Source organism: Gigantopelta aegis, chromosome 11, assembly GCF_016097555.1.
Source record: "Gigantopelta aegis isolate Gae_Host chromosome 11, Gae_host_genome, whole genome shotgun sequence".
Classification (NCBI taxonomy): Eukaryota; Metazoa; Mollusca; class Gastropoda; order Neomphalida; family Peltospiridae; genus Gigantopelta; species Gigantopelta aegis.
In genome coordinates, this window is record NC_054709.1 from 26,630,439 (window position 1) to 26,696,449 (window position 66,011).

At 39.4% G+C, this 66,011-nt stretch overlaps 3 protein-coding genes across 6 annotated transcripts in view; 2 read left to right on the top strand and 1 right to left on the bottom strand.

Annotated features, from left to right (window-relative positions):
* Nucleotides 1–2,171, bottom strand: part of LOC121385421 (5-hydroxytryptamine receptor 4-like) — an 8,661-nt gene extending 6,490 nt beyond the window's left edge. Inside the window, exon 1 of the mRNA XM_041516098.1 lies at nt 1,978–2,171. The gene's annotated coding sequence lies outside the window, so the exon portion shown is untranslated. The remainder of the gene's footprint in view (nt 1–1,977) is intronic.
* LOC121385420 (carbohydrate sulfotransferase 1-like) overlaps nt 1–17,837 on the top strand; it is a 74,126-nt gene extending 56,289 nt beyond the window's left edge. For 3 of the 4 annotated variants that reach the window (XM_041516094.1, XM_041516096.1, XM_041516097.1), the window contains exons 3-5: nt 6,959–7,009; nt 13,105–13,294; nt 16,427–17,837. In XM_041516094.1, coding sequence (XP_041372028.1) covers nt 6,959–7,009; nt 13,105–13,294; nt 16,427–17,192 — 1,007 coding nt within the window. In that variant the 3' untranslated portion in view covers nt 17,193–17,837. The remainder of the gene's footprint in view (nt 1–6,958; nt 7,010–13,104; nt 13,295–16,426) is intronic. The other variant, XM_041516095.1, reaches the window with a different exon arrangement.
* A 34,069-nt stretch (nt 17,838–51,906) lies between these two features.
* On the top strand, nt 51,907–57,903 carry LOC121385243. Its single transcript, XM_041515839.1, has 3 exons — nt 51,907–52,029; nt 52,569–52,652; nt 57,490–57,903. The coding sequence occupies exons 1-3, from the start codon at nt 51,913–51,915 to the stop codon at nt 57,646–57,648; spliced, it is 360 nt and encodes a 119-aa protein (XP_041371773.1). The 5' UTR covers nt 51,907–51,912; the 3' UTR covers nt 57,649–57,903.
* Nucleotides 57,904–66,011: the final 8,108 nt, after the last annotated feature.

The window sequence follows — 66,011 nt, forward strand, 5'->3', positions numbered from 1 at the left end:
GTGTCAACTTCTCTGCGATCGCATCGGGAAAAATACATGCAGTTTTCTGCCGCCTGCCATTTTGTTTCTTAATGGAATACTCTTCAAGAGGGGTGACAGCCTCCAAAGTATGTGTCATAAGTAATATAAAATCAATGATCTCTAGTGGTATCATTAAAAATAATAATAATAATAATAATAAAATTAATATGACGTCGCTATTTGTCATTAAATCAAAGTAACCCTACATATTAGTAGCGAAATATCAAAGCAAAGGCTACAATTATAATAACTACATAAGGCATGATTGTCTAACAATTAAGTGCACTGCACTTAGGGTTCACAAAATGTAAACATTTATTTTTTCATCTCTGTGACAGTCTAACGTCGTCTGCGAATTGAAGTATGCGAATGACACAGCGGAAATAGAGTAACATTGCACCGTTCAGCAAGCCGTTTTTTGCTAAACGTTTGCAAACACATTTTGACTGGTGGTTCCAGAAATGGTCATTCGGTTTAATGTGTAGCGTAAAAATCTGTCTTCCAAGACAAGCATTAGCGACAAACCGCTGGCTAAACTTACTCCTGGAAAAAAAAAACCTGTCCCATCTGCGCAGGCGCAACAGACTAAGCAGTAAACCAGCCCCAAATTCAGCCAGCAAACGTTTCGCTAACATTCGCGAAGTATTTGATTGGTTCCCAGTGTGACCATTTGGTTTACCGTGAAGCGCATAATCCAGTCTAGCGTTTGCCAATAGTACTGCGCACGGGTCAATCGTCAGTTTACAGAGTGTGGCAATAGTAAAATAGTATTAATTTTTTGAACTTTGCGGAAAATCTTAATTCCGTTTCCAAATGTAAATTCCGTTCCTCAATAGGAATTCCGTCCGTTTTCTGCGATCGCTGAAAATCACTGGGTCTACTGTGCTCAGGAATCAAAACAAAATATATTTTAAAAACAAAGGCAACAAGCAGTAACGGACGCTGTATTTGTGGGAAACTCAAAGTTTTCCTGAAGAAATTAACCCATAGAAGCCGAGCTATACATTCAGACAAGAACCAAGAAAATATGAACTGGAGTCTGAGCAACTGTGGCGAAAATAGACGTCGGAAATGAGGGTAGTAAACGTCGCATGCGACGCGCGACGCTTTGTTTTGCAACCACTGAAATAACTAATTTTCTGAATTATAACAAACAAAATGGATGTTTAAAATCAATCACAAACAGAGATGTTGTAAAACTAAAACGCAAAACATTATGTTCTAGACTAAAGCCACGGACGTAGGAAGGTGCCAAGGGGTGGTGGACAGAGACACGTGTAAATACATGTATATGTATTTATAATTATAAATACATATATAAATATATAAAAAAAAACATCGTTGATGCCCCCCCCCCCCCCCCCCCCCCCCCCTCTCCCGCTTCCTACGCCGGTGAGTGAAGCAAAAACAAACCGATGAAATGCTGAAAATGTATTACACACATAAAAAAAGGATATTCTTCATATCTAAAATAACCAACAAAATAAAAATAAAATAAAACGTGTTGTTAACCAATGTAGCACACTTAGGAGCACATGTATCCCACCCACACCCCACCCCACCCCACCCACACTTAGGAGCACAGGTACCCCCACCCCACCCACACTTAGGAGCACAGGTACCCCCACCAACACCCCACCCCACCCCACCCACACTTAGGAGCAGAGGTACCCCCACCCCACCCCACCCACACTTAGGAGCACAGGTACACCCACCAACACCCCACCCCACCCCATCCACACTTAGGAGCACAGGTACCCCACCCCGACCCCACCCCACCCAACCCCACCCACACTTAGGAGCAATAATGCCGAGGGTACTATAGTTGTTATATATTTAACTAGTCTATAGCATTAGTACATGTTACACACTTTCCTGGAAAAATCCTACATCCGTAGGCTAAATGTGGGCAAATAAGAAAACTCAGTAAGGTTATACCCTAAATATGAAACTCACCTCAGATAGCAGTGCAGACAAAGCATAAGGCTACATGATGGCAAAAACAGCAAGCCTTTACCTTCGGACGTTACGTCAGTGGCTAAATGACGTCATTATTTCTGCCTTCCGCGTCGTTTTACCTTCCCTGCGGTTATTGTATTATTATATTATTGCGTCCCTGTGGACTGGACGACAGCGTAAAGACCGGCCTCGGTAGCGCTGTGGTTAAGTCATCGGACTACAGGCTTGTAGGTGCAGGTTTCAACCCAGAGCGAGTTCTTAAGGGCTCAGTCTCTCTCACAAACAATAATAATAATAATAATAATAATCTTTATTTAAAGAAGGTTACACAAATAGTAGTACACTAATCTCCCTTGTGACCTTCTGTCTATTAAGCATGAAACATGTTACATTATTACTCAACATGTAATGCAGGCGCGTGCGCAGAGGGGGTTGGGGGTCGACCCCCCCCCCCCCCCCCCCCCCGCTCAAGGCGAAATTCTTTTTCATATCCCGATTTTTTACATTCCTGTGAATGTGGTCAGAAAGCAGAAAGCAGAAAACACCTCAGAATAGCCCTAGAAGGGGTAAATTTTTCAAAATGTTCGGGGGGAGGCCCCCCCCCCCCCCCCCCCAGATCCCCCGCCACAGGCTTCACGCCTACGACGCTCGCGGTGTCGGGCTTCGCCAGACACCTCGACCCCCCCTGCAAAATTTCCTGCGCACGCCCCTGTAATGAAATAAATAATGTAATAACAAAACACGACATAATTATTCTTCATTAAATGCATCGAAACTATAAGGTAAATACCCATGATGCATACATAATTAATACTTTTTTTTTACATATACAAACAAATGCTATCACAACTTGATATATTCACTAACCAACTAACAACTAACCCATTGTCCTGGACAGACATTCCAGATAGCTGAGGTGTGTGCGCCTAGGACAGTGTGCTTGAACCTTTAAGGGACATACCCTAGTTTTTAAACACTAACGCATATTTTTTACTATTATATCATAACTTAAATCATACTTTACTTAGATTTAATTGTTTAGATTATCAATTCCGTACATTCGAAGTGTTATTGGTCATCCTGGTGTTTTTAATATCACAAAATGCATTTCTCATATTTTTAACCGGCCTCGGTGGCGTCGTGGTAGGCCATCGGTCTACAGGCCGGTAGGTACTGGGTTCGGATCCCAGTCGAGGCATGGGATTTTTAATCCAGATACTGACTCCAAACCCTGAGTGAGTGCTCCGCAAGGCTTAATGGGTAGGTGTAAACCACTTGCACCGACCAGTGATCCATAACTGGTTCAACAAAGGCCATGATTTGTGCTATCCTGCCTGTGGGAAGTGCAAATAAAAGATCCCTGCTGCTAATCGGAAGACTAGCCCATGTAGTGGCGACAGCGGGTTTCCTCTCAAAATCTGTGTGGTCCGTAACCATATGTCTGACGCCATATAACCGTAAATAAAATGTGTTGAGTGCGTCGTTAAATAAAACATTTCTTTCTTTCTTTCTCATATTTTTAAAAACGCACGTGCGTCTGAGAAGTAACACTTATGGAGTCGAGTTTTAGTCTATTTTTAGAGGGTATTTCACCATTTCAAAGTCACAGATTCATGTTTCACTCTATTGTAACTTTATCCAAATGTGTTATAGGTTTGTAGATTAATTAAACTTAATGTTAATTTTCACGGGTTGAAACTAGGGTATGTCCCTTTAATTGGATATAAACACGAAAATCTGTGGACCGTACGGCAATATACATACAATTATCGATCTTCGTGTCCAGAAATAAAGTAGTTTCTATTGTTTGTATAGGATTCACCTTGTTTGATGTCGATGATGATTGCTTCACAGTAAGTAAGTGTTTCATTTGCACTACACAGCTATTATGGCCTTAACGCGCATTTTATTGACTACCCTTTCAGCAACCAATGGTGGTTCTGGTATGATTGCTACTGAAGGTGTTTACATAGTCATCAGGCTCATAAACGTACTTAAGTCAATGTATGATACCTAAATACATACTTAAAATACATAAATAAGTATCATACATTGACTTAAGTACGTTTATGAATACGGAGCCAGGGCCGTATATCTAGCCAAAATAATAGGGAAGGGGCAGTAAAACTAGCATCGACGATAGTAAAAAAGTACACATCTAAAGCCAAATGAGGCATTATTCGGACATTTTTCTGAAAAGACCAATTTTTTTTCTTTTTCTCGCCTCCTACCCAACTATAGTCCTTCCCACAGGGAACGCTTTTTTTTTTCATACTATGAAATTTAATACTATAGTCCGTACCACAGGGATCGCATTTTTTTCATACTATGTAATTAACTACAAGTTATTTATTTCCGAGCCGATTGATTTGTAAATTGCACAAACAAATTGTATTTCTTTGTTATTTCCAAAAAAAAACCCCACCTTTTCTTTTTATGTCAAACCAAACTGAAATTATTTACAAAAAAAACCCACCTTTTCTTTTTATGTCAAACCAAACTGAAATTATTTTTAAAAAAAACCCCACCTTTTCTTTTTATGTCAAACCAAACTGAAATTATTTTTTAAAAAACCCCCCACCTTTTCTTTTTATGTCAAACCAAACTGAAATTATTTACAAAAAAAACCCCACCTTTTCTTTTTATGTCAAACCAAACTGAAATTATTTACCAAAAAAAACCCACACAAAAAATAACATTTTAACAGAATGATTGGATGGACTATAGTTATTTATTTCTGAGCCGATTGTGTTCTAAATAGCACAACAAAAATAGTATATATTTTTGTTATTTCCAAAACATTTTCTTTTCTTCTTACGTGAAACCAAACTGAAATTATTTACAACCCCCCACCCCCCCCCCCCCCCCCCCCCCCCCAAAAAAAAAAAAAAAGCCAACAACAACAACAACAAAAAACCCCCACATTTTTGTAGACAGATGGGACGGAATATAATTACTCCCTATAGTTGGGACCACCGTGGTGTTGTGTCGTATCGGACTTTAGGCTGGAAGGTACAGGGTTCGCAGCCCGGTACCGACTCCCACCCAGAGCGAGTTTTAACGACTCAATTGGTAGGTGTAAGACCACTACACCCTCTTCTCTCTCTTTAACCACCAACAACTGACAACTAACGCACTGACCTGACAGACAGACAAGATAGCGGAGGTGTGTGCCCAGGACAGCGTGTTTGAACCTCAATTGGATATAAGAACGAAAATAAGTTCAGATGAAATATAGCTGGGATCTGTAGGACCAATATTGTCACTATAGAGATACGTGGTATTATGACACTAGTACAGAGATACCGCTCAATACCGGACCCTCTCTAAACCGGAATTCTCTCTAAACCGGACAGTTTTCATGTTCCCGTCATTTACGCATCTTTTAAAGGGACATTCCTGAGTTTGCTGCAATTTTTAAGATGTTATCGACTAACAGAGACTTTCTAACGATTGTAATTACATATCAGATATATTTGTCTGCATAAAACATTAGTGGCTGTATATTAAACGTGTTTCTGATTGTCCTAATATTTGTACTAGGTTAAATTTAATTTTATTTCCTAAATTTGTGTTTTCGTACGTACGAAATTATTTGAAGACAAAATCCAGTTTGGACTTCTTACAAATATTAAGACGACCAGAAACACATTGAATATACAGACACTGATATTCTAAACAAGAAAATATATTTAATATGTAAGTTTAATCGTAGAAATATTTTATTAGTCGGAAACATCTTACAATGCAGAAAACTCAGGAATGTCCCTTCAGCACTAAAATTTACTTTTCTAAACCAGAAACCTCTCTAAACTGAACACCGAACGAATAATTCAGTCCTAAACTGTTTTCAGTCATTGTGGCGCCACACATTGTTTCGCTTATTGTCACTTCGCCGTCTTCGGTCGGATTACCTGATCCAGTACAATAGTTTGTTATGTTTAACGACACCACTGGAACACATTGGTTAATGAATCATCGGCTATTGAATGTCAAACATTTGGTAATCCTGACTTGTAGTCATCAGAGGAAATTCGTTACATTTTTCCTAATGCAGAAAGGGATCTTTTATATGCACTTTCCCATAGCCAGGAAAGTACATACCACGGGCTTTGACTAGTTACCGGACTCGGTGGCGTCGTGGTTAGGCCATCGGTCTACAGGCTGGTAGGTACTGGGTTCGGATCCCAGTCGAGGCATGGGATTTTTAATCCAGATACCGACTCCAAACCCTGAGTGAGTGCTCCGCAAGGCTCAATGGGTAGGTGTAAACCACTTGCACCGACCAGTGATCCATAACTGGTTCAACAAAGGCCATGGTTTGTGCTATCCTGCCTGTGGGAAGCGCAAATAAAAGATCCCTTGCTGCTAATCGGAAAGAGTAGCCCATGTAGTGGCGACAGCGGGTTTCCTCTTTAAAATCTGTGTGGTCCTTAACCATATGTCTGACGCCATATAACCGTAAATAAAATGTGTTGAGTGCGTCGTTAAATAAAACATTTCTTTCTTTCTTTAAAATGTTAAAGGGACATACCCTAGTTTTTAAACATTAAAGCATATACGACTGGCTGCTCCTAGGCGATGACCAGGTCACCAATGCCATGAATAAATCGATCACTCCATGACGTACAAGATGCCCTGAAATTGACTTGTCTATGACGCACAAATTAACTATAAGCACAAGGGTGGTAAATAGGTTTTCGTTGGAAAAGGCATTTAAATTTATTTTAAAACTGGTGGGGATTTTTCAGGATATGTTAGAAATATAATACAACACTCGTGTCCGTTAGATATCATTTATCTTACAACTCGTTGTTTAAAAACGTTAGCAAATTTACACAGAGGAGTAAAATTTATACATGCATTTTGGGCTTGATAACAATAATATTATTATATTACTAATCTTTATTTGATTTTGAACTTTTCAGTTGTAACAAATGATGTTTTAATTTGTTTCTTTGTTTCATTACATATGCAGCTGTTATGAAGAAGAGCTGGATGCAAAATTTGATTAGACGTGTAAACAATAGTTAGTATATCTAAACATAATCATGCATAGTCATAATCATCATCGTTATCATCATCGTCAACATCGACATCAACATCATCAGCATTATCATCAGCATCATCATCATCAACATCACCATCACCATCCTCACCACCAACATCCTCATCAACATCATCATCACCACCATTATCATTATCATCATCATCACCACCACCATCATCACCAACATCACCACCATCATCATCATCAAAATCATCACCATCATTACCACAACCATCATCATCATCATCACCATCATCATCATCACCACAACCATCATCAACATCATCATCATCATCATCGCCATCATCACCACAACCATCATCAACATCTTCACCATCATCATCATCACCACCAACATCCTCATCAATATCATCATCACCATCATCATCATCAACATCATCACCATCATCATCATCATTATCATTATTATCGTGAGCTTGTTTAGCAAACACTATTTAAAAAAAAAAATTACCATACAGGAGCTTAATTCTGAAAACATGAGAGAATACATGAGGGCTCGAAACAGGAAGTGAAATGTGGCCTTCTTTTATTTTTTAAATAGCAAGTCGGGACGCAGCCCATTGGTAAAGCGTTCGCTTGATGCGCGGTCGGTCTGGGATCGATCCCCGTCGGTGGGCTCATTAGGCTATTTCTCGTTCCAGCCAGTGCACCACGACCGGTATTGCAAAGGCCGTGGTATGTGCTATCCTGTCTTTGGGATGGTGTATGAATATATATACTCTTCAAAAAAAGAAACGCATAGGGCATATTTTTCATAACATTAATTTTGAAATAACACAATAGTGAATGTTTTAGTATTATCTAATTCTATAGCTAGTGGATATGATATCATGCAATTCTGAAGCTGACAAAACGCATGATTTGACGTCAGCACGTGCAAATATGTTTTTCACAATATCCATAATAATGGTTGCTGAGCTCACATTTATCACGTACAAATCATGCACGTACAGCACGTGCACTACCCCTTGACAGAAAATTAGTTACATTCACACACACATTATCGATAGTGTCGCTACGTAACGTTGAAATTATGCCCAGGCTGACAGAACCACAACGTAACAACGCAATTGGCCTGATGGAAGCCGGGGAATCGCAATCAACAGTTGCACGTCTTTTCAACACATCTCAGTGTACAATATCTAGGCTTTGGCACCGTTATCAGCAAACTGGAGTGTCACGTGACCGCCCCAGATCCGGTCGTCCCAGAGTTACCACACTGGCGCAAGACAGATACATACGTCTACGGCATTTACGTGACAGATTCCTAACTGCTTCATCATCAACTTCTGCCATACCTGGGATGCGAAGAATTTCGGACCAGACCGTAAGAAACCGTTTACGTGAAGCCAATATCCGAGCTAGAAGACCAGCTAGACGGATAATTTTAACCGCGCAACATAGGCGTCTACGGCTTACATGGTGCAGACGTTGTCTGATATGGCATCGACAGCAGTGGCGAAGAGTGACTTTCAGCGACGAGTCGCGTTTTTTGCTTCAGAGCTTCAACGGCAGAGCTAGAGTTTACCGACGACGTAACGAGCGTTATGCCAATAATTGTGTGCGGCAGGTGGACAGATATGGAGGGGGGAGTGTTATGGTATGGGCGGCCATCACTTACACTGGCAGAACAGACCTTGCACATGTCCCAGGTCATCTAACAGCCCAACGTTACTGCAACGAAATTCTCCAGCGTCACGCCATACCTTTCATCAACGCAGAAAATGTCATCTTCCAGCACGACAATGCACGACCACATAGCGCACGTATAACAACAGACTTCCTGAATCAACACAATGTCGGAGTGATGACATGGCCTTCAAGATCACCTGATCTTAACCCCATCGAGCACCTGTGGGATGAACTAGATCGACGTTTACGGCAACGTAACCCTGCGCCACAAACGCTACCCCAGCTGCTCCAGGCTTTGCAACAAACATGGGCTACAATTCCCCAGCCTGTGATTCAAGCATTATTTGATTCCATGCGTAGGAGGTGCCAAGCCGTCATTGCTGCTCATGGGGCTCATACTCGATATTAGTGTCCATGACCTTGATACGGTGGCCTAATCCTGTTGATTTGATAGACGATTTCATTCCAAGTGATGATCTGATCATGTTTAACAAGTTTCAATTTTACTGCTCTGGTATTGAGCAAAGATATGATGCTAAAATTTGCAATCCGATCCTAACATATACCAGTTATGCGTTTCTTTTTTTGAAGAGTATATATATATATACTCTTCAAAAGAAGAAACGCAAAACCACATTGTCGTAACATTTGGAGAATTGATTTAATTATTGAATGGTGAGTCCGATAATTACCAAATGTTGCAGGATTGTTCACAATTCACTCTAGTCCATTGGAGTAAGTGATAGGACACACCACCAAGGTCAAGGTCATCTGGAGTCAATACCGGGTGTGGCCTCCGCGTGTGTTGACAACTGCCTGGCACCGCCTGCCCATTGAAGCAACCAGAGTACGGATGACGTCCCGGGGGATGGTGGCCCACTCGGCCTGCAAGGCTGCTGCCAGCTCGGGCAGGGTCTGGGGCTGTGGTTGTCGCTGTCGGAGGCGTCGGTCCAACTCGTCCCATAGATGCTCAATTGGGTTCAAATCCGGTGATATCGATGGCCAAGGAAGGACATTAATGTTGTCGTTCTGTAGGAAAGCCGTTGTGAGACGTGCTGTGTGAGGCCTGGCGTTGTCATGTTGGAACACTGCGTTGGCGTTGGCCATAACTGGAACGATGTGTGGCCGGAGGATCTGGTCAATGTAGCCCTGTGCATTCAGGTTGCCCTGCACGTGGACCAGGTCAGTTCTGCCAGTGTGTGAGATGGCTGCCCACACCATGACACTACCCCCGCCGAATCTGTCCACTTCCTGCACTCAGTTTGCCGCATAACGTTCACCACGACGCCTATACACGCGACATCTTCCATCATGACGTCGGAGCAGAAATCGGGACTCGTCACTGAACCACACCTGTCTCCATCGCAGTTGAGGCCATTGTCGATGAATCTGGCACCACTGCAGTCGGAGTCGACGGTGTTGTGGTGTTAAGATGACACCTCGAACTGGACGTCTGGCACGAATTCCTACCTCACGTAGGCGGTTCCGTACGGTCTGGTCGGATATCCTGCGCAAACCTGGTATTGCTGCGGCTGTGGAGGTGGCAGTAGTCAATCGTTCCCGAAGGTGGCGTACCCGGATGTAGCGGTCCTGCCCGGGGGTAGTGACCCGTGGTCGACCGGATCTAGGGAGGTCACGTGTTGATCCATGTTGCTGGTAACGGTCCCACAGTCTGGAGATGGTGCTTGGGGCTTCTGGATTCGCCTGCGTCTAGTCGGCCAATGGCATTGTTTCTCTGCGGTTCACTGAGACGTGGCATGTCCTGGATTGTCAACTGTCGGCCAGATACAGAGGCCAGGCAAGCGAACACCCTGCACTTTTATACTGTCGGTGTTCATGTTGCACGTGCAAACAACGCACGTGCAGTGGTGACATGGTTTGCACGTGGCTGCGTTTTTGCGAATATTCACACTTTGGAACTTTATTGTACAGTAGCTGCGTTTTATCGAATGTAACCGTGGGAATGTGTTTGGGACATGCAATGACCTTATATTCACAAAGCATGAACCGGTAGGAAACATAAAATCGGAGTTATAACCCATTTGTACCCTTTTGCGTTTCTTTTTTTGAAGAGTATATAAATCCCTTGCTGCTAATGGAAAAAGTGTAGCAGATTTCCTGACTAAGACTATGTCAAAATTACCATTTGTTTGACATCCAATAGCCGATGATTAATCAATGTGCTCTAGTGATGTCGTTAAACAAAACAAACTTTTTTTCTACATTTTAGTGTCTTGTATCCTGTTTATATTGAGGATAATGCTAGGTGGCACGCAAGACCGGCCTCAGTGGTTCAGTGGTTACGCCATCAGACTTAATAAAATAAAAAAAGGCCTGCTAAAAGAATATAATTATATTGGATGCCGAAAATAAGACAGCACGGAGTGAGTGTAGTGTTTGTGACAGTGTGTGGAGAATTATGACCTCTGATATGTATTTTAGAGCATTATCAAGTTAAACTTTAACAGAATCACAAGTTCAGTCTCGACTAAATAGAAGATGCGATGATCGTACATACATCTGTCTCTTGAAAAAAAAGAGAAAGTTTGTTTTGTTTAAAGACACCACTAGAGCACATTGATTTATTAATCATCGGCTATTGGATGTCAAACATATGGTCATTTTGACACAGTCATAGAGATGAAACCCGTTACGTTTTTCCATTAGTAGCAAGGGATCTTTTATATGCACCATCCCACAGACAGGATAGCACATACCACGGCCTTTGATATACCAGTCGCGGTGCACTGGCTAAAGCGAGAAATAGCCCAATAGGCCCACCGACGGGGATCGATCCTAGACCGACCGCGCATCAAGCGAGCGTTTTCCTACTTGGCTACATCCCGCCCTCCTGAAAAATGTACTTCTTTTCTCGGGGGGGGGGGGGGGGGGGGGGGGGGGGGGGGAGGGGAGCAGGGGCCTGGGCCCCCTAAATTTTGCGACAGTTACAATTTTATTACATATTATTAGTGGGGTTTTTACGACCCCTCTCCAAACCTTCCCCAAAATTCCCTTGGCATTCCGACTCATGTCATTGCCCCCTCCCCCCTCCAATGGATTTTCTGGATCCGCCACTGTTATGTGTGTGTTAATCATTTCACGAAATGCCACAGTATTTGTAAACACTTCGATCCAATATTTTGAGATAATTATCCGGATGTGGTATGGGAACAACTACTGAAATAAATGGAAAGAAAGAAAGAAAGAAATGTTTTATTTAACGACGCACTCAACATTTTAGTTATATGGCGTCAGACATATGGTTAAGGACCACACAGATTTTGAGAGGGAATCCGCTGTCGCCATTACATTGGCTACTCTTTCCGATTAGCAGCAAGGGATCTTTTATTTGCGCTTCCCACAGGCAGGATAGCACAAACCATGGCCTTTGTTGAACCAGTTATGGATCACTGGTCGGTGCAAGTGGTTTACACCTACCCATTGAGCCTTGCGGAGCACTCACTCAGGGTTTGGAGTCGGTATCTGGATTAAAAATCCCATGCCTCGACTGGGATCTGAACCCAGTACCTACCTGTTGACCGATGGCCTAACAACGACGCCATCGAGGCCGGAGATAGTGAGAGAGTAAACCCGCTGTCGCCACTTCATGGGCTACTCTTTTCGATTAGCAGCAAAGAATCTTTTATATGCACCATCCCACAGGCAGGATAGTACATACCACAGCCTTTGATATGCCAGTCGTGGTGCACTGGCCGAAACGAGAAATAGCCCAATGGGCCCACCTACGCGGATCGATCCCAGACCGACCGCTCATCGAGCGAGCACTTTACCACTGGGCTACGTCACGACCTACTTTGTTGAATACAACAAAATAGTAAATATTCACAGAGATGGATCGGGGGGGGGGGGGGGGCAGGGGCCGCCCCCTCCCTAAATTTTGCGACAGTTATAATTGTATTATATATTAATTTTCATATTTTTACGATCCCTTCCAAACCTCCCCCAAAGTTCCCTTGTCATTCCGCCTCCTGTCATTGGGGCCCCACCCCTAAATGGAATTTCTGGATCCGCCACGGATTCACCACAAATGTTTGGGGGGGGGGGGGGGGGGGGGTATTTTCATACAATACAAGCATATGGCTAACTGAAAACCATCATGGCTTTTAGGTAGTCAAATTAGGCCCGACTCGTGTGCTGTATAATTTGTGGGTAGACTATGGCCATCAAATTATGCCCGACTCGTGGGCTGTATAATTTGTGGGGAAACTATGGCCATCAAATTATGCCCGACTCGTGGGCTGTATAATTTGTGGGGAGACTATGGCCACGCGTATTTTGTCATACAAACGACCATTTGCTTATCTCTCGTGGTTGATAATAACTAGACTCCAATAGTTCCAACATTATTATCGTATAACCTGGTGATTTGTTGATGTTTAAATAACCTATAATATTTTCAGTTACCATTCCGAAGTCATCGCCAAAGTCAATGGTGATCATTCTAACGTACATGCGCAGTGGGTCGAGTTTGACCGGTGACATCATACAACAGAGCCCGGATGTATTCTATGTCTACGAACCCTTGCATTCTGTTAACAAGCTTAGGTCTTCAAGCATGTTAGCGCTCTACCTGTCCAAGAAGACAGAAATGTAAGGAACGTGTTAGGGTTTTGTTGTTGTTGTTGTTGTTGTTGTTTGGTTTGTTGTGGTTTGGTTTTGTTATCAGTGACGTAGGGAGAATGGGGGTGCAATTAAATCTTTTTAAAAATAAAATGTATTAAATGTTATAAAATCATACATACATACATACATATGGATGCCTCAATAGCACAGAGCGCATCGTGGTTAGTGGTTAGTCTGGAATATGCGGGCGATTCGGTGCCACAGGTTCGAGTCCCAGCTACGGCATGGGACAATTTGTGAGGCCAGAAAGGATTAAATTATCCCCTTGCCAGTGCGTTAATATCTATGTATGTAACAGTCAACCTCGACATACATACAATATATAGATATTCATACATCAATACATACACACATGCATGCATGCATGCATACATACATGCATACATACAGTGTGGGTTGCCCCCTAACACGGGTTGCCCTCCCAATATACAATCCTACGCCAGTGATAAATATATACATAAATAAATAAGTAAAATATATCTGAAATAAACCGACACGCATCGACACGCACGCACGCACACACACACACACACACACACTCTCTCCCTCTCATTCTCTCTCTGTCTGTCTATCTGTCTGTCCTCTCTCTCTCTCTATGCAGGTATGCAAAATATTAAACAAGTTCAGCGACAACAATTTGTAATATTAAGCAATTAACACAATGTGATGAGACCAATATGTTTGTCCGCCCGTCCGTCTGTCTGTCTGTCTCTCTCTCTCTCCCTCTCTCTCTCTCTCTCTCTCTCTCTCTCTCTCTCTCTCTCTCTCTCTCTCTCTCTCTCTCTCTCTCTCTCTCTCTCATTCATACATTATGTTTTTCAGCTACAAAGAAACAGTGATCTGTGCAGGTATGCAACATATTAAAGTTCAGCGACAACAAGTTGTAATATTAAGCAATTAACACAATGTGATTAGACCAACATGATGTTTTATGGAGCAAAACAATAAAGTACGAACTGGAAGGGCCCATGAAAGTTCGTTATAGCAGTAGTTCGTTATAGCAGTAGTTCATTGTACACATTTGTGTAAGTTAGAAATTTATGTATTGAGAGATAAAACGGGACTTTGCGATCAGTTCGTTATAGCAGTAGTTCGTTATAGCAGTAGTTCATTGTACACATGTGCATAAGTTAGATATTTATGTATTGAGAGATAAAACGGGACTTTGCGATCAGTTCGTTCTATGCAGTAGTTCGTTCTAAGCATGTTCGTTATATGTGTAACTTTACCGTATATTGACCGAGGATGAGGCCGATATTTATGTTTTGCGCTCTAAAAAACCATCATATTGGTCTCATAACAGTGCCATAATTTTTGTATTGCTTCAGGTATTTAATAAATAATAATAATAATAATAATAATAATAGGCCTGTAATTGCATAGGTTACAATTTAAATACAAATAATTAATTAACGATCATTCGTCATGGAATCCGGATAAAACCGTTTCTATTTATTGCTTCGTTGCAATACAAAATTAACTGCTTGACTGGTACTAATATAATTGGTTATTTTTTTTTGCTTGATCATATTGGTCCTACTAAACACAGGCTCAACATACAGACAGGGCGGAGCAGGGGAGGCTGGGGGTGGGCTCTAGTCTCCCAAATAATTCTGAATCAAAAATATTATTGGTAGTAAATTTTAAGGCAGAAAACTGCATTTCAGGACATCTATTTTTCAAACGTTTACGGGGAAGCATACCCCCGAACCCCCTAGACACTTTGCTTTGCGCTCTCGATCTGTCAGCCCCCCCCCCCCCCCCCCCCCCCCCATTCCCTCTTCAATGTCTTATTTGTTTCCACTGTGCCTGATATATAAACCAAATATATTACAATGCCTACGTATAAGCAGTCGAGCACTACACTCACTCGACCTCGGTGGTATCGTGATTAAGCCATCGGACATATAATAAGGCTAGTAGGCACTGGGTTCGCAGCCCGGTACCGGCTCCCAGGCGAAGCGACTTTTAACGACTCAGTGGGTACATGTAGGTGTAAGACCACTACACCCTCTTCTCTCTCACTAACCACTGACAACTAACAACTAACCCACTGTCCTGGACAGAAAGCCCAGATAGCTTAGGTGTGTGTCCAGGACAGCCAGCGTGCTTGAACCTTAATTGTATATACACACGAAAATAAGTTAAAATGAAATAAAAGTTAGTATATTGCACTATGACGTCATACACGACACACGACGTCATCTGTAATATTCTATAATTTCCGGTAGCACTGATAGGTCAATGCTTCAATGTGTTTCCCGGAATTAAAAAGAAAAGTTTGTTTTGTTTAACGACACCACTAGAGCACATTGATTAATTAATCATCGGCTACTGGATGGGACCTTTTATATGCACCATCCCACTGACAGAATAGTACATACCACAGCCTTTAGTATACCAGTCGTGGAGCACTGCCTGGAACGAGAAATAACTATATGGGCCACCGACAGGGATCGATCCTAGACCGACCGCGCATCAAGCTACGTGCCCCCCCCCCCCCCCCCCCCGAATTAGTGCAATATCATAATGTATGGGTTCGCAAAACCACAGAGCAGTCCAATATGATCAGAAATGGAATCACACGTCATGTTACATTATCCAATCGGACGTCATGTAGAATATGCATGAGATACTAAATATACAGATCTTCACATACTTTGTTTTCGCTTCCTATATCAGATATGACTTCAGTAACAAAAAGGCGCTAACGCCAGTAAAAATACAAAAGGAACTCTCCATTTACAAGTTCCGGTCCAGATCGGAAATATGTGTGATACAAGATAAATTTATCACACGGTTTGAAAATGTCTTTATCACTATAGTAAGATTGAATAGGTATGTAATAATGGCAAATATCAAATGGATTTTTGACATCGATATTATGGGTAAGTTATAGGATAAAACTGAGGTATCTATTTAATAATATATCAGCGTAGTTGAATTTAAATCAGACCTAAATAAATAAATAAATGAATGAATAAATGAATACATACATACATACATACATACATACATACATACATACATACATACATACATACATACATACATACATGAATGAATGAATAAATAAGAAATCAATTAATTCTCTTTCAGAAGGCCATCTTTGTCGGACACCATTGAACACTTCCTGTCATGTGACCTGGAAAACGTTGACCTTTACACTTTGAACCAATTCCACTTGAAGAACAGCAGATCCACAGGCACCTACCTCGTCTGCGTGCGCGGGGCTAACGGGATCGGGGAGATGCTAACATGTCTGACGTCACTGGTCAAGACATGCGCGGCGGCCAAAGTCACGGTGCTCAAAACGATCCGCATGCCAATGTTAGAAGTAAGCGCCTTGCTTCAGAAATACCCTCAGCTTAAAGTAGTCCATCTGGTGAGGGATCCCCGAGGGACGCTTCTGTCCCAGACGCGTGTCGGCAACTTCAAGTGGTCGATGCTGCACGAAGTTGCCCCAGAACTCTGCCGTAAAATCTCGCTCGATCTGAGAATCTCGCAGAACATTTCAGACCAATTTGGAAGCAGGATCTTCACGCTTCGGTACGAAGACCTCGCGGAAAACCCTGTCATAGTGTCGAGAATGCTCTACGACTTCGTGGGCTTGGAATTCACCGACACGATCAAAGACTACATCGTGAATATTACGCAGTCCGGTCGTCGCGACGGCTGCGCTATTTGCACGTGGCGTATCAACTCCACGGCAACGGCCTACAAATGGAGGAGGAAGCTGAGTTACGACCGTGTGGCTATCATTGACAACGGCTGTGCAGGCGTGTATAAACAGATGGGGTATCTACCGATTCCAAAAGAGAAACTATTGAGGAATATGTCCTTTCCTGTAAAAGTGAGAAGATAGGATAGAATAAAAAGTCATAATTTGTATATTGCAATAAGGGGCCATTCGAAAATAGCAACAGGTTTAGAACGTAGAAACTTCATGGGAGAACGATGCCTGCGTCTGCTTTTCGAAGAAATCATTTTATTAAGAAGGTGATATAAGTAGTTCTTGCAAAACGTTATTTCTCTTTTACAATAGGGAAGTGTGTTGGGGTTGGGGGTGGGGACCCACTTTGTATCTTTATTTTTAAAAATTAGTAAGTGTAAATGGCCCCTATGAGTCTTGATATGAAAAACTGCCAGGGCCTTTAAATTTGCTCTCAATTGAGGGATGGGGGAGGACAAATTTGTTTCTCCAAAAAATCAAAAATCAAAAATCAAATAATATATATATTATATTATTATTTTATGCAAGGTCTGCGAAAAGCTTTCATAGATGTTTTTCCCCTATAATTAACTTTTGTTTTATTTATTAGTTCTTTCATGTTACCGGTAAGATCTAAGCTTCTGATGTCGTTTTAAAATACTTTAGTATTCCTTTTGCTGGGGTTTTTGTTGTTGTTGGGGTTTTTTTGTGGGTTTTTTAACATTTTATACGAAATTTTGTTTTTAATTCTGTTGTCGTTGTCGGTTTTATATTATTATGTTATAGTATTATATACATGATTTTGTTTTTAATTCTGTTGTCGTTGTCGGTTTTATATTATTATGTTATAGTATTATATACATGATTTTGTTTTTAATTCTGTTGTCGTTGTCGGTTTTATATTATTATGTTATAATATTATATACATGATTTTGTTTTTGACTTTTGCTATTGATATGTTATGAAGATTATGATCTTTGCTTCTTTTGACATTACTAATACTCAGTTCATTGGCTATTACCGTGTTGTTGTTGTTATTGTTTTTACAAGAGAATCCTTTCCATAATAGTGCATGGGCCATTACACTTGTCGGTACCATTTTGAGAGACAAAGGCTCACTATATTGTTTTGAAAGACCATCAAGTAGGACATTCCAAAGTGATAGCATTATACCTTTTTGGGGTAAAATATGTGTTTTGGGGTAAAAGTCATGCTTTTTTAAAGTTGCCTGTTAAAAAGGGAATGTACAACTAGTGTCACGGGGATCCTACAATACCCGTAACTGAATGAAACACGATTATCCAAATATCTCTCCTAACTGTATATCTAGTAGATCTCTCTGTAACGGGCAGTTCAAAAACCCGCGTGGCTCGTCTAGGTATGATCAGAGATACGATCTTGTATAAAGTATATATTATTATAGCACGTTTAGTTCACTAGAAAACACAACAAAAACACAATACACTTTGGAATCTGTATTAACCTACGCTGACAAATGTATTGCCGCAGTAGTTAATTAACAACAACAAATAATAACAACCCAGAACTGATCACTTAATTAGTTAATCTCTAGGTGTCTAGTTTACACAATATTCTAATCACTTCACCGTGACACAACACCCACACATGTGATAATTGAGAAACGCTTCCAGGGGAACTTAATTAATAAAAGAATTACAACTCTATTCCTAACTGGTTAATTTTTAATTAACCCTTACTACTCATTCAGTAACGTGTAATAATTGAGAAACGCTGCCAGGGGAACTTAATTAATAAAGGAATTACAACTCTATTCCTAACTGGTTAATTTTTAATTAACCCTTAACTACTCATTCAGTAACGTGTAATAATTGAGAAACGCTGCCAGGGGAACTTAATTAATAAAGGAATTACAACTCTATTCCTAACTGGTTAATTTTTAATTAACCCTTAACTACTCATTCAGTAACCTTGTAACACAGAATTAATACTGATACCTATCACAAAAAAGACAATAACCTACAGTTTACCTAGGTCCTCTAGGATGACTGGTTAAGCTTTATATATATTAGACAGGGTATTGTATATATTGTGGAAAGGGTAACATGGACACCAACAAACATGGATTAAAAATTATTTTGTTTAACGACACTACTAGAGCATCGTATTCTAAATGCCAAATATCCTTGAGCATCCCAACACGTAATCTTCAGAGGAAACCCGTTACAATATTCCTATTAGCAGCTAGGGATCTTTTATATACACTTTCCCACAATCTAATTAAAATTAGCTCCACTATTACATGTGGATCTAACACCAGCCAGTTGGAGCTCATGTCCACCAAATAAAACCTTACTTGCAGAATCCTGCCAGTGATTTAAAAATAACAACACTGCGTAGTCCCCAATGTCCAGGTAACATTTCGTCTGTAAATAATAATTTAAATATTGACCAATCACACTTCGCCTTTTATAACGTTATTTGGGAGCATACAAATTCTAAAAATATCGGGCGAGTCTATTTTAGTGGCCGCAGTACAGCGAACCATACCAATACGTACGGGGTGGGTTATCAGTCTTCAATTTTACATTAAAAATTATTTATTTATTTATAAAATTAAAAATAAACTAAATCAGTCTTCAGTTTTACATTACAAATTATTTATTTTATAAAATAAAACATGTTTTAAGGCATTCGTAATTCACACGAAACATGTCGTATACCCTCAGGATAATTCGGAATGTTTTCAAATTATTTTTAAATCACTGGCAGGATTCTGCAAGTAAGGTTTTGATTGGTGGACATGAGCTCCAACTGGCTGTCTTTAGATCCACATGTAATAGTGGAGCTACTTTCCCACAGACAAGACAGTACCTACAAGGGCGTTCGATATACCAGTCGTGAAGCATTCAATCGGACGGGGAAGAACAGTCAAGAGATGAGTCCACCGAGGAGGTTCGATCCTGCGACACAAGCACCTCAGGTGAGCGCTCTACCGACTGAGCCAGATCCCGTCCAAAGACCCGGGTTCATGTCGTATCTAATAATTATAGATGGATCCCAGATGGAAGGAAGGAAGAAATGTTTTTTTGGGTTTTTTTTAATGACGCACTCAACAGATTTTAATTACGGTTATATAGCGTCGAACACACGGAGCGCATTCCTTTCACCTATTCTGGACACGTTCAATCTGTTCTGTCCTGGACGTGGAAAGGAATGGGTTTAGAACAGGAATTTACTTCCCCAACAAAATGACATTGTGTCGTCAAGCATTCGTTTCAAGTACTCAACATCAAGTAAATAGAGATCATTATACGAGCTTGTGTGACGTACTGATTTTACGAAACGAGTAACACACACACATTCATAATACATTCAGAAATACGCACACACACTCGTAGCACACACACGGACATACACACGCACACACAAACACACACACACACACACACACACATAAATACACATATAACATGTATATATATATATATATATATATATATATATATATATATATATATATATATATATATATATATATATATTTATATATATATTTATTTATTATTATTATTATTATTATTATTATTAGACAAATAATTAAAAATCAAATATAAAATATGAAATGACAAATGTAGCTTTACAGAGACAGAAATATTCGCCCACCCCAATTAAGGTCAGGTCACTGATCGATCACAGCTGTCATTTCGTTCATGAATATTACTTGTCGTGTAGCTGCCTGTTCTTCCAGTCTACGTTCACAAAATGATGAAATGAAAAGAAAGACAAAGGAAATGTATTTTATTAGAAGGTTTTGTCCACTTCGTAATGTTCTTCGTTAGATAAAAGCAATCATTACATAATTAAGGGGAAATGATACTATTCGGTCAAAGTTTAAAAGTTATTACACTTTGAAATTTCACATATTATATATGTATTATATATATATATATATATATATATATATATATATATATATATATATATATATATAAGGAATAACTGGTTACTGTCTTAAGATATCTTCTTTATCCTGCGAAGGTTAGAATGGTGAATGCAGCGAGGCTCTGCCGAGCTGCATTCGCCATTCAACCTGAGCAGGATAAAGTCGATATCTTAAGACAGTAACCAGTTATTTCTTTTATCCTATAATCCTACAGGAATATTCCGAAATCATTATTTATTCCAGTTTTGTGTACGCAAATCTCAGTATTGTTAACCTAGCAAGGCTTTTGCCGTATGACGTCATACAAGTTGCATGACGTCATTATTTGTAAGACGCTAGCTACATTCTGTCACATTAAAAAAACGTTTCTAAACTCTAATTCATAAATAAATATACAGGTTTTGTATTGTTATCGCAAAACTAAAAGTTATTGTATTTATTTACTGCACTTCAACAAATGATTTAACAAGTATGTTTATTGAAAATCTACTCTGAAATACCCAAGTCGAGTCGGGCTTATGTCACGTGACCCATATGTTTGGTCAGTGACCGAAAATAGAGATTTATCTAGTCATCAGTGCGTGTGTGCGTGCGTGTGTGTGTGTGTGTGTGTGTGTGTGTGTGTGTGTGTATGTGTGTGTGTGTGTGTGTAACGATGTGGTCTAATAGGCACCCCATTTGTTTTATTTAGGGTAGACTCAGTCTTCCAAGTGTTTGTATTGTTAGTTTATAGGCTTATGATGTCGGGGAGGCAACTCGTGAATGTCAGCAGAAAAGCACATGCAAGCACGAATGGTCACGTGACAGTGTTACGTCGCCATTAAAATTTGAGTACTGCATATTGTTTTTTTTTCTATTTTTAGTAAGCTGCCAAACCCATACCATAGTAATTGTAATGTAAATATATTTAACATTTTTATAAAGTATCAGTGTAATGAGATACAATAATGTTTTGGGTAATATCATTGTAACTCTAATTTGTGTATAGAGTAACTCCAACAGTTGGCATTTGGCAAGTGGAGTTTTGTCATTAGCCATTTTAATAATTTTTAAGGAAATACTGAGTTACTCTAAAATTTGGCTAAAATTGTAACCATTGCTTTTGTTTTAAATCTTGTTCTTGGTAAAATGAAATTGTTTTCTGTTCTTAATTATTATTCTAAAATGGTTCATTTAAGATATTGTGTCTAGTTAATGATGGTCATTTATGTGTGTGACTTGTAGTTACATTTATTGAGTCATATAGTGTATTACAAGAATCAGTTTTTGCATGTGATTAAGTCACTGAATGGTAAATTGCTGCATGTAATTTTGGTTTAGCAATAATGATTTTATCTGACTGTTGACATGCCTAGGTGTAAGGTTTCAATGTCATCCATCTGTACTTTGATACAGTAGTCAAATAATCGTTTGTGATTACAGTGTACATTTAACAAAATACAACCAAAACAACCCGTAACAGTGATACGTCGCCATCAAAATTTGAGTACTGCATATTGTGTTTTTCTCTTTTTAGGTTATTACCTTAACCTGGGTAACACACACACACACACACACACACACACACACACACACACACACACACACACACACACACATATATGTATGTATGCATGTATGTATATACTCTTCAAAAAAAGTAGGGGAACCTGAAATATAAATGTTAATATCAACTATTAGACCGAACATACGTTTTGACCACAGGCGTTCTAGTAAAGGACGTTCAGTTCTATTTATCAACACACCGAAACACATTCCATAGTTTGCACGTGCATCACGCAGTTGCCCCGTACACGTGCGTGGGGTGTCATCCTCTATTTTGACAATTTCCAGGAAGGTCGATTTATCACTGTGGAACATTATTTCTGTTAATCTTTTTCATTTTCTTGATCATACAGTTGTTATTGTTTTGATATTGGTCATTTTCATTGTTTGAATTTGCGATTTAATGATAAAAAACCCCGTCAATTTTCAAATTTCACTTCTGACCCCAATCGTCCTTCAAGATCTTTGGTGGTCATAAAACCTACTGTAATACTGAATTTCCGGTTGTAATGTTTGCCCAATTAAAGGGACATTCCTGAGTTTGCTGCAATTTTTAAGATGTTATCGACTAATAGAGATTTTTCAACGATTGCAATTACATATCAAATATATTTTTCTGCATAAAATATTTGTGGCTGTATATTAAGCATGTTTCTGATCGTTCTAATATTTGTACTAGGTTAAATTTCATTTTATTTCCTAAAAATATAATTTTTTCGTACGTACAAAAATATTTGAAGACAAAATCCAGTTTGGGCGTCTTACAAATATTAAGGCGATCAGAAACACATTGAATATACAGACATTGATATTCTAAACAAGAAAATATATTTAATGTGTAAGTTTAAGCGTAGACATATTTTATTAGTCGGAAACATCTTACAATGCAGCAAACTCAGGAATGTCCCTTTAATTCACTATTATCATATAACCATTCCCCACAGCTAATATACCTTACAATTTTGGCAATTGTAAATTCTTATTAGAGTTCCCCTACTTTTTTTGAAGAGTATATACATGTGTGTGTGTGTGTGTGTGTGTGTGTGTGTGTGTGTGTGTGTGTGTGTGTCTGTGTGTGTGTGTGTGTGTAAGTGTGTGTGTAAGTGTGTGTGTAAGTGTGTGTGTGTGTGTGTCTGTGTGTGTGTGTGTCTGTGTGTGTGTGTGTCTGTCTGTGTGTGTGTGTGTCTGTCTGTGTGTGTGTGCGTGCGTGCGTGCGTGCGTGTGTGTGTGTGTGTGTGTGTGTGTATATATATATATATTATTTTTTAGCCATCGCAAAAGCTTTTAACTATGACCGTAATCTACTTACCAGAAATAACAACTGGAGCTAATTAAAGTAATAATATTAAAGTAAATCGTCAGTGTCATGTTGTGTCTCTTGTTCGTACACTAACAACAGTCTGGTCTGTTTGCTCCTTCATCAACGTTCTGGTACTCCCCTATTATATTGACCCACTCACACAACCATCTTCTTGTTTTTCTTCTTCTTCTTCTTCCTCTTCTTCTTCATCGCTCTGCGTTTTTCTTTAGTGACTTTTTTCTTCTTCTTGATCATCATCAGCCTCCTCCACCTTCTCCCTCACCTCCTCATCTTTTCTTCTTCTTCATCGTTAACTTCTTTCTTATCTTCGTTTTCTTCTTCTTCTTCATCACCATAATCATCACCTTCTTCTCCATCGCCATCTTCTTTTTGTTCCATCATCATCATCATCGTCGTTGTCGTCGTCACAATCTTCATCATCATCATCTTCTTTAAAATCATCATCATCATCATCTTCATTATTTGTTTTCTTCTTCTTTATCATTTTCATCATTATCATTATCATCATCATCACCACCACCACCACCATCATCATCATCATCACCACAATCATCATCATCATCGTCATCATCATCTTCATCTTCTTCATCATCATCTTCATCTTCATCTTCAAAATCATCATCATCATCTTCAAAATCATCAACTTCTTCACCATCTTCGTTTTCTTCTTCTTCATCATCACCATCATCATTATCATATTCTTCTTCTTCGTCATCATCATCATCAGCTTCTTCATCATCTTCTTCTTCATCATCTTATTCTTCAAGGGCAGGACGTAGCCCAGTGGTAAAGCACTCGCTTGATGCGCGGTCGGTCTTGGGTCGATCCCCGTCGGTGGGCCCATTGAGCTATTTCTCGTTCCAGCCAGTGCTTCACGTCTGTGGTAAGTAGTATCATGTTTGTGGGGTGTTTCATATAAAAGATCCCTTACTGCGAATATAAATAGAACACATTGATTTATTGTTCATCGGCTATTGGATGTCAAACATTTGGTAATTTTGACATATAGTCTTAGAGAGGAAACCCGCTATATATTTCCATTAGTAGCAAGGGATCTTTTATATGCCTCATCCCACAGGCAGGATAATGCATACCACGACCTTTGATATACCAGTCGTGGTGCACTGGCTGAAACGAGAAATAGCCCAATGGACCCACCGACGGGGATCGATCCCAAACCGACCGCGTATTAAGTGAGCGCTTTACCACGGGGTTGCGTCCCTCCCCGTTATTTATAAAAATAACAGCAGGCCATATTTTACTTCATATTTCGAGACCTAATGTATACTTATTTTCAGAATTAACCTACTGTATGGAAATTATTTTAAAATATTAGATGGTGCTTTGCTATTTCAACACATTTTAAAACAAGCTCACGATAAATAGGATAAGACAAACCACGGACTTTGGCATACCAGTCGTGGTGCACTGGCTGGAACGACAAATAGCCCAATGACCCCAGGCCGTCTGCGCATCGAGCGTCCCGCCCCTCTTGGGAACAAGACAGAAACCGATAATATACATGAAAATGTGTGGTATGTAACTAAGGAGTTGGAATCACACTAATAAGTAATCTATTCATGCCATCTCGGTAAATGTAGACACCTAAAGAATAATACAGAGCCTCGCGGAATTTCCCATTCTTATCTTCACAGGATAAAGCAGATATCCGACGTCATTAACTAGTTATTCTCTGTATATTTACACATCCGCACCAGTAGTCACAAACACTAAGGATACTTTAATGTCAAAGCATGATCAGACAGTCCATGCATCCTTTATGTACAATATCTAGATGTTTGCTCTTTGTTCTTTCTTTATATCATGACTGTATCTGATACTGTGTCTGAAGGAAAGTTTCTAACATATGGAGGTCACGTTGTAATGAAACAATGACCCCAGTTGTCACCATTGCACTATAGCATACATATTGACTCTGGTAGTAACTGTAATATGTTTGGTCATGGAAAAGGGATTATTTACGACAAATGTACTATGGAAAAGAAAAGAAATTCAAGCTCTCCTAAATCATCATTTCCAATCTCCAAGGAAACCATGAATGTCCTTAACACTTTTGTCATGCACTTTGTGCGTGGTGACATAACTAGCTCAAATCTTGCAGACAAGTGACATTAACAGAATAAAAGCGAAAGAATGAAGCTCCCACCACACAGCGATTCTTTCGAACAACACTGCATAAGCACCAGATATCTCGCCTTCGTCTAGTTCTGTCATTCCCTCTTACACACCCTCTGTTGGTCCTGGCTGTACCTTGGCCAATGGAATATTTTTAAATTTCGCGCCATCCAGCATACACATGGTGACAGATGTTGACAGTTCAGGACCCCGTTCCACGAAACGATCTTAGCCCTAAGATTACCTTAAGCGCATAGCTACCCAATGCACTTAAGTTGATCTTAGGGCTAAGATCGCTTCGTGGAACGGGCCCAGAAGTAGTATGTGGTGTGTTCAGTGTTGTGAGATAGACTAGGTTTCAGTTACAACCTATCCTACCTTACATTTGTTCATTGAATTATTTTAAAATATATTGCACCTTCCATTGTTTCAGTATAGCTGCACGCCATCCATATTAGATTTAAAAGTGAAAATGACATAAATTGTAAAAATGACCTATAAAACGATTATAAATGCACTGTTTAGTGAAAATAGGCACCTCATTATGATTTATTATTCTATCTCAATGAGTTCAAGGGTTCCAGGGAATATTCTCCTTTTAAAGCTCATGAACAGCGGCCATCTTGGACTCTAAGATCAAGATAACATCGTATGGCAAAAATAACCTCACCATTTGATTGTGCATTCTCTTTTTAGTATACAAGCACTCTTCGTTTATGATTTAACCCCAATATTTCAAGAGCTCTGACGGTTTCCAATTATCAACGTGGTGGACATCGGCTATCATAGATTTGAATGTAAAGATGACCTCAAATTGCACAAATAACACCACCAGAAGATTAGGCACCCTCATAGGAAATAGACACTATTTTTGTAATTCTAACTCGCATATTAAGTGAGATATGACGATTTTCGATTTCCCACCGGCGGCCATAATGCACTTGACCATCTGGCGGAGTTAACCGGAATTTTTGCGAGGTACATGGCGGCTAATTGTTTTCTAAAGATCCCAAAGACTTGAAATTCATCCTCAAACATTGCTCCCCTAAAAATGGTCACGGGACAGCCAAATATGACCCCACTCACTATATGTGTCAAAAATAACGAATGGTGTTCTCACCAACGGGTGTGTAAGAAAGAATACGAATAAAGTCTCAATAGTAAGTTTAAACGACGTCGGCACAGTCAACTACCTCTAAGCGCTATTTTGGCTGCAATACAGACCAGGTGGCGTTTAATTAACTACCGGGTGTGTAGTATTCCTAACCGCATGGTTTCAATGTCGGTTAAAAGGTTCCATGTGGAATAATTCAATCTAAAACCGCACGTGTTACATTTCATCCCATACAGTTCAGTTGTGTACCAAACAATCTGGTGTCAGCAAAGAGAGATACGATAACAATCACAGTGAAAGCGCCACGTACTTCTATAAAAGTTTCGTTACTACAGAAAGGAAAACGATTTTATAAATTGATTTGACCAAAAAAAAAGAAGAAAAAAAAAAGAAAAAAAAGTATTATTCCTATACTCGTGTTTTATACAATGTTTGGGACAGTACAGTTGTTGTTACTTTTTATTTGTTTGTTTGTTTAACGACACCACCAGAGCACATTGATTTATTAATCATCGGTTATTGGATGTCAAACATTTGGTAATTTTGGTATATACTCTTAGAGAGGAAAAAAAATTTCAGTTAGTAGTAAGGGATCTTTTATATGCACCATCCCACACAGACATGATAGCACATACCACGGCCTTTGATATACAATTCGTTGTGCACTGGCAGGAACGAAAAATAGCCCAATGGGCCCAACGACAGGGATCGATCCCAAACCGACCGCGCATTAAGCAAGCGCTTTACCACTGGGCTACGTCCCGCCCCAGTAGTTGTTACAGTAACTTAACAAAAACAAACATTTTCTATAGTATTATAGTCGAGAGAGAGAGAGAGAGAGAGAGACAGAGAGACAGAGAGAGACAGAGAGAGATACAGACAGAGAGAGATACAGACAGAGAGAGACACACACAGAGAGAGACACACACAGAGAGAGACACACACAGAGAGAGAGAGACATAGCGAGAGAGAGAGAGACATAGATACAGACAGACAGAGAGAGAGACAGACAGAGAGAGACAGAAAGACAAACAGAGAGAGAGACAGACAGACAGAGAGAGAGAGACAGAGAGAGTGAGAGAGAGATACAGACAGAGAGAGACAGAGCGAGAGAGAGAGACACAGAGAGAGTGAGAGAGAGAGAGACATAGATACAGACAGAGAGAGACAGACAGAGAGAGAGACAGAAAGACAAACAGAGAGAGAGACAGACAGAGAGAGAGAGAGAAACAGAGAGAGAGACAGAGTGAGAGAGACAGAGACAAACAGAGAGATAGGCATGCTGGCAGAGAGTAAAACAAATTTTTTTTAACGACACCACTAGAGCATATTGTTTTATTAATCATCGGCTATTGGATGTCAAACATTTGGTAATTCTGACTCATAGTCATCAGAGGATTTCTTGGGAAGAAAAAAATATTACATGCGAATTTTTTAATTTTTTAATTAAAAAAATCACGGAAAAATCACAGGATAATGTTTATTAAATGAAAGGAATATATGTTTCACGATGATAGTCATCAGAGGAAACCCGCTACATTTGTCCTAATGCAACAGAGGATCTTTTATATGCACTTTCCCACAGATAGGAAAGCACAAGTTGAATGGATCCACTGAGGTGGTTCGATCCTGCGATGCAAAGACCTCAAGCGAGCATTCAATCGACTGAGCTAGATCCCGCCCCTAAGATTGGAAGGGAGGAAGGAAATGGTTTATTTAACGACGCACTCAACACATTTTGTTTACGGTTATATGGCGTCGGACATATGGTTAAGGACCACACAGATTTTGAGAGGAAACCCGTTGTCGCCACTACATGGCTACTCTTTCCGATTAGCAGCAAGAAATCTTTTATTTGCGCTTCCCACAGGCAGGATAACATAAACCATGGCCTTTGTTGAACCAGTTATGGATCACTGGTCCGTGCAAGTGGTTTACACCTACCCATTGAGCCTTGCGGAGCACTCACTCAGGGTTTGGAGTCGGTATCTGGATTAAACATCCCATGCCTCGACTGGGATCCGAACCCAGTACCTACCAGCCTGTAGACCGATGGCCTAACCACGGTGCCACAGACGCCGGTCATACAGATACAGAGACGGGAAACCCACTGTCGCCACTTCATGCAGCTACGGATGTTTTATATGCCCCATCCCACAGACAGTATAGTCATACCACAGCCTTTGTTACACCAGTTGTGGAGCACTGGCTAGAACGAGAAATAGCCCAACGGAGCCACCGACGGGGATCGATCCTGAACCGACAGCGCATCAACCGAGCGCTTTACCACTGGGCTACCCCCCCCCCCCCCCCCCAACTCCGGTCCTAAAAGAGAGACACAGATTGGAATGCAGGCACCCGGTGCCCGGATTCTCGCGAATGTTATTTCTTATCCGTGTAATATCGCTCAAGGAAATCAGATAAGATGGAAAATGTATTTCTTAATATACTCATACTGAGAGGCATAAAGAACGCAATGGGTATTTTACTGATATTCTCTTAAAGAAGGAAGGAAATGATTTATTTAACGACGCACTCAACACATTTCATTTTCGGTTATATGGCGTCAGACATATGGTTAAGGACCACACATATACTGAGAAAGGAAACCCGCTGTCGCCACTTCATTGGCTACTACTTTCGATTAACATCAAGGGATCCTTTATATGCACCATCTCACAGACATGATAGCACATACCACGGCCTTTGTTACACCAGTTGTGGAGCACTGGCTGGAACGAGAAATAGCCCAATGGGTCCACCGACGGGGATCGACCCTAGACCGATCGCGCGAACGTTTTACCACTGGGCTACGTCTCTTAAAGAAATGTCATATATATGTATTATACAAGTGGACAAATGAAATACTGGTAACAACCGTAACCGAAAGAAGATTTTGTTCAGGAAAATAAATCTAACAAAATGCGTTTGAAAAAACAAACGAACAAAAAACATATAAAACAACCCCCCCCCCCCCCCCCCCCCCCCCCAAGAAAAAGAAAAAAACCCTAAAAACCCCAACGAAACAAACTTGGTTGGGGGTTTTCTTTTTTTTTTTCGAAATAAAACTAATTACTTATCATGACAAATTGAAAACAGACAGGAAAACTAAAACATTATTACTTTCATGGGGAGACCAGTGCAGGCAAAGCATGTGCAAAACGATTTTCATATGCAATGCTGTGTTTTAAACAGTATCAACCGGCCTCGGTGGCGTCGTGGCAGGCCATCGGTCTACAGGCTGGTAGGTACTGGGTTCGGATCCCAGTCGAGGCATGGAATTTTTAATCCAGATACCGACTCCAAACCCCGAGTGAGTGCTCCACAAGGCTCAGTGGGTAGGTGTAAACCACTTGCACCGACCAGTGATCCATAACTGGTTCAACAAAGGCCATGGTTTGTGCTATCCTGCCTGTGGGAAGCGCAAATAAAAGATCCCTTGCTGCCTGTCGTAAAAGAGTAGCCTACGTGGCGACAGCGGGTTTCCTCTAAAAAAATCTGTGTGGTCCTTAACCATATGTCTGACGCCATATAACCGTAAATAAAATGTGTTGAGTGCGTCGTTAAATAAAACACTTCTTTCTTTCTTTTTTAAACAGTATCATCGTTCATTTACAGTTCTTACCAATATGTCATTTGTCCGCATACTATAAGAAAAGATCCAGTGAAATAAGCATTGTGTTATTTATGTCTCTCAGTATATTAATCCTCTATTCTGTACTGACGGAAAACCGGCCTCGGTGGCGTCGTGGTTAAGCCATCGGGCATAACGCTGATAGGTACAGGGTTCGCAGCCCGGTACCGGCTCCCACCCACAGCACGTTTCGTTGGGTAGGTGTAAGTCCACTACACCCTCTTCTCTCTCACTAACCATTAACAACTAACCCACTGTCCTGGACAGACAGCCCATATAGCTGAGCTGTGTGCCCAGGACAGCGTGCTTGAACCTTAATTGGATATAAGCATGAAAATAAGTTGAAATGAAATGAATTTGCGGAAAAAAAGAACAAACGCAAGTTCAGTTTTGGTAACAGAACTTTTTTTTCTGAGTATACAAAATATTTACTAACATATGACACATAGCTACCTCATTGTACTGTCTGAAGAATCTTGGTTTAAAATTGGATTAACCGTGAGCACGTGCGAACCTGCATGCCTTTTACCGATTTGTTGAGAAAGCGTTCATCCGGGTCACTTTTGAAAACGATTGAAAAGCAAATTGCTGCGAATGTTACAACTTGATAAGGGTAGGGTTATCAGGTGCGTAGCGTGAGCTGGACCTGGGGGGGGGGGGGGGGGGGTGTTCGAATATGAACCAAGTGGACCTTTTCTATTTTGTTTTTGCACCACCAGAAACTCCATATGTATAAACCTGTATGTTTTAGTTCTGAAAGCGGACCATTTGCTTCAGTGGTGTGTGTGTGTGTGTGTGTGTGTGTGTGTGTGTATGTGTGTGTTCGTCCGAACATCCCCGAGGACACCCCCCCCCCCCCAGACTACGCCCCTGGATATTGCTCTAAGTATGCAGGGGTGAGACTTACACAGAATAGTCAAAATGTTTAGGCAAAACATAGCGATACTGGATTATGAAATATAAACATGATGGTTTTATAGAAGGAATGAACTGTTTTATTTAACAACGCGCTTAACACATTTTATTTACGGTTATATGGCGTCAGACATATGGTTAAGGACCACACATATATTGGCTGGAACGAGAAATAGCCCAAAGGATCCACTGACGGGGATCGATCCCAGACCGACCGCGTATCAAGTGAACGTTTTACCACTGGGCTACGTCCCGCCCCTATTTTATAGAACAAATTGTTTTAAAAGGTATTGTATATAACTATCGCTAACCCTAACCCTATCCTTAAACTAATTCTAACAAATATTTCTTTAAAATTGTTAGGAGTCACAGCAAGATTAACTGACCGTCCCAGGAGCGGACGTCCGCGCATTATGCTGCCACACACGGCAAGAGTTCCGTGTATGTGTATGTGTGTGTGTGTGTGTGTGTGTGTGTGTGTATTTTATATGTATGTATGTATATGTATTTATGTATGTATCTACATGTATGTATCTACATGTATGTATGCATGCATATATGTATGTATGTATGTATGTATGTATGTATGCATGTGTGTATGTATGTGCGTATGCATGTATGTATGTATGTACATGTATGTATGTATGTGTGTATGCATATATGTATGTACACGTGTGTGTGTGTGTGTGTGTGTGTGTGTGTGTGTGTGTTTGTGTGTGTGTATGTGTGTGTGTGTGTGTATACAGTCGAGCACCATTGTGTCGATATTTTGGGGACCATATAAACATACATGTATCGAGTTAACCAAATATCGACTCAAACGTTAAGTCAAATTTGTAACAACCCAAAAAATGAACACACTATAATGATCATACATGTATATAAAAAGATATAATTTTTTTTTTTTTTTTTTTTTTAGCCTGTTAAAATTATTATGCTATTGTACCGCTGTGCACTTTCTGAACAAAGTTAATATAAATTATAAATTGTGAAATTAAAATCTCTGTGGACGTTAGAACAATCTTAATTTTGTTTTTACCAATGGATTTATAAAAAACGTTATAATAACAAAATACAGTTACACGAAATGTTTTGTAGAAGAACAAATAAAAAATTCACACCTTATGAAGTATAGGAATAATAAATGTCGCGCATTGGTTTTTGGCATCTAAGCTGCAGCGCTAAAATTTTACACATCAACGTCTTCTCATTTTCCGTGACACTCCTTGCATCAACCTCAGATACAACGGGGCCACGGGCAGTAAGCACCTCTCTGACAATGCTGTCGTTCGGGTCATACCTGAATCTCTTGACTCGGTTGCCATAAGGAAGTCATCATAGCGGAAAGAGTGGTGTCACTGAATACACACCCAGATCGCTGCCTTCTTTATCAACTCCCCTGCGCGTGCTGTAACCTCACCGTAGTGCAGGGGTGTAAGATTCTCTTTGAGAATGGCCAATACAGCACAAATCTCTTGTTTTCTTCGAGATACAATTAAAATGTTGAATAAAAGTTAGTATCTATCTGTGATATTTGTATTTTTGCACAGTTCTTTACACTGTTTTTATCTAAATCTTGAATTTTTATATTGATGTTGATCATCACCTTATTTATTTGCATTACCATAGTTTGACACCCAATAGCCGATGTATTTTTCGTGCTGGGGTGTCGTTAAACATCCATCCATTCATTCATTCATTCATTCATTCATTCATTCATTCATTCATTCATTCATTCATTCATTCTTTATCAACTAACAACCTATCACGATAAATTAATTACCACTCCACAATTTCTCAAAGCCACAAGTCACATGCCTAGTTAGATTTTGTATTTTGTTTCACACTCTTAAAGACATATAGTGGGTTGTGACGTGAGTATACAAATAACACACCTTTTCTCCCATCTCAGTAGTAATCAAGGTTACTTTTATTTATAATTCTTGGTATACCTGGGTTTGCGAACATATTGGTAAACTTGCCCGTGGGAATATACCTTTAAGATTTGGAATCATGAAATTTACCATTGGTCTGTCATCTTGTGTAAACCTAAATTACATTTTCAAATTGTAGGGAGAGGTCTTGCTATAAGCATTTTGCCTGTTGACCAATCCCCAACCAGCATTATAATTGGGGATAAATATTGTTTAATCCACGTTACAAGTTGCATTCTGTAACAATCGTCGGCTGCTAGCATTTTCTTTTATCACACTATTTTAGTAGTTTGTTCAATGGTTTAGACAATTAACTTCATTCGTTTATCTTACACGTGAACTGTTATAGCGAGTAACTGTTACAATACATGTACAAATGATGTGTTTACAGTCAAGTGTGGGCAACTCGTTCGATTGTTGGTTACATGCTCACAATACCGATAGGGCATTGATTTCAGGTCGCGCAATTCATATCTACTTTTTAAAATATTTTATTTATTTTAACACATAATATTAATATCGAAACATAGAGACATTTTTTCTCCATATAAACGTCTACGTTGTAACCAAAAAATATATATCCACACAAACGTAATATCGACTCAAATGTATTGACTTAACCGAGATAAAAACATGATAGTTAATACACGTTTTTGCTCTTCAAAAAAAGAAGGGGAACTCTAATAAGAATTTACAATTGCCAAAATTGTAAGGTACATTAGCTGTGGGGAATGGTTATATGATAATAGTGAATTAATTGGGCAAACATTACAACCGGTAGTTCAGTATTACAGTATGTTTTATGACCACCAAAGATCTTGAAGGACGATTGGGGTGAAATTTGAAAGACGACGTTTTGTTATCAGTAAATCGCAAATTCAAACAATAAAAATTACTAAAAACAAAACAATAACAACTGTATGATCAACAGAATGAAAATGATTGACAGAAATAATGTTCCAAAGTGATTAATGGACCTTCCTGGAAATTGTCAAAATCGAGAATGACACCCCACGCACTGCAACTGCGTGGTGCATATGCAAACTATGGAATATGTTTCGGTGTGTTGATAAACAGAACTGAACGTTCTTTACTAGGATGTCTGTGGTCAAAACATATGTTCGGTCTAATAGTTGATATTAATATTTCAGGTTCCCCTACTTTTTTTTTGAAGAGTATATAATATGTGAAACCTCTCAAAGCCGGACCCTCACACACACACACACACACACACACACACACACACACACAGACACAATTTTATATATTATGAATGAAAATAATATCAAGTTCGTGAGTTATATTTAAAGACATACTGTCATAGACCACTGACCTATTTAATGGTCTAACAGAGTATTACCTGAACAAATATGATTTGATTTGTCCCTAAATCTTCATAACCACCATATTCCATTTATTAATGACATTTTGTAAAAATAATTGAATTATGGCAATGGTCCATAATTCAAAAACTAAAATTGCAGAGAGGGATGACATGGGTTTCACTTCATCATGGTTCAGTTAAGGTGACGCAATAGTTAGATTTAGTTTCCAACAATTAATGTAATGTTTAGTTATTATCCATTTTTAGAGAAATACGGTCCTTAAATCCGTAACAGTATGCCTTTAAGTTGTTAAGTCTAGAACACGAGACATATTATCAATTATTTGTTTAGGTGTAGAAGTTTGACTTATCGATCGTCTCACACAAGGAACCAGAATCAGGACATTGTTTTACCAGAGTGGATTAGGACCACATGAAAAACATGTTTATCATGATTTTTGTTTTTAATTTTGTGTTATACCAACGACTGCCAATTGATATTCATTGGGCACCCGGAATTGCCCTCTTTAATCTTTTTCAATCTTAATCTTTTTAAGGGCATATAAATTGTGTAATTTTCATTGTTTCATTTACTTGTTTGGAAATGCCCAGTCAAAAACAAGCGTCACACTAAAGTAATTAAAATTAAATTTGATTTAAATACCATAGGTTATTTCAACGACACATCAAAATTTCTCCCTATGCCTTTTATAAATAATTCAAAATTGTCACATTAATAAGTAATGTTTCTGTTCCACGCTTGACCACTGGCCATGCCAGAGACTGGGTGTGGGAGAGACGTGCCTGAACATTAATTGGATAGAGGCACGTTAATAGAGTTTACGATTACGATTACAATTGACATTCAGTTGTGTATTTAAACAAAGCCGATTCTGGAATCACAGGGACAGTGACATTAAACTACATAATATGTTCTTTTCTACTCATTTCAACTTATTTTCGTGCTTATATCCAATTAAGGTTCAAACACGCTGCCATGGGCACACACCTCAGCTATCTGGGCTGTCTGTCCAGGACAGTGGGTTAGTGGTTAGTGAGAAAGACGAGGGTGTAGTGGTCTTGCACCTACCTACGCATTGAGTCGTTAAAACTCGCTCTGGGTGGAAGCCGGTGCCGGGATACGAACCCAGTACCTACCAGTTTTATGTCCGATGGCTTAACAACGGTTTTCATACACAATGTTATTTTGAGACTAGTTTGTACTGGATATGTTCACAGGCGGACGCCGTTGGTATCAATCGATTTGACGATTTTCTAGATCGCACGTCGTGTCAATTCTCCGCAGGAAACATACCGCCATTTGTCACCATAAATTAATTAAATATGAACTTCTGCTATATACATAGCCTTAACGCACCGGCATATATAGGTCTACAGAAATCATAAAAGTAATATTTGGCGAATAGTAATATTTTCGCTGTAAAAAAGAAAAAAGAAAAAAAAAGAGAAGAAAACCGCCACCTGTCAAGTTTGTTTTCGCAGCAGTATTATTAAATAATTAAATGTCATTAAATAATGGCTAATTTTGATTAAATATCTTTTAAAAAGTCCATAGTCAAATTCGAAATAGCCTCTATCTACTTAATTAAATCGATTTATTTTTTTTACACAAAAGTTCAGCCGGGTTTTGTTTTTAGAAGGGCGGGACGTAGCCCAGTGGTGAAGCGCTAGCTTGATGTGCGGTCGATTTGGGATCGATCCCAGTCGGTGGGCCCATTGGGCTATTTTTCGTTCCAGTCAGTGCACCACGCCTGGTATATCAACGGCCGTGGTATGTATAGGATGGTTGTGCATATAAACTATCCTTTGCTACTAATGGAAAATGTAGCGGGTTTCCTCTTTTTAAGACTATATGTCAGAATTACCAAATGTTTGACATTCAATAGCCGGTGATCAATAAATCAACATTCTATTGTGGTGTCGTTAAACAAAACAAACTTTGTTCTCAGAATTTGCACACACAATACATTTCAATAGCTCCCATTCTTTAACGTTGTTTACCTGTATGTCGTTCAAATTGTCCGTATCCTGGCTAGTTTTACTTCATTTCATTTTTTATTTCATGTCAACTTATTTTCGTGCTTATATCCAATTCAGGTTCAAGCACGCTGTCCTGGGCACACACACACCTCAGCTAACTGGGCTGTCTGTCCAGGACAGTGTGTTACTGGTTAGTTGGTTAGTCGTTACCGAGAGAGATAGAGGGTGTAGTGGTCATACACCTACCCATCGTGTCGTTAAATCTCGCTCTGGGTGGTAGCCGGTACCGGGCTGCGAACCCTGTACCTACTAGCATGTAGTCTGATCACTTAACCACGACACCACCGAGGCCGGTGCGCTAATATCGCTAAGAACATAAGGTAGTTATGCACCTAAGGTAATCTTCGTGGAACGGGGCCTTGGCAACTCCTATCTTTCAACTTCTTTCGCTGTTCACCTCCACATTCCAGTCCTTGTCTCTCCAGCTATGACAGGGGGTTGTCTCTTGTGGTTATCCGCTTCACACGCATTCCATTTCCCCATCAGCTTTAAGCTGTGGGCTTAGTCTGACCTTTTCTGTTCAGTAGTTACTTCTAGCATTGTTAAGAGGCACTTGTAACCACCTACTATACTCCCCTACTACAGGCGGTCGTTAGTTAGTGCCGTGGTTCAGACCAGCTGTATTAGCGGCATAGGACGAGGATGCCAGGAGGGTGCAATGAAGTTGAGACAGGTAGGTGATGGTGTGGACAGCTCAGAAGACAGAAGTTTGTTTTGTTTAATGACACCACTAGAGCACATTGATTAATTAATCATCGGGTATTGGATGTCAAACGTAGACATCAGAGGAAACCCGCTACATTTTGTTTTCTAATACAGCAAGGGATCTTTAATATGCATCATCCCATAGACAGGACAGCATATACCAAGGTCTATTATGTACCAGTCGTTGTGCACTGGCTGGAGCGAGAAATAGCCCAATGGGCCTACTGACGGGGATCGATCTCAAACCGATCGCGAATCAAACGAGCGCTTTACCACTGGGCTACGTCTTGACCCACAGTGAATAACAAATATACAGTTGTGAAACCAAATACTTCCACTTGGTGTGCCTTACAGTCCAGTAGAAATACGCAAGACCCAAAACAAATTTTTCTAATCAGGTCAGGTCAGGTCAGAGAGTTTAACGGGCACATTCAGAGCAAGCTGTTGTAGCGCACGCCTGTCCTGGGCGCAGGTGTCGGCGTCAGCCGGTTCCTCCGTCCAGGACAAGAAAGGGGTGAGGTGGGTGAAGGGGGTACCGCCTGCACTGCCAGGTGCAAGGGAGCACCTGCAGTCCGACCGTGATCGGTAACAGGCGGAGGGTTGGTTCGATGCTATAGAATTTTGAGTCCCAAAGGATGAGTCCAAAGAGAAATGGTGCGCATTTATGAGAAGGAAATTAGACGCATTTTTGAACGGTCCGCCGAAGTAGTAAAGAAGGGAGCTACGTATATAGTTTTGGAATTTAGTAAGCCGAGAGTAGCTCGATTTTTCTAATGCAGTAAGGGATCTTTTATATGCACTTTCCCACAGACAGGAAAGCACATATCACGGCCTTTGACCACTTGTGATGCACTGGTTGGAACGAGAGAAAAATCAGTTGAATGAATCCACCGAGGTTGGTCGATCCTGCGACGCAAGCACCTCAAGCGAACACTCAACCGAGTCGGAGGAAACTGGCAGACAGGTTCGAAACAGATTGAAATCGTGGGAGATTTTTATATTAAAATAATGAGAATGATAGGCAGATGGTGAGTTATGAGAAAGATGAATGAAACGGTTGTTTTGTTTAATGACACCACTAGAACACATTGATTTGTTAACCATTGGCTATTGGATGTCAAACATTTTGTAATTTCGACATATAGAGAGGAAACCCGCTACATTTTACCATTAACTAGCAAGGGGTCTTTTATATGCACCATCCCATAGACAGGATAGCACACACCACGGCCTTTGATATACCACTCGTGATGAACTAGCTGGAGAGAAAGTGTGAGCCAGCTTTGACGAGATTTTAACTACTGTCGTCAGCTTGACTGTCCAGCAGCTTATCCACGTAGCTCACATGCAACAACAGGGTATTTTTGGGCCAAGTTATTTTTGTATCTGTTTCTGTGAGTATTGATATCGGTGTAGCCAAATCAAAATCTTGTACGGGCAATCATTAAATTGTGTACATTTCAGTCCAAATGTTGTTTTCAAAAAGTATAATTTACTAAAAATATTTGAACAATGCATTAATATTTGGGCCATTCTCCCAGAAATTGTCACTTTGCATAGTGGTACCTTTGTAAAAAATAATGCTTTTAAAATTATTATTATGTTTTATGGTCATGTCTTATCTCTGGGGTCATTTGATTTCATAGGATTTTATTATATTTATCAACTTTTTTTTCGGAACTAATAATTGGTCAACACCGTAACAGATGTTGGGCAACCTAAACTTCTTAAAATATTGGTGAATAATCACAGACATTGAACCAAAATTCTTCAAAATATTTTCTTTGAGTTACAAAGAATGCCGCTGATACATAACAGCTAAAATTGAAGTTTTGTTGGGGTTTTTATCGTCATTCTTGACATGGTATCTCGTTTGTGTTTTATATTGTCTCCTGGAATAATTGCAATAGCCCAAACTATGAATTCATGTAATTTCAAAATAGCATATTCTTACATATATTATTATTATTATTATTATTATTATTATTATTATTATTTTTTTTTTTTTTTTTTTTTTTTTTTTTTTTTTTTTTATACTGCGCTTCAGTTGGATAGTAATTCTTTATATAAAGAGGAGACCGGCCTCGGTGGCGTCGTGGTTAGGCCATCGGTCTACAGGCTGGTAGGTACTGGGTTCGGATCCCAGTCGATGCGTGGGATTTTTAATCCAAATACCGACTCCAAACCCCGAGTGAGTGCTCCGCAAGGCTCAATGGGTAGGTGTTAAACCACATGCACCGACCAGTGATCCATAACTGGTTCAACAAAAAAAGTAAAGTTTGTTTTATTTAACGACGCCGCTAGAGCACATTGATTTTTTATCTTATCATCGGCTATTGGACGTCAAACATATGGACATTCTGACACTGTTTTTAGAGGAAACCCGCTGTCGCCACATAGGCTACTCTTTTTACGACAGGCAGCAAGGGATCTTTTATTTGCGCTTCCCGCAGGCAGGATAGCACAAACCATGGCCTTTGTTGAACCAGTTATGGATCACTGGTCGGTGCAAGTGGTTTACACCTACCCATTGAGCCTTGCGGAGCACTCACTCAGGGTTTGGAGTCGGTATCTCGATTAAAAATCCCATGCCTCGACTGGGATCCGAACCCAGTACCTACCAGCCTGTAGACCGATGGCCTGCCACGACGCCACCGAGGCCGGTCCTGGTTCAACAAAGGCCGTGGTTTGTGCTATCCTGCCTGTGGGAAGCGCAAAGAGTAGCTTATATGGCGACAGCGGGTTTCCTCTAAAAAAAACAGTGTCAGAATGACCATATATTTGATGTCCAATAGCCGATGATAAGATAAAAAATCAATGTGCTCTAGTGGCGTCGTTAAATAAAACAAACTTTACTTTACTTTTATATAAAGAGGAGATACGGTGTTGGCAAACTGTTACGGTGTTGACAAATTGTTACGGTGTTGACATTATATACAATTACGATGAATAAATATTAAAATGTTTTATAAATGATGAAAATTTATTGATTCATCTTTCTGAATGACTATCAACCAGTGAAATAGCGTGACAATATTTGAGCTGTATCTTCAGGTAGCACAAACACATTTCCAGTTCCTATAAAAATCAGATGTTGAATGTAATTGTATTTTCATCTATCGCGATGTCAGCTGTTGTATATATTAACAGTATGTTGCTGTGTTAGCAATTACTCAAAGATTGGTAATATAATTAACTTACTCACTCCAAACGCGTCAGTGCTGAACCGAATACTTGCAAACTGTGTGTGTGTGTGTGTGTGTGTGTGTGTGCGCGCGCGCGACAAGTGTTGTTTTAATTAACACATATAACGTTCAGCTTGTGGTGTGTTGACATTTCAAAAATGTCTGTTGTCTTGAAAATCTATGTAATTAAACCCAACCATAGTCGGTCGATTGTATCCTGGGCCCTATTTCATGAAACACCGTAAGCCTAGTTTTGCACGTAAACATAAATCTATGACTAAACACACAATTCTTATTACTATTATAGTACTATAAATATAGTTAGAAATGCACATAATTATTTCATTTTGTTTTGTCTTTAAAATGCTCCATCTTCCGTAATGATGTAATTTTCTACGTGAAATAGACGCCAAACACGTGTAAACACACGCCCGGTATAACTGCTAGTAGCAGGCGTAAACTTACGGTGTTTAGTGAAATAGGCTGCTGTATTATAAATTGTCGAAAGACAAAGAAATAGTATTACTAACTGTTGCATCCAAAGACCAAAGTAAATAATTTAAAGGCATACTGTCACGGATTTAAGGACCTTATTTCTCTAAAAATAGATAATAACTAAACATTACATTAATTGTTGGAAACTAAATCTAACTATTGCATCACCTTAACTGAACCATGATGGAGTGAAATCCATGTCATCCCTCTCGGCAATTTTAGTTTCTGAATTATGGACCATTGCCATACAAAATATAATTAATATATGGAATATGATGGTTATGAAGATGGTTGAATAAAGTGCATTTAGGGACAAATCAAACTATTTTTGTTCAGGTAATACTTTGTTAGACCACTAAATAGGTCAGTTGTCTGTGACAATGTGTATTTAAGGGTCAAATTGCTGTAGGTGAATTAGTGTTCGTATGGGTATTTTCAATCAAAGTATGCTTTGGTGCCACCTGAATTTCGACTTTAAACTAAAGTATAAAAAGAAAAGAAGCTCTAAATGAGAAAAGGCAGCAATCATCGATTTTAGATAATATCAAAGATAAATACACAATAGAAAAAGAATGAATGAATGAATGAATGAATGTTTAACGACACCCCAGCACGAACAATACATCGGCTATTGGATGTCAAACTATGGTAATGCAAACAAATAAAGTGATGATCAACATCAATATAAAAATTCAAGATTTAAATAAAAACAGTGTAAAGAACTGTGCAAAAATACAAATATCACAGATAGATACTGACTTTTATTCAAAATTTCAATTTTATCTCGAAGAAAACAAGGGGATTTATGCTGTATTGGCCATTCTCAAAGAGAATGTTACACCCCTGCACCACGGTGAGGTTACAGCACGCGCAGGGGAATAGAAAAAGAAGAAAACGTAACTGGGTGGTAAGTTTGTATCCAAATGGTGATTCATCAAAACCATATCTTCACTTTAAGGCGTAGACCCCTGTTTTATCCCTTAAAAATGGGCACTAAGTTTAGTTAATTCACAAACGTGCAACTCATTTGAATAATGTTAAAATAGAGTGAAAGAAGAGTCTGTGACGTTAAAACGGGGAATATCCTTAAAAATAGACTAGAACTCAAATCAATAAACCGTTACTTCTCAGACGCACGAGCGTTTTAAAAAATATGAAAAATTAAAAAAACATTTGGTATTAGAAACACCAGGATGACCAGAAACACTTCGGTTCTACGCAAATGGATAACCTAAAGAATAAAATATAAGTAATGTTTAATTTCAGTGATCATAAACGGCTCTAATTGTAAAAACTAGGGTCTGTCCCTTTAATTCATGATTCCTAATGCGCTCATTGATCTTCGTGACCGGCCTTGGTGGTGTTTGGGTTAGACCATCGGTCTACAGGCTTGTAGGTAATGGGTTCGGATCCCAGTCGAGGCATGGAATTTTTAATCCAGATACCGACTCCAAACCCTGAGTGAGTGCTCCACAAGGCTCAGTGGGTACAGGTGTAAACCACTTGCACCGACCAGTGATCCATAACTGGTTCAATAAAGGCCATGGTTTGTGCTATCCTGCCTGTGGGAAGCGCAAATAAAATATTCCTTGCTGCCTGTCGTAAAAGAGTAGCCTATGTGGCGACAGCGGTTTTCCTCTAAAAACAGTGTCAGAATGACCATATGTTTGATGTCCAATAGCCGACGATAAGATAAAAAAATCAATGTGCTCTAGTGGCATCGTTAAATAAAACAAACGTTACTTTTTTGATCTTCGTGAAACTATTTACCACGTGCCTATTAAGCATAGCTCTTTGTGTATCAAATTGTACGGTACTGCAGGGATATACAAGACCATTATAGAAGTGCTTGTAATAAAAAAGATCTAGAAAGAAAAGAAAACCAGACACAGCCAGTACGTTAGAAAAGAAAAAAAAAATGGTCTGGTCAGACCAAAGTTCCAGAATTAAAGAAAGAAATGTTTTATTTAAAGACGCACTCAACACATTTTATTTACGTTTATATGGCGTGAGACATTATGGTTAAGGACCATACAGATTTTGAGAGGAAACCCGCTGTCGCCACTTCATGGGCTACTCTTTCCGATTAGCAGCAAGCGATCTTTTATTTGCGCTTCCCACAGGCAAGCTAGCACAAGCCATGGCCTTTGTTGAACCAGTTATGGATCACTTGTCGGTGCAAGTGGTTTACACCTACCCATTGAGCCTTGCGGAGCACTCACTCAGGGTTTGGAGTCGGTATCTGGATTAAAAATCCCATGCCTCGACTGGGATCCGATTGCGCCAAACTTCCTTCATGTAAACGCACACCTCTTCCTCTTTGACATAATCCTACGGGACTTTCAAAATTCCATAGCACCAATTACCCCCCGCCTGTCACCAACATTGGACTGCTGGTGCTCCCTTGCACTTGTCAGTGCAGGCCTTCCCTCTCTACAACCCTCCCCCAAGGCCGGTCCCTGTGACCAGGATAGGCGTGTGCTACAACAGCTTGCTCTGAATGTGCACGTAAATCTCTTTCTCTTTCTCGTTCTCGTTCTCGTTACTGGGATCCGAACCCAGTACCTACCAGCCTGTTGACCGATGGCCTAACCACGACGCCACCGAGGCCTAATGAAGATCTTGAACAAATATGTCACACACACCACGTTTACTTGGGTTCGTAGCATTTGTCTGTCAGGGGATTTCCTTGCCCCCCCCCCCCTCCCCTTTTCCCCGGGGCTGCCGGTCACGCCAATGTTCTCGATACGATGGATGCCCCTCCCTTATTTCCCAACAAATAACAGAACTTCCTGGGCGTTGGCCAAACCCTTTCCTGCATAACCTCCCTACATTTTCTGTATTGGGCTTTAAATGGTAAATTATTAAAAGTATAAATTTAATTTTAGACAGCCCAATCTTCTTTGCGGAAAAAATTAAAATTATTATTGAGTTATGAATTATTTATTATTTTTGGAATGCGCTTTAAAAAAGTTTAATTATCCCATATTTTATTTAGATCATTAATGTCAAAATTTCCCAGTAAATTATCTATCCCGGGTCAAGCCCCTGGCTATCTAGAGATAGGACTCGAGATAGGCATGCTCGAAACCTTCGTGGTATATGAGCATGTTAAAATTAGCCAGCCAGCCAGCATGTGTCATCTACATTTAGCAATTTAATTTCCATCTGGTGTTTAATTTTTATCAACAGCAATATCTTCGGAACACCGACCGCGGCTATCTTTGTTATATGGTTTGTCACAATGTATTGAAACTTTATTGCAAAGAAAACATAGCCACTTTTTATAGTTCGCTGTACAATTTTGTTTATGGAACTTGCTTTTACTTTTGTGCAATACAGTGAAATCTCTCAAAACCGGACCCTCTATAAACCGGAATTCTCTAATAACCGGACATGTTTCACGGTCCTTTTTTTTTTTTTTTTTTTTTTAAATCAGTACAGAATTTAACTTGTCTAAACTGGATATCTCTTAAAACCGAACATTTTACTTGTTCCCGAGAGTGTCCGGTTTAGAGGGGTTTCACTGTATCTTTGATTATATACAAAATTTATGATGATGTTCAACTGCTGCCTTTTTTCATTTCTTTAAATTCAATTTATGAATTTAATTCGGCATGTTTTAGGTACAAATACATGTTCCATTAATTTAGACAGGACTAGAACTCATAATACTGTGATTCAGAACATAAACTTTGTTCAATACTGAACCATCTGTCAGCGAGCTCCTGCAGGGTGTATACTACCAAATCAAATCCCATAGACGACAATAGTAACACACATGTATGTAGCTAAAACTCCTACCTGCAGCGTATCAATCGACATAAACGCTACGGATATTAATACTACCATCCCTCACCCTTAAAGTGAATCAGAAAAATATTGGGGGTCAAGTTGCTCATTTCTAAGATAACGGGTAGAGTCTACTACTACCCTAGATCCGCACAAAATTCGAGCACTTGTTTTTTTACAGGTACCCTATACATGCGTCATGCACAAGGCTACTTGACACAGTGGTACTAGATGAAATAAAATTGCATACATAGTTTGCCAAGATGAAACTATTTCTTTTTACAACCAACACACATTTATCGCCAATCACAGGACGTGTGGTGTTCACTTCTCTATCAAAAGTTGGGTGCACCTCGAACTTTGACCCAGCCGGAAGTTATTTGGTTTAGTACTACATGTAAAGAAGTTATGCCTTCTGACTTTACTGTCGTGCATTGTACAATTTCGTTGCTATAGATATTCGTTGCACAGTAAGCATTTTTCTTTCACAGCTGATCCAACAATTAGAAATGGCTGGACAGACATTCTGCAAGGAAATATCTAGGTTAACATTTTTGGTTAAATGCATTTGACTGTCAGATTACCAAACTATCTAAACGAAACGTCTGATAAAACATTTTTTATTTAAAAACGTTAGGATAGCACGGTTTTTCTAGGGATGATCGCGTAATCGATACCACAATTATTATTTTGTTTGGCCTAACACATGTTTGATCGATTTTTGACATATAGTAACTTAAATGCTATGTCTAAAAGTTATGTCTATTTACTTTCCACCAATCGTCTTTACGACAAATAAAACAATAGTGTTGATTGGTCCTTTGTAACAGGACGTGGAATCGTGGGTAGATGGATGGGCAGGTCTTGTTCTGTTATTTGTAAACGTCATCAAATGCATGTGTACACAATATGCGTGTATATGTATATAAATAGGGTAATGAATAGCGGTTCTCATTAATCTTGAAACAACATGAAAGTGTTTCTGTTTCTTCTGGTGGTCTGTTCTGGTTTGGGAACATCGCTGCTTGACGCACATGTCGCTGGAGAAAAGAAAAGTAAATATTACTTTATTTTATTTATGTAGATTTTATTTATTTAAAAGACTAATTCGGGTGGGTAGGTGGGTGTTTCATCTATAAATCCCATATATATATATATATATATATATATATATATATATAAAATCGCAGACCCTTGTTTCAACCTATGAAAATAGACCATAAGTATGGTCACTCTACAAACCTGTAACATATTTGGATAAAGTTGCGATAGAGTGAAACAATAGTTTGTGACGCTGAAGCGGGGAAATACCCTTTAAAAGTAGACTGGAGCTCGTCTCCATAACCGTTACTTCTCAGACGTACATCCGTGAAAATAAGAAAATATATTTCGTGTTATTGAAACCAAGATGACCAGAAACACTACTATTGCACGAGACTGGATAATCAAAGTAATATCTGATTCCCGTTATCAAAACTTCCTGTGGTATAAAAACAATACGCCATGGTGTGTAAAAACTGGGTCTGTCGTTTTAAAACACTGCGAGATAATGTGTAACTTGCTGTGGTATAAAAACAATACGCCATGGTGTGTAAAAACTGGGTCTGTCGTTTTAAAACACTGCAAGATAATGTGTAACTTGCTGTGGTATAAAAACAATACGCCATGGTGTGTAAAAACTGGGTCTGTCGTTTTAAAACACTGCGAGATAATGTGTAACTTGCTGTGGTATAAAAACAATACGCCATGGTGTGTAAAAACTGGGTCTGTCGTTTTAAAACACTGCAAGATAATGTGTAACTTGCTGTGGTATAAAAACAATACGCCATGGTGTGTCAAAACTGGGTCTGTCGTTTTAAAACACTGCGAGATAATGTGTAACTGGGGATTCGGGACACGTCATCTTTAACATAGTTTACTTTTTCCTGCAGACTTTCAGTTATCAAAGGAACGTGTATTTTAAACAATGATCGGCATCATACGAAATGAATCGCAATTAGTCGATTACACTATCGGAGCTACCAGCCTCGGTGGCGTCGCGGTTAGGCCATCGGTCTACAGGCTGGTAGGTACTGGGTTCGGATCCCAGTCGAGGCATGGGATTTTTAATCCAGATACTGACTCCAAACCCTGAGTGAGTGCTCCGCAAGGCTCAATGGGTAGGTGTAAACCATTTGCACCGACCAGTGATCCATAACTGGTTCAACAAAGGTCATGGTTTGTGCTATCCTGCCTGTGGGAAGCACAAATAAAAGATCCCTTGCTGCTAATCGGAAAGAGTAGCCCATGTAGTGGCGACAGCGGGTTTCCTCTCAAAATCTGTGTGGTCCTTAACCATATGTCTGACGCCATATAACCGTAAATACAATGTGTTGAGTGCGTCGTTAAATAAAACATTTCTTTCTATCGGAGCTATTATATAGAGAATAATACATGAGTGACCGTTAGATATCATTTATCTCACAACGAGTTGTTTTAAAATGTATCTAACGAGCGAAAGCGAGTTTGATACGTTTTCAAACAACGAGTTGTGAGATAAATGGTATCTAACGGACACGAATGTATTATTCTACTTCTTACATATCCTAAAAAATAAGGTTTTAAGCACATTTTAACATCTTTATCGACTAAAATAGATTTACAAATTGTAGCTGAATTACGCGTCACAGACGCATGATTGCCAGGTTAACTATACGTCACAGTTTAATCGATTTCCACCGTGCTGCTTTTTTATTGAACGTATGGCTTTGGTGACCTGGTCATCACATAGAAGCAACCAGTCGTATGTCTTGAAATTGTTAACGCACGTACATGCGTAAACAACCCAAAAATAACGCATGGTGTTCTCACCAACGGGTGTGTAAGAACAATTATTATTGATGAACTTAAAAAAGCACAAAAAAGAACACACACAAACACACACACACACACACACACACACACACACACACACACACACACACATTTGGTAATTCTGACTCATAGTCAACATAGGAAACCCGCTGCATTTTCCTAATCCAGCAAGGGATCTTTTATATGCACTTTCCCACAGACAGGAAAGCACATACCACGACTTTGACCAGTTGTGGTGCACTGGTGGGAACGAGAAAAACCCAATCAGTTGAACGGATCCACTGATGTGGTTCGATCCTGCGACGCAAGCATCTCAGGCGAGCACTCAACAGACTGAGCTAAATCCCGCCCAGATACTGTAAATAATTACTTGATGTTGATGACTTGACTTTGCTGTTGTTTATCAGTAAGGAATTATTTCGTTTGAATTAACTCCCAGTGTCCTCTAGCACAATTCGGTATATATGTGATAAAAGAGTTAGATAGCACATACATTTAACAATTTCAAATTTTCAGACAAACAAATGGTCGCTACGTACTATGTAAAAAATCCCACAAACTGTTTTCTTTGTCTAATTACACGCCAAAGACGTTTAGCTTGATCGATTGTCTACGAATTAACTCGCGGGACATAGCCCAGTGGTAAAGCGCTTGCTTGATGCGCGGTCGATTTGGGATCGAACCCCGTCGGTGGGCCCTATTTCTCGTTCCAGCCAGTGCACCACGACTGGTATATCAAAGGCCGTGGTATGTTCTATTCTGCCTGTGGGATAGTGCATATACTAATGGGAAATAAATGTAGCGGGTTTCCTCTCTAAGACTATATGTCAAAATTACCAAATGTTTGACAACCAACTGCCGACCGGCCTCGGTGGCGTCATGGTTAGGCCATCGGTCAACAGGCTGGTAGGTACTGGGTTCGGATCCAAGTCGAGGCATGGGATTTTTAATCCAGATAACGACTCCAAACCCTGAGTGAGTGCTCTGCATGGCTCAATGGGTAGGTGCAAACCACTTGCACTGACCAGTGATCCATAACTGGTTCAACAAAGGCCATGGCTTGTGCTATCCTGTCTATGGGAAGCGCAAATAAAAGATCCCTTGCTGCTAATCGGAAAGAGTAGCCCATGAAGTGGCGATAGCGGGTTTCCTCTCAAAATCTGTGTGGTCCTTAACCATATGTCTGACGCCATATAACCGTAAATAAAATGTGTTGAGTGTGTCGTTAAATAAAAACTTCTTTCTTTCTTTCTTTCTTTCCCAACTGCCGATGTGTTCTAGTGGTGTCGTTAAACAAACCAAACTTATTTAAGCTTATATGTTAGTGAGAGTACACGAGCAGAAACCCGACACTCCTGTCCTAAGCATCAAATCAGCCGGTTTGGGGTAGAGGTTTCGTTCATTTCGTTCATCGTGCTTATTTCCAGTTAAGGTTCAAGCACGCTGTCCTGGGCACACACCTCAGCTATCTGGCGTGTCTGTCCAGTGTCTGTCCAGGACAGTGGGTTAGTTGTTAGTTGTTAGTTGTTAGTTGGTTAGTGATAGAAAAAAGGGTCTAGTGGCCTTACACCTACCCATTGAGATCTTAAGAGAACTCGCTCTGGGTTGGAGCCGGTACCGGGCTGCGAACCCTGTACCTACCAGCTGTTTAGTCCGATAGCTTAACCACTGCGCCACCGAGGCCGGTAGAGAGGTTTCGGTATTCTTTCTGTAACGTTTGTATACGTAACGATCTTAATTTGTATCGCTTGGATGGAGGAAGGAAATGTTTTATTTAACGACGCACTCAACACATTTAATTGACGGTTATATGGCGTCGGACATATGGTTAAGGACCACACAGATATTGAGAGAGGAAAAACGCTGTTGCCACTTCATGGGCTACTCTTTTCGATTGGCAGCAAGGGATCTTTTATATGTGTAGTCGTTAAACTCGCTCTGGGTGGGAGCCGGAACCGTGCTGCGAACCCAGTAACTACCAGCCTTAAAGTCATATGGCGTAACCACTGAACCCCCGAGGCCGGTCTTGAGCGCCACCTAGCATTATCCTCAATATAAACAGGATACAAGACAATAAAACGTAGAAAAAAGTTACTTTTGTTTAACGACACCACTAGAGCACATTGATTAATAATCGGCTATTGAATGTCAAACATTTTGGTAAATCTGACTCGTAGTCATCAAAGGAAACCCGCTACATTTTTCCTAATGCAGACATGAAAATATATACCACGGACATTGACCAGTTGTAGAGCACTGGTTGGAACGAGAAAAATCCCAATCAGTTGAATGGATCCACCGAGGTGGTTCGATCCTGCGACGTAAATACCCCAGGCGAGCGCCCAACTGACTGAGCTAAATCCCGCCCCATTAAAATTTATAAATTTTAAACAAAACGTATCGCGACATTTTTCTAGCGTACCGGTATATTACATCTATATTTTGTATGTGCGTTAGTCACACGTAAATTATTTTCAATCAAAAACCAGCGAGTGAAAAAAAGAAACAATAGCTTCTTCACTTGTTTGGAACGAATCCTGATTGACTGATGTATGATTTTATTAAGCTGTACAAGAAATTAGAGCACTTTATAGATAAAGAATTGGTCTTCATAATATATCGTGGTACGTATCGCAATTCAGGTTCCTGTATAGCAAGACAATAATTTATTTATACTCAGGCCGTTGCACAACGGCATACGAGGAATTATCCCCAATATATACATATAATTCCAGTTTATAATTACTGTTTTGTAATAGGCGTCTGGATTGGTTAAACTGCTATCACGTGATCTCGGATGAGACAGGCCGAGTTTTGCACGAATTGTTTCTAATTTTTTAGGAATTTATCGATGTATAAAAGTCACAAATGGTATAAAATCGCGTAGCGTAGCGAATTACAAACAGTACAAGAAGTGTACCTTAAAACACTCAAAAATAATTTCTTTCGTTCTTACCGTCAGCCATGTTCTGTAAATAAGCGTAGGAATACATGTATATATACTATTGGATGTTTTTTTAACAGAATAAAAACAAATAAAAAATATATTGTAATTTTTATTTATTTATAACATGAATATCTCATCCAGTTTCCCTTATTTTTTTAATCGAGAAAACAGGTCACTTCCTTGTTCTATTTTTAAAACGATCACCGAACTGGGTCATTGGGCTTCTCGCCCATCCAGCTAAAAATAGTTCCAATCGATCTTGGTCTTCCGTGATCACGTATTTTTATGAGGTTTATGGAAGGATAACGCTTGGTTTTTTAGTGACGTCAGCCAATCAGAATACAGTAAATCGTATAAATTCGGAAAGTTTGTAATTATACAAAAATGCATTACTGCCAAACGCAAGGAAGGAAGGAAATGGTTTATTTAACAACGCACTAAACACATTTTATTTACAATTATATGGCGTCGGACACATGGTTAATGACCACACAGATATTAAGGAAGGAAACCCGCTGTCGCCACTTCATGGGCTACTCTTTTCGATTAGCAGCAAGGGATCTTTTATATGCACCATCCCATAGACAGGATAGCACATACCACGGCCTTTGATGTACCAGTAGTGGAGCGCTGGCTGGAGCGAGACATTAGTGTCAAACGGCTCAACAGCGTTCTAATCGAATCGCTACGCATTTGTATAACAACTGGATTACAACTATTACTGTGCTCCAGTCCTAGAGGGACATTCCCCCCCCACCCCCCTCCCACCCCCCCCCCCACCCCCACCCCCCGTCTCGTACGCTTATGTCCATTACCACTCAAATCCAACCGTTTGCTATGGGTATGTGCTGTGTGACATTAAGAGACCGTTTAAATATTTTCTTTTTCATTGCAGGAAGTGTTACCATCGAGCGAATAGAAGATGGCGTTTTCCATCACGATCTTCATAAACGGTCACCGGATGAACAGATGCCGCTCGCTTTACACATGCGCTTGAAAGATCGGGGACAGGAAGTGCACCTACAGCTGCGCAAAGTTCCTATCATTGAAACCTCGTCACTGACGTCACGCGGAACCGTGAAACATGACGTTTCTTCCATACAGGTACACAGTGATACCTCAATGTTTAAATACGTCAATTTAACGTTTCAAGTTGGTAGATAACAAAGGCTATTGATTTTTATATGCTCATAATGCATAATGTACAGAAATATTAAAACACTTTTTCTTATTAATATTTTATTAGTGTTGTTGTTATTATTATTGTTAATTATTATTATTACTGTCATTGTTTTTTTTTTTAATTATTATTATTATTATTATTATTATTATTATTATTATCGCTGTGATGATGATGTTAAGGATGATGATGATGATAAGGATGATGATGATGATAATTATGATGATAAGGATGATATTCATGATGATGATGATGGTGGTAAGAATGATGGTGATATTGATGATTATTATGATGATGATGGTGATGATGATGATGATGATGATGATGGTCATCATGATTGTTATTGTTGTTGTTATTTGTGTTCATTTAACATTAGACTGCAGCTCGTCAGATAAATGTTATTTGAAGGATGCTGATTTGCTATTCTCTGTGAATGATCTGTTAATACATCTTGTTTCACCAGGACGCGGCGGTGTATATTGACAGACGTCTGGGTGCTTCCGTTGTAGTCAGAAAACGAGAATTAGACCCCAACAACTTAGACTTGGTGAGTTATCTCTAATTACCGTATATCGTCAAATACTTTTTCAGTCATTCAACACAAAACGCTTAACAAAAAAAATTAAAGTTTGTTTTATTTAACGACGCCACTAGAGCACATTGCTTTTTTTTATGTTATCATCGGCTATTGGACGTCAAACATATGGTCATTCTGACACTGTTTTTTTAGAGGAAACCCGCTGTCGCCACATAGGCTACTCTTTTTACGACAGGCAGCAAGGGATCTTTTATTTGCGCTTCCCACAGGCAGGATAGCACAAACCATGACCTTTGTTGAACCAGTTATGGATCACTGGTCGGTGCAAGTGGTTTACACCTACCCATTGAGCCTTGCGGAGCACTCACTCAGGGTTTGGAGTCGGTATCTGGATTAAAAATCCCATGCCTCGACTGGGATCCGAACCCAATACTTACCAGCCTGTAGACCGATGGCCTAACCACGACGCCACCAAGGCCGGGAAAACACATAACAGTGATTCATGGTGACAGTAATCACAACCCATCGGTGGGCCCATTGGGTTATTTCTCGTTCCAGCCAGTGTACCACAACTGGTATATCAAAGACCGTGGTATGTGCTATCCTGTCTGTGGGATATGGTGCATATAAAAGATCCCTTACTACTAATGGAAAAATGTACCGGGTTTCATTTCTAAGACTATAAAATTACCAAATGTTTGACATCCGATAGCCGATGATTAATAAATCAATGTGTTCTAGTTGTGTCGTTAAGCAAAACAAACTTTAGTCAACATAAAACATATTACAGTGATTCGTCACTATCTTAGCAACACGACTTCCACGAAGGAAGGAAGGAAGGAAGGAAATGTGTTATTTAACGACGCACTCAACACATTTTATTTACGGTTATATGGCGTCGGACATATGGTTAAGGTCCACACAGATATTGAGGAAGGAAACATGCTGTCGCCACTTCATGAGCTACTCTTTTCGATTAGCAGCAAGGGATATTTTTATATGCACCATCCCATAGACAGGATAGCACATGCCACGGTCTTTGATGTACCAGTCGTGGTGCACTGGCTGGTTCGAGAAATAACCCAATGGGCCCACTGACGGGGATCGATCCCAAACCGAAACGTTTTGGGATCGGTGGACGGTCGATTGGCATTACTTTATTAATAGCTTCAAGTGAATAGGGTGTTGTTTTAGTGTCATGGGCGGATCCAAGGGGGGGGACCAGGGGGACGCGTCCCCCCAAAAAATTGTTCAAGTGCCCTCAAAATGTCCAAGTGCCCTTTTTGTTTGTAGAATTTTTTTTTTTTTAAGTAAACAATAATTATATTGTAGATAAATGAAATCAAGATTTTCGTGTACATGCGCAAGCTTGCAGATATGTGTCTGTGTTATTGAGTCTCAATGGGGCCCCATTGAGGTTCTAACGCGAGTGACGCCAATTTACTTCATTATTGCTAGTATATTATGACGTAGAACTGTAGGAATTCATATTAATTGTAAATATCAAAACTTGTAGTAAGGTGCCCTTTTGACGAGTCAATGTGCCCTTCTTTTTTGGTCCCCCCCTAAAAATATTTCCTGGATCCGCCCATGAGTGTTTAAAGGTTGTTTGGTTTTCGGTGGTTGTTGTTTTGGTGTTACTTTTCTTTTTCTTCTTTTTTCTTAAAGTCACAGAGTGTAGTTTCAATCAGTGAAAATGGACACCAAGTTTGGTTAATCTACAAACCTGTAACGCATTTGGATAAAGTTACAATAAAGTTCAACAAAAGCCTGTGTCGTTGAAATGTTGAAATATCCTTACAAATAGACCAGACCTCGTCTCCATAACATATATTTCTCAGACGCACGTGCGTTTTAAACAATGAAAAACACTTCGGATGTACGGAAATTAATAATCTAAATGGATAATCTAAATAATAAAATATATAGCCTCTATTAGAAATTTGCGATAAAAAATAGACATAGTTACGTCCCCTAACCACTAACCACTTCCGGCGCTTTTCGGTTACAGCAAATATAGCTGATGACCACAGTTGTTTGTGAATCTTCAACTGAGATTTATGCATGCCAGTCCCTGGCATCATAAATGTCCCCACCTATGCATTAAAAAGAAAGAATGATACAGGTAAAAATTAAGTTGATGAAATTGCGTTTTGTTATAACTGACCATGTGTTAAATATAGGAGATTAATCTAGCAAGCTGTCACCCACCCTGATTGTTTTGGTCAGTTGCTTGGAATTTTTTCCCCCAAAGCTGCAATCTCGCCTCGCATTAATTATCATAATTTCATTTAAACATACAAACACACCTGCAGTTTTAATGAATTGTGTGTGACAGTAACACAGTTGTAATAGATAAGAGAAATATGTTTATAGTGCGTCCCACGGGGGACGCATTTTTTCATGCTATGAAATTTACAAGTTATTTATTTATGAGCCGCTTGTTTTCTAAATTACACACAGAAATAGTATATTTTTGTTATTTCCAAAACACTTTTATTTTTATTTTTACGTCAAACCAAACTTAAATTATTTACAAAAACAACAAAACATTTTTGTAGGAGGATGGGACGGACTATATGTAATATTCCGATCAGAACAGTCCCCTTCTCCACGTGCTATATTATGTTGTTTTTTTTTTTTTTGGCGGGGGGGGGGGGGGGGGGGGGTTCAATGTATTTCCAGGGACGCATAACCGACCCCTCCCCTAAAAACACCACTAGTCAGTCTAGACTTCCTCTACACAATTTTCTGCACTCGCGCCTGTTTGACTAAATATTTCGTTTATTGCAAATCAATTAGGCCTATATACATTGCACTATAAAGTGTAAATTTTGCAGCTAAATATATAATTTAACCTAAAAACATCTACCTATAGTAACAGTACTTGTTTTGTTTACATCAAAATATCTGTGTAAACATATTTATGTTAGTCTTGCATGCCGATTATTTAAGGTTAAAATGAAGACATTATTCTATACATGATTATAAACGTAAGTGGCAGGCAAAACAAGAACTCTAATATTTTAAAAATAAAACCCCCTCAACAATTTTACCTCCCCCCAAGTAACGACAAATCTGCCCCCAAATAAACAATAACCTACAAAACAAGCCCACACACCAGTACATACGCACAACCAAAAACATAACCCAGACGAACACGCACATTTAAAAAAAGGTTTTATCTATGTACATATACCAGTGGCGTAGGAAGGTGGGGAGGGGCGCAGGCACACATTATGTGTGTGTGTGTGTGTGTGTGTGTGTATTTGTGTGTGTGTGTGTGTGTGTGTGTGTGTGTGTGTGTGTACACACTATGAAATGCTTAATGGTGCACAATATTAATAATTACAGATAGATAGTCGATCGTAACTATTAAATTACATAAATTACATTATGAAATTGTGTTTGTTACACCATGTCCGTTAGACCTTGTCTGACAATGACACTGGACTCGCTGTTCCGATTCGTTTACGTATTTTCACCAATAACGATTTGTTTACCTGTGTTTATTCCACTTAAAAATATGTGCATGTTTGCTCACGAAACCGTCTTTATTATCGATGCAGACAATAGAAACCTTATCGTTAGGCGAGGAAGTGAATTTCTGTATCGTTAATTTCATTATTAACTAGTCTACTGCATAGGTCGTAGTTAATAATGCAGTTAGCGATACAGAAAATCGCAGCTAGTCATTTAGTCAAAACAATGTACATTTCCGTTCTACACAATGATATATATACACACAAACACATGAATATTAATTGCAAATAACAAAACTTTATTAAAATGCCGTTTTAACGAATCAGTCATTCTGTAAAAGAAGGAGATTGCACACAATTTGACAAACAATAATAGTAATATAAAAATATAAAAGTCGATGACTACTCCACATTTCAGTAGTATGTATGTATGTATGTATGTATGTATGTATGTATGTATGTATGTATGTATGTATGTATGTATGTATTTATGTATGTATGTATGTATGTACTGATGTATGAATATCTATATACTGTATGTATGTCGAGGTTGACTGTTACATACATAGATATCAACGCACTGGCGCAGGGGATAATTAAATCCTTTCTGGCCTCACAAATTGTCCCATGCCGTTGCTGGGACTCGAACCTGTGGCACCGAATTGCCCGCAAATTGCGAGACTAACCAGGATGCGATCTGAGCATATTATTATTATTATTATTATTATTATTATTATTATTTTATTATTATTATTATTATTATTTTTATTATTATTATTTTATTATTATTATTATTATTATTATTATTATTATTATTATTGTTATATTTTATTATTATTATTATTATTGTTATATTTTATTATTATTATTATTATTGTTATATTTTATTATTATTATTATTATTATTATTTTATTATTATTATTTTATTATTATTATTATTATTATTATTATTATTATTATTATTGTTATATTTTTTATTATTATTATTATTATTGTTATATTTTATTATTATTATTATTATTATTATTATTATTATTATTATTTTTTATTATTATTATTATTATTATTATTATTATTATTATTATATTTTATTATTATTATTATTATTGTTATATTTATTATTATTATTATTATTATTATTATTATTATTATTATTATTATTATTATTATTATTATTATTATTATTATTATTATTATTATATTATTATTATTATTATTATTATTATTATTATTATTATTATTATTATTGTTATATTTTATTATTATTATTATTATTATTATTATTATTATTATTATTATTATTATTATTATTGTTATATTTTATTATTATTATTATTATTATTATTATTATTATTATTATTAGGAAGGGAGTCTTCTCCTTGGAGGAGAAGAAGTCTTACTAAAGCCTTCAAGTCAAGAAACACGTGATTTCGAAAATGATGCTAACACCCATGACGTCATTCCGGTTGAGCCCGATATCGATTATGGAGGTGATTACGTTGAGGTTCCGAAAAGTGAGTGAATAAACATTTCAAACAGTGAAATAATATCTGTGTTTCTTTTGTACTTTTGTATGTATATATATGAAGAGTTCAGGCGCAAAACGCAATATAAACCATTTTCTTTCTAGTGATTAGTTAAAAGTCATTATTGTATATCAGTAAGGGCTAATCGTAGGCCCGCTGATTTGCCGCAAAACGTGATTGATCCTTATGAAATTGTATTGGGTAAATCCCGGTTTTTTTTTTTTTTTTTTTTTTTTTTTTTTATCAAAACGCCATATACGCCAATTAAAACCCCCATTTTTTTCTGAAATATCGCGTTTTGCGCCTGAACTCTTCATATATATATATATATACTCTTCAAAAAAAGAAACGCAAAAGGGTACAAATGGGTTATAACTCCGATTTTATGTTTCCTACCGGTTCATGCTTTGTGAATATAAGGTCATTGCATGTCCCAAACACATTCCCACGGTTACATTCGATAAAACGCAGCTACTGTACAATAAAGTTCCAAAGTGTGAATATTCGCAAAAACGCAGCCACGTGCAAACCATGTCACCACTGCACGTGCGTTGTTTGCACGTGCAACATGAACACCGACAGTATAAAAGTGCAGGGTGTTCGCTTGCCTGGCCTCTGTATCTGGCCGACAGTTGACAATCCAGGACATGCCACGTCTCAGTGAACCGCAGAGAAACAATGCCATTGGCCGACTAGACGCAGGCGAATCCAGAAGCCCCAAGCACCATCTCCAGACTGTGGGACCGTTACCAGCAACATGGATCAACACGTGACCTCCCTAGATCCGGTCGACCACGGGTCACTACCCCCGGGCAGGACCGCTACATCCGGGTACGCCACCTTCGGGAACGATTGACTACTGCCACCTCCACAGCCGCAGCAATACCAGGTTTGCGCAGGATATCCGACCAGACCGTACGGAACCGCCTACGTGAGGTAGGAATTCGTGCCAGACGTCCAGTTCGAGGTGTCATCTTAACACCACAACACCGTCGACTCCGACTGCAGTGGTGCCAGATTCATCGACAATGGCCTCAACTGCGATGGAGACAGGTGTGGTTCAGTGACGAGTCCCGATTTCTGCTCCGACGTCATGATGGAAGATGTCGCGTGTATAGGCGTCGTGGTGAACGTTATGCGGCAAACTGCGTGCAGGAAGTGGACAGATTCGGCGGGGGTAGTGTCATGGTGTGGGCAGCCATCTCACACACTGGCAGAACTGACCTGGTCCACGTGCAGGGCAACCTGAATGCACAGGGCTACACTGACCAGATCCTCCGGCCACACATCGTTCCAGTTATGGCCAACGCCAACGCAGTGTTCCAACATGACAACGCCAGGCCTCACACAGCACGTCTCACAACGGCTTTCCTACAGAACAACAACATTAATGTCCTTCCTTGGCCATCGATATCACCGGATTTGAACCCAATTGAGCATCTATGGGACGAGTTGGACCGACGCCTCCGACAGCGACAACCACAGCCCCAGACCCTGCCCGAGCTGGCAGCAGCCTTGCAGGCCGAGTGGGCCACCATCCCCCGGGACGTCATCCGTACTCTGGTTGCTTCAATGGGCAGGCGGTGCCAGGCAGTTGTCAACACACGCGGAGGCCACACCCGGTATTGACTCCAGATGACCTTGACCTTGGTGGTGTGTCCTATCACTTACTCACAATGGACTAGAGTGAATTGTAAACAATCCTGCAACATTTGGTAATTATCGGACTCACCATTCAATAATTAAATCAATTCTCCAAATGTTACGACAATGTGGTTTTGCGTTTCTTCTTTTGAAGAGTATATATATATATAATTACCTCGAATAAGTATATGTCCATTATAATATTTTATTTTATATGATACAATTATTATTATATATATTTCATTCATCGTGCAGTATCTATATACATTGACAAAATATAGTGATACATTTCTATATTTTCGTTAACTGACCAAAACTATAGGTCTTGTCTCATATGCCTGACTGGACAGGAACATTTCAGACTGTATTTTCCATAACATACGCTTTGAATTATTCGTTTCGGTGTAATATATACAAATCAAATTGTATGTCACAATAAACATATAAAACATATTTATTTATTTATGAATTAGAATTTACAAGTTTTTGAATGTGACACACGGTAGCAATGTGACAAAAGGTAGCCTGTGCCTTGTGAAGAATGACATCATGTATCTTGTATGACGTCATACTCCCAGCCTTGCAAGGTTGATGGTACTCAAATTTGCCTGGAAAACCTGGAATAAAAATTATTTTCTGACCATTTTTGTTGAAATACAGGATTAACACCCCCCCCCCCCCCCCCCCCCCCCCCGCGCCCCAAAACCCAACAATCCCTGTTGTCCGGCTCTTTCTCCCAGGATATTGGTTCAAACAAACACACCCACTAAACCTGGCCGGAGTACACCTATTTTACACAAAACACACTACTTTTGCATGGACCAGAGTTACCAAAACAAATTCTTCAATGCCAACAAGTTACACGTGTTTTAAAAGCTCTCCCATGTCAACTTCAGTCTAATAGCTGCCACTTCAAAGCTGTCTGCCATGAAATAATCACAGTCAAACAGGAAACTACTTGCGTGGACATATTTCCGGATATTGCTCAACGAAAAGGGAAAATAACCATGATCTGTGGCCGGCATCCTCCTGTTCAAGTCGAATGGCCAACAATCTAATTAAAATTAGCTCCACTGGATAATTACTATTACCTGTGGATCTAACAGCATCCTGTTGGAGCTCATGTCCAGTTGACCTTTCATTCGACCAATCGAAACCTTACTTGCAAAATCATGCCAGTGATTTGAAAATAATTTGGAAACATTCGGGATTATGCCGAGGGTATACGAAATGATTTGGTGAATTACGAAGTATGCCGGAAACTAATTTCAATATAAAATTTTATATAAAATTCTTTTCAAGACGACAAAAAAACCGTGATGGTATAGCCATACAATCTGTTTATATTAGTATACAATCTAGAGTTTATTACTGCACGTTTCCCCCGGTTTTTTAATGTTGAAATAGTCTCGCCCGATATTTTTAGGATTTATATGCTTCCGAATAACGCCATAAAAGGCGAAGTGTAATTGGTCGATATTTAAATTGTTATTTATAAATAAAATGTCACCTGGACATGGGAGTCCACTGGTAGACCAGTAGAGCTAATTTTATTCAAATTGAATGGCCAACGCCGCGCGACAGAAGTTCGCTGTGTAAAGCTGCAGTAACCAGTTATTCTCCGTTTAGTACCCACTAGCATTAAGACCGGTGGCCACGGCAGTATGTAGGCTACATGGGCGTCTGAGGCTTTAGGTTGTGCAAAACCAAATAACATCCGGCTGGGTCAAACTTCGAGGTTCACCCGACTTTTGATAGAGCAGTTAATACCACAAGTCCTGCCATTGATTATACATGTGACAGTGTTTGTTATTACAAAATGGTGGTTCATCCGGGGGTCCCATTCCACGAAGCGATCTTAGCCCTAAAATCACCTTAAGTGCATAAGGTGGTTATGCACTTAAGGTGATCTTAGGACTAAGATCGCTTCGTGGAACAATGCCTTGGCCAGTAAATTCGCTAACATAATTTGAATTAGTATCAATGTACCAACTACCAATGTACTAAAAATAGCATGGCATTTTTTTGTGCGGAACTAGGTTAGTCATAGACCCTACCCGTTATGTCTGAAATGAGCAGCTTAACCCCAATTTAAAAAAAAAAAATTAGTTTAATGGTAAAGGGTGGCAGTATTTATATCCGTGTATGAGTTTTAGCGACGTGTTACTATATTGTCTTCTATGGGATTTGATTTGGTGGTATACACCTTATATTGAAAGGCTCCAGCCAGCCAGTGTAACATGACTGGTATATCAAACTTCAAAGGCCGTGGTATGTGCTATTCTGTCTTTGCAAAGGTGCATATTATAAACATTCCCTTGCTACAAATGAAAAAAAAGTGTAGCGGGTTTCCTGTCTACTACTATGACATAATTACCAAATGTTTGAAATCCAGTAGCCCATGAGTCATGTGCTCTAGTGTTGTCGTTAAACATGGAGGGTTCATTGCTTGTTTTGTTAATGATAATAAAGGCAGGAGTATCAGGTAGATTGACGTAGTCCCTTGTTTTACTTCAGATAAGACTTCGATTCCCACTGCCAGTATGAAAGACACAAAACGACAGACCGTAGAGAAACATACGGTGGAAATGTATTTTGTCGCAGACTTTTCCGATTTAGGCAGGTAAGGCAACAATTGCATGGATCTCTTGGGCAAAGGTGTGGGTGTCATGACACGTAGATTCGATTCTTACTTTAGGTTTTCTTTATAACATGCAACTACTGTCACCTGCGTTCTAGCCAGTGCACCACGACTGGTATATCAAAGGCCGTGGTATGTGCTATCCACCACCACAGCCACCACAACCACCACTACCACTACCACTACCACTACTACTACTACTACTACTACTACTACTACTACTACTACTACTACTACTACTACTACTACTACTACTACTACTACTACTACTCCTGCTGCTGCTGCTGCTGCTGCTGCTGCTGCTGCTCAGACTATATATCAAAAGTACCTAATGTTTGACATCTAATGGCCCATGATTAATAAATTAATATTCTCTAGTGGTGTCGTTAAACAAAAATAACTTTAAGCAAATTTACTTTAATTATTAATCTACCCTTCTTTATTAGTCCACTACTAGACGAACCGGAGTGGACTATATTTCGTCTCCGTCCGTCCGTCTCTTTGTCTGTGTGTGGGGGGATGTAGCCCAGTAGTAAAGCATTCGCTTGATGCGCGGTCGGTCTAGAATCGATCCTCGTCGGTGGGCGCATTGTGCTATTTCTCGTTCCAGCCAGTACTCCACAACTGGTGTAACAAAGGCCGTGGTATGTGATATGGGATGGTGCCTATAAAAGACCCCTTGCTACTAATGGAAAACATGTAGATGGTTTTCTCTATAAGACTATATGTCGAAATTTCCAAATGTTTGACATCCAATGGCCGATGATTAATAAATCAATGTGTTCTAGTGGTATCGTTAAACAAACAGACAAACTTTAGTCACTACTCGGGCAACACGACGCGTGTGGTGTGCAGTTTGCAGCAACTGTTGTGTCCTTCAGATTTTTACCGCGACTGTCTATGTCCAAAGCTCCCCAACTGGTATAACAAAGGCCGTGGTATGTACTATCCTGTCTGTGGGATGGTGCATGTAAAAGATCCTTTGCTGCTAATCTAAAAGAGTAGCCCATGAAGCGGCGACAGCGTGTTTCCTCTCTCAATGTCTGTGTGGTCCTTAACCATATGTCCTACGCCGTATAACCGTAAATAAAATGTGTTGAGTGCGTCATTAAATCAAACATTTCCTTCCTTCCTATGTGGATTTAGTAATTTTTAACAATTATGGCCAGATGCAGTTAACACTGATGCGAATTTACATAACGGCCACAACTCTGTCAAACAATGGAAGTTATCCCTGTTTTACAGACGTATATTTTAAACTTTTAAACATGGGGTTCCGGTAGGATATTTTGCTTTAGCAATACTTGCAGTGCTTGTTATTTCGTATTTGATTTCATTTACAGCTGGAGACAGAAATTCCCAAGTGAAAGCAACGAGCAGGTTAAATCCCGGATGGCACTGTATTACACAGGAATAGCTGAATCGGTATGTGCTCTAGTGGTGTCGTTAAACAGCAGGTTAAAGACCAGATGGCTCTATATTACACAGGAATAGCTGAATCTTTATGTGTTCTAGTGGTGTCGTTAAACAGCAGGTAAAATACCAGATGGCTGTATATTACACAGGAATAGCTGAATCGGTATGTGCTCTAGTGGTGTCGTTAAACAGCAGGTAAAAGACCGAATGGCACTATATTACACAGGGATAGCTGAATCGGTATGTGTTCTAGTGGTGTCGTTAAACAGCAGGTTAAAGACCAGATGGCTCTATATTACACAGGAATAGCTGAATCGGTATGTGTTCTAGTGGTGTCGTTAAACAGCAGGTTAAAGACCAGATGGCTCTATATTACACAGGGATAGCTGAATCGGTATGTGTTCTAGTGGTGTCGTTAAACAGCAGGTTAAAGACCAAATGACACTATATTACACAGGGATAGCTGAATCGGTATGGTTCTAGTGGTGTCGTTAAAACAGCAGGTTAAAGACCAGATGGGCCTTTCTCTAGGTATTACACAGGGATAGCTCTGAATCGGTATGTATGCTCTAGTGGTGTAGATAACAGCAGGTTTAAAACAGGTTAAAGACCGGATGGTTTAGTCTGTAATACACAGGGATAGCTGAATCAGTATCCGTGTCTAAATGGTGTCGTTAAAACAGCAGGTTAAGACGATGGATGACTCTGTATTACCACAGGGATTCTGAGGAACAAGGGATAGTAAAGTTTGTTGGTTTGTTAACGACGCCGCTAGGTGTCGTTTAAAATTATCACAATTGGACAAACAAATGGGTCATTCAACACTAGAGGAAACCGCTTTCGCATCATAGGATACTGTTTTACGAAATAGTACATGACGTAAATAGTGGATAAGAATTACATTTTTAATTTCGATACTTTTATTACTACACCGACCCAGTGATTTATACAGGTATTTACCTATTAAAACTCCCTGCCTCGCATGTGTCTGTCCAAGTCTGTTGTCTGTCTCTCGTCTCTCTATCACTCTCTCCTCTCTCTCTCTTACTCTCAACTCTCTCTCACTCTATCTCTATCTCTCTCTATCTCTGAGTAAATAGTGCTGTCTCTCTCTCTGTCCTTACGTCTCTCTATCTGTTTACCATCTGTCTGTCTGTCTGTCTGTCTGTCTGTCTGTCTCTCTCTCTCTCTCTCTCTCTCTCTCTCTCTCTCTCTCTCTCTCTCTACTCTCTCTCTCTCTCTATCTCTCTCTCTCTATCTCTGGTATGTGTGTCTCTCTCTCTGTCCGTCTCTCTATATGTCTATATCTATCTATCGCTCTATCGCTCTATTATCTCTCTCTTCTCTCTCTCTCTCTCTCTCTCTCTCTCTCTCTCTCTCTCTCTTCTCTCTCTCCTCTCTCTCCTCTCTGTCTGTCTGTCTGTCTGTCTGTTGTCGGTCTGTCTATATTATATATATATCTATCTGTCTGTCTGGTTGTCTATCTCCCATCTACCCTATGTATTATCTATATATCTATCTATCTATCTATCTATCTATCTATATATCTATCTATCTATTTATATCTATCTATCTATCTCTGTGTATGTCTGTATGTCTGTCTGTCTGTCTGTCTCTGTCTGTTCTGTCTGTCTGTATGTCTGTCTGTCTCTCGCTCTCTCTCTCTCTCTCTCGTATTGTCTCTCTGTCTCTCTATCTCTCTCTGTCTGTCTGTCTGTTGTCTGTCTGTTGTCTGTCGTATATCTGTTTGTTATCTATCTATCTATATCTATCTACGATCTATCTATCTATCTATCTATCTATATATCTATCTATATATCTATTCTATCTATCTATCTGTCTGTCTGTCTGTCTGTCTGTCTGTGTCGGTTTGTCTGTCTGTAGGCTGGCTGTATATCTATTTATATATCTATCTATTTATCTATTCTATATCTATCTTCTCTCCGATCTATAAGATATATATATACACACAATGATATATATATATTATATTATATATATATACATACATTTATTATTTTTTCAGTTGAACTTTCGTTACGAGTCTCTTGACTGGAATACCCACCTTGACAACAAGATTGGAAATAATTGTCTACACACGGGACTGATTATTGATAGAGGTAAAAACTACACATGTTTATAATAGATATTATAGCACACAGACATACACACAGACACACAAACATACAATGGGGCTGCTTATTGTAGGGTAACTTAAATCATAGCATATAAATATATTATCACAAGACATACACACACAAGACACTGGGGGTCTGCGTTATTGGAGAGGTAAACTACTCCACATGGATATAACCAGATATATCCCCAAAGGACAGAAACACACATTACCATGGGGACGGCTTATTGTTTAGGGGTAACAGTCTACATGTATAGAACAATTATAACACAGAACACCACCACAAAGACATGGGGCGCTATTGTAGGGGGAACTACTCACATGTATATAACATAAATCACACAGACATACAAACAGACACTGGGGCTGCTGCCTATTGTAGAAGTAACTACTCCACATGTATATATCACACAGACATACAAACAAAACACTGGGGCTGCTTGTTATTGGGTAAAAGAAAGTAACTAACTTCCAAACATAATAAAAACTTTAATATAGGCCAACCGAATTACACCAATACA

Bases quoted from the DNA above. Each gene is read 5' to 3' on its own strand.
- LOC121385243 (XM_041515839.1), top strand. From the start codon at position 51,913: ATGCGCTTGAAAGATCGGGGACAGGAAGTGCACCTACAGCTGCGCAAA. The intron at 52,030-52,568 runs GTACACAGTGAT...TTGTTTCACCAG, and splicing joins ATGACGTTTCTTCCATACAG to GACGCGGCGGTGTATATTGA. The intron at 52,653-57,489 runs GTGAGTTATCTC...TATTATTATTAG, and splicing joins ACCCCAACAACTTAGACTTG to GAAGGGAGTCTTCTCCTTGG.